This window comes from Hevea brasiliensis, chromosome 6 (assembly GCF_030052815.1).
Source record: "Hevea brasiliensis isolate MT/VB/25A 57/8 chromosome 6, ASM3005281v1, whole genome shotgun sequence".
NCBI classification, from domain to species: Eukaryota; Viridiplantae; Streptophyta; class Magnoliopsida; order Malpighiales; family Euphorbiaceae; genus Hevea; species Hevea brasiliensis.
The window spans coordinates 107236098-107308186 of NC_079498.1; the positions used below are offsets into that span (position 1 = coordinate 107236098).

The 72089-nt window shown below is 32.3% G+C and overlaps 5 protein-coding genes, 1 non-coding gene and 1 pseudogene across 6 annotated transcripts in view; 2 read left to right on the forward strand and 5 right to left on the reverse strand.

Annotated features, from left to right (window-relative positions):
* The window catches only part of LOC110664916 (phosphoinositide phosphatase SAC2), a 9021-nt gene extending 4043 nt beyond the window's left edge, over positions 1 to 4978 (reverse strand). The window contains exons 1-10 of the mRNA XM_021824805.2: positions 4437 to 4978; positions 3256 to 3460; positions 2998 to 3163; positions 2051 to 2270; positions 1520 to 1596; positions 1125 to 1312; positions 948 to 1045; positions 680 to 813; positions 466 to 585; positions 1 to 52 (exon numbers count right to left, since the gene is read on the reverse strand). The exon at positions 1 to 52 is cut by the window's left edge and continues 306 nt beyond it. Of these exons, the coding sequence (XP_021680497.2) occupies positions 1 to 52; positions 466 to 585; positions 680 to 813; positions 948 to 1045; positions 1125 to 1312; positions 1520 to 1596; positions 2051 to 2270; positions 2998 to 3163; positions 3256 to 3460; positions 4437 to 4523 (1347 nt within the window). The 5' untranslated portion in view covers positions 4524 to 4978. The remainder of the gene's footprint in view (positions 53 to 465; positions 586 to 679; positions 814 to 947; positions 1046 to 1124; positions 1313 to 1519; positions 1597 to 2050; positions 2271 to 2997; positions 3164 to 3255; positions 3461 to 4436) is intronic.
* Positions 4979 to 27281: 22303 nt separating this feature from the next.
* On the forward strand, positions 27282 to 27389 carry LOC131181258 (small nucleolar RNA R71). Its single transcript, XR_009149884.1, has one exon. It is a non-coding gene; the product is annotated as a small nucleolar RNA R71 (small nucleolar RNA).
* A 14698-nt stretch (positions 27390 to 42087) lies between these two features.
* LOC131180716 (GDSL esterase/lipase 4-like) lies at positions 42088 to 45744 on the reverse strand (annotated as a pseudogene).
* A 1816-nt stretch (positions 45745 to 47560) lies between these two features.
* LOC131180912 (berberine bridge enzyme-like D-2) lies at positions 47561 to 49382 on the forward strand. The gene has a single exon (XM_058149146.1). The coding sequence runs from the start codon at positions 47723 to 47725 to the stop codon at positions 49358 to 49360; it is 1638 nt and encodes a 545-aa protein (XP_058005129.1). The 5' UTR covers positions 47561 to 47722; the 3' UTR covers positions 49361 to 49382.
* Positions 49383 to 49753: 371 nt separating this feature from the next.
* On the reverse strand, positions 49754 to 51918 carry LOC131181012 (GDSL lipase-like). Its single transcript, XM_058149325.1, has 5 exons — positions 51592 to 51918; positions 51394 to 51515; positions 50600 to 50824; positions 50173 to 50428; positions 49754 to 50094 (listed from the first exon to the last, which is right to left on the reverse strand). Exons 1-5 carry the CDS (start codon positions 51839 to 51841, stop codon positions 49814 to 49816), a joined length of 1134 nt encoding a protein of 377 aa, XP_058005308.1. The 5' UTR covers positions 51842 to 51918; the 3' UTR covers positions 49754 to 49813.
* A 654-nt stretch (positions 51919 to 52572) lies between these two features.
* On the reverse strand, positions 52573 to 54085 carry LOC131181013 (GDSL esterase/lipase 2-like). The gene is made up of 5 exons (XM_058149326.1): positions 53818 to 54085; positions 53605 to 53723; positions 53239 to 53469; positions 52901 to 53150; positions 52573 to 52819 (listed from the first exon to the last, which is right to left on the reverse strand). The coding sequence occupies exons 1-5, from the start codon at positions 54068 to 54070 to the stop codon at positions 52587 to 52589; spliced, it is 1086 nt and encodes a 361-aa protein (XP_058005309.1). The 5' UTR covers positions 54071 to 54085; the 3' UTR covers positions 52573 to 52586.
* A 3470-nt stretch (positions 54086 to 57555) lies between these two features.
* On the reverse strand, positions 57556 to 59269 carry LOC131181014 (GDSL esterase/lipase-like). Its single transcript, XM_058149327.1, has 4 exons — positions 59020 to 59269; positions 58735 to 58846; positions 58429 to 58642; positions 57556 to 58306 (listed from the first exon to the last, which is right to left on the reverse strand). The coding sequence occupies exons 1-4, from the start codon at positions 59267 to 59269 to the stop codon at positions 57806 to 57808; spliced, it is 1077 nt and encodes a 358-aa protein (XP_058005310.1). The 3' UTR covers positions 57556 to 57805.
* Positions 59270 to 72089: the final 12820 nt, after the last annotated feature.

Sequence of the window (72089 nt, forward strand, 5' to 3'; positions counted from 1 at the left end):
CAAGTCATTTTCATTGGAAGGATTTTTGAGAAAGCACTCATCATCATTTTTCCTGGACAATATTTGCATTGCCAACAACATAAGTAGCTAGCAAGAATTAAGCAGAAATGATAGTGAGATCATAGCAATTTTGTAAACATGAGAAGTTGCTAATGGAGTATTCTCCCTAAGCCACTTCTCAACAGGATTATATTTTCTTAGTTTTTTTTCCCTCCTTTGCAAATATTAACATCTAAGAGCATTCCACAAGCTGCAGAAGCACCAACCTTGAATAATAAATGATATTTAAGAATCCTTGCCATTAGAATTCAACAAAGCATAAATCAAACAACCTTAATTATAAGTAGGCTCAAAAGCAATGCCAAACGATTGTTTAAAAGGACAAAGGATGCTCAGAGAAATCCTTGTCATGAAAGTAAATAAAAAAATGATGTAGAGCAGTTAGCAGCCAAAGTGTTAACTTACTGAGACAAATACAAAAACCCCACGGGTCTTAAACTTGGTGTAACTTGACAATAAAAGAAGCCAGTCAAGTTCAATGCATATGCTGCCACTTTCCCTAGAAGTGACAATACATTGGTAGCTCTGTTCAAAAACAACCAAATAATATTCACATTAATAACACTAAAAGTGATTGGAGAAGGGAAAAAAAAAGGAGGGATTAATGCAAGCTTAGTACTTTCTGGAATGTCTATGCAAATCCCAGTGGAGGAACCTTAGGCGCTTATCCTCAGATAAGCCTTTATTTATATATCTGATAGCATTAGCAAACTCTGAACGTAGTATACTTTCTCGAGGCTTCTTTTCATGTGTCTGGCAACATAAAAATAGTCTCCAAAGATGATAAGAATGTCAAAGACACCATAAATCTAGTTACATGCCAAGGAACTTAAACAAATATGAACATGCATACAATGATTTTTCTCTTAATAGTTGCAGGAGCCTACCTTTATTAAATTCAAAATAATTATTGGATTTCCATATCTCTTTACAAGATTTTCAAAATGAAGCTTTGTTGCCTCATAATTTTGGTCCTTCTTCGATACTGTAAACAGAACAAGAAATCATCATACTTACCAAAGTTACCACAGAGAATATTACAGTTTAGCGTGCCAAAATCATACATATAATGTCAGGTTTAATATTCAATCGTGAAGTTTCCTGGGACCAGAAAAGTGGAATTGAACCCCGATCCTGCACAACAGAACTTATTTGCACTGGATATCCCTCAGGAACATCTTCAAACACTATTTGTTCTGTCTCAACATCATTAGCCACTCTACCCTTCTCATTCACACCACGTTTCAAATATCTACACAAGAAAATATAGGAAGCAAGAATAAATTTCATGTTAAGAGCAGCAGGAATACTTGGGGAAAAAAGAAGATAAATTACATATTTAATATATACAATATTTTGGAAGTTTATACCAAAATATAAAAGCTGATATGGAAAAAAAATAATGCAGTTTAAAATATTCAAATAATACAGTGGGCAAGTCTCAAAAGTTCAAAAGTACCTTGTGCCAGCATAATGCCTTGATCGTCTGGCAATTAGAGTCAACTTAAAGTCCCTACCAGATGCTGAGAGTTTGACCTGGATACCGAATCAGGAAACCGCAGAGAACATATTTAAAGCTTGCACAAAATATGCTTAGAATTTACCAAAAAAGAGGAACAAGCACAAGGCCAGATAAATTATTGTGAAGTTGGAGTTAACTTCCTTACTGGCTTGGCTTACAAAAGGACCATGTACTTAATTTAGTTAATCTCGCTAAAGTAACTTCTTTGGCTCCCAACTCAAACTGGGATGTAAATTGCAACCTTGATAGCTTCAAATAGAGGCGAATGACATAGGTAGTGAAAAGATGGAACATAGAAGATGCAAATTGAAAAATATCATATTGCCACCATATGTAACAGATATTGAACATAAGTACACTTTTCAATTCCCACTAAAATAGAAAAAGATACAAAGGCACTGCTTTTTTTTTATGCATGTAATATTTATGAGCATTTAGATACAGGCAGTGTCAAAAAATAAAATGCACCTGTTTAAAGAAGCCATATACTAATGCCACTGTCCATAGAGTATTCTTGAGGTTATTCCGGATTCCTCGAGTTAAGAATTCATTCCAAACAAACATTGTTTCATGGTGAGCTTGCCCTGCCTCGTTACATAAATTCTTTTGAAGACAATGCATGACATGATATGAGTAGCTGAAAAAGAAGTCCCTTGTAAGATCCACTGTGCATAGGAGCTTCTTGTATCTACATCATCATTAAGAACAAAAAAAATGGCAAGAGAAGTTAGTGCACGTTGAAGGATATTATCAAGGGAGAAGGAATATTATTGAAGTACTGGCAAATAAAATTAAACTAAGAAGCTAAAAGAGGGAAAAAGAAAGAAAAGAAAAATGGAGAAAAAAAAAAGGAAAGGAAGTGATTTCTCCCCCTGAAACCCGATGATACCTTGTCTCATTCAACATGTTATATTAACATCATCACAACAGCAATGAAGATTGCCCCTGTACATATGCAAGAAACCAACTGGCAATAGCCACTACTCAACATTATCAACTAAGAAGGATGCAACAGTAGCATTTAGCATTGCATAACCTGAAATTAGATCCTTTACTAGTTTCATCTAAAGAAAGGGAGGGAAAAAATAAAAAAAAGAATAAAGCTATACCACCAGAATAACTCAAATAAGTTTGAATAAGAGAAGTTCACATCATTACTGTACACTGAAGGGTGCATTGACAAAAAAAGTACAGAGATTACCTCCAAAGTGTTGAACTTGTCTACTTCTAATAGACGATGCCCAACGCAGAATATTTGTCTCAAAAATTAATGAAACAAAAAAAAAAAAAAACAACCACGACAAAATCCTCATCTAATTACAAATGAACAGTGCACAATTTTGATAACCAATCTCATAGGTCTCTTTAGAAGTACCAAGTACACATTACATTCACATGCAGAATGGACAAAAGACCTGTTCTCGTTTTTAGAATTAGTCATATTGGACCGCATAGAAGAATTTGGAATAGGAATCATCTCGCTCTTGGTGATGGCATATATCGTATGGCCACAAATTGCACCAATTTTCCTTCTTTTTGTTATCAGCAACATGTAATAAGGTCCCAAAAATTTAATGAAACCTAGTTTCACCAGAAAAAATTATAAAAAAAAGTCATGAGCTTTATAATGAAATGGATACAAGAGATTAGATAGAACAAGATAGCACACATACCAACTATTCCATAGCAAGTAGTTACAAATTTAAGTCCACCAGTTGATTTATTCCCTTCATGTATTCGCCTTAGGAGGTCACAGCATTCACTTTCTGAGTAGGTTGTAGAATCTTCAAGAATATACAGTTCAGATGGTTCTAAACGGTCAATCTTTAAAACCCTCCAAAAGGTTCTGTTCTTGTCTCTTCCTATAATATAAAAATTCTGTTGCATAGGAAATGAAATGAATAGTGGATCAAAATTGTGTCATAATATATGACTCTATAATTCCATAATCAACGGAAATTAGTCATTTTATACAAATAAAAACAAAAAATATAATCTATTTGGTGAATCAAATGCAAAGACAGAGGAGCAAACATAAACAGTAAACAAATGGAAGGTGTCATACAGAAAAATTGCAGTACTTGGGAAGAAATCTCGACAGATGATCAAAATACCAATTTCATTGTAGGCAAAAGAGTAAGTAAAATAAAAATTAATACAATAATAATAAACACAAACAATGTAGGTCAAATTTGTTAACCATTTTCAACTAAAATTCAATTCAGGAGAAAGGAGAAATATTTTCAAGGAGCTAATTCATAAAAAATCATTGAAAAACCTAAAAGTAAATGAATAGTAGCAACAGATGAAGAATCCTAGCCTTATTCATTACCTCACAAAAAAAAAAAAAAAAGAAGGAAAAGCAAAACAATAGTGGAAATTCCAGAAACACCATCTGAAAAATTCATCCCATAGCATAATTTTCACAATATAGATTTAGTAAATGAATTACGAAAGAAAAAATAAATAAATAAAACAAGAACCCAACATCTAAGGAGTCCAATATTTGTCAATCAGACGCACAGAAACAGCAAGAACTTGAATCAAAACATTCCTTCTGGCCCTGTTACCTCTAATCAAATAAAAAAATTCGACGTCTACAATCATCTAAACTACGTCCAATGCAGCCAATCCAAATTATCACTTTATCAAAGCTAAAACCACAAGTTTCTCACCTTATGCAAGCAAACTCGTACACAATTCAAAAGAAAATTTGCACAAGCAAATAAAAAAAATATATTGTTCAACACGACTTATCGCAGCAATCAAAACTTACAAATGAAAAGTCCGAGACCAAAATCACTAAAACATAAGATATTGAGTGAAAAGTATTCGCAAGCAAATAGGATTGTACCGAGCGAGTCTCGTAGAGTCGGAATTTCTGCAAGTAGCTTGAATTCGGGTCGGGTTTCCCGATGGTCCAATTAGTTTCCATGTCCATACGGATCTAACCTTCTTCCCCGAGCACTCGTCGGCCCGGGTCAACTCTCAACGGAAACAAAACCTCTGCTTCTCAAATCTATACACACACTACAACACACGTATATCTCTGTACATATCTCTAGCTCTGTTCATATTCAAGTACATAAACAAAAATAAACACAGTGACAGTACACAGAAAAAGCTTAAAAATAAAGAGAAAAACTACATAAACTGAGAGATAAATGTGATCTTGGAGAACTAGGAGGTTCGTGGAGAGCGAAGCAAACCAGAGAACGAGTAGAAACGGAGCGTTTTGGGAGGAGAGAGCAGATCGATGACGATGACAGAAGCAGAGGAGAGAGAAAGAGATGGAGAGGGAGAAAGGAGAGGCTGTAGACAGTTAACAGACACGGCAACCGCAAGCACAGGAGGAAAATTGAAAAGAGAAATTTGCTGTAAATAACGACTTTAGTTTGTTTTGTCTATAATTTGCAAGTTCCGAAATTATTCTAAATTTATTATAACGAATTTAAATTTATTTTTCTAATATTCTCTAATATAATCAAATTGTAATTTTAGTGTAATTCTAATTTTAATAATTTCAAATCAATATCAATTTTAAATCAATTCAATTTCTATTCTATTTGAAAAATTAACAATTTATAAAAATTTAATTTAATTAATTTTTATTATTAATTCTCATATTTAAAAAAAATAAATTAAAGAATTTAATTTTTTAAATTTAAAAAATATATTTTAAAAATAAAATTAAAAATTATATGATTGTATATGAAAGCTCAACTATGAGTGCCCATGTCATGGTGAATAAGAATATGCTAATATGCCTTTCTCTTTCTTAACCTGCGTATGAGCATGTAATCATAATATATATTATATTATTATATACCATTTTTTTTTCTCAACTTTGTTTTCTTTTTTTAAATTATTATTGCAATCATTTTAATTATTAAAAAAATATATTGTGAATAGACATATAATTAATTAATTAATTAATTAATTATATATAATATAATTTTATAATAAATTAAAATAAAATTATTGTGATGGTGTAGTTAGATTTAAGAGGGTTGGTTGACAACTTGTTAATAATTTCACCTAAAAGATATAAAAGCACCACTTTCACTTTCAATTATATCTAACCTCTTGTTGAGGTATTATTAAAAAAATTCCAATATAATATTTGTTGTGGTAGCTATTTCTTGCAAATATTAGAAAAGTTGACGTTCACACATCTCATGATAATCATGTTTGTTCTATATAATAGTATTTGTGGCTGACCAACAATCAAGAGGCAAATTCAATCGATTTCGCCACAATGTGCACATCACTAAAACTATACTTGTATGTATTCAGGCTAACATATAGCATTATAACACGTGTAAATTTAATCTGATCATTTGATTTGGTATGCCATTAATTGTATGAACAAAGACTAGGACATGAAAATGTCCCTTTTGTTTTTTCATAATAATATTAAGAAATAACAATGTGAATGACCTAGCTAAAGCTCTTTTAACCATAGCACATGAATTAGATTTTGATTTTTAATATGATATCAAAGTATGATTTTAAATTTTAATAACAATAAAAATAATTATAATATTATTAAATTAAAATTATGTATATTATAAAGATACTATTTTTCTCTTATAATTTTAGAAATTACTAACGTGAAAATTTTCTTCAATTGGATTTTAAAAAATAATAAATTAAATAGGATGTTTCAAATTGCAATAATACAAGTTGACGCCCACAATATACGAAGTGATCATGGAGGTGTGGCCACGCTTGCTAAAATTATCTTATGATTATGCAACCTAAAATTTAATTGGTTGATAGGGACACTTTTTATTACGTGGGAACGACTTTCTACAAAAACCAAATATTTATTTTTTTGGGTTTGAAAAATACCATCACCAAATAGTATTTGCAAAGGAAGTTGTAGCCCGCAAGCTAGCTAGGTGCCTAAACTTAAGTTATTTTGAAGAAAAATATTACTTATTTTAAATTTTCAATATTTCAATTAAAAAGTAATAAAATAATATATATATTTTTAAATAATTTTTATATTTAATTTAATTTATAAAAATTAATTTAATATTTATAAGTTAATTTGAACTTATAAATATTTAAAATTTTAGGTAGTTATATGTTTGTTAAAGTACTTGTAAATGACTGATAAACGATTAATGTATTTAATAAAAAAATAACATCTAAATATATTTATTATTAAAATAATTAAAAAATATTAAATAAGATTTATAATAAAAATTTAAAAATTAAATAAGGGTTATACAATAAAATACTTAGTTAAATTAACTTATAAGCATCAAAATGAAAAGCTGAGTTTGTAACTTTTTTTTTTAGCCTATAAATTTAATTTATAAACTCAAAACTTATTATAAATAAATAAATCAACTTATTTTTGAAGTTTGATTAACTTATAAATTAAGATAAATACTCTTTAGGAAGATCTTATCATAAAAATTTTATATTTATTATTTCAACAACAATATTTTGATAAAGTATTTATTTTATAATATAAAATAATATAATTCAAACATTTTAAAAATTATTAATTAACAAGATTGACTGTATAGTCCTATATAAATTATAATATAAGAAAATGATGTAAATATATAATACCACTATTAATTAATTATTCATTTTATACAATAAATGTCAAAGTTGAAACATTTAACAATAAGTTGTACATTTATAATAGCATATAATAATAAATGAAACAAAAGAAAATGTACAAAAGACCATTGAATTTTCTAATTTTCATTGCCTACAATGGCTAACTTTTTCTCCTCTAATGATAAGTGAGGTGTCCACTCAAGAAATATAATATCATATTTTATAAATTATGTGGCCAATTAATGCCACATGTCATGGGAATGAAAATGATTTTCAAAGACAAAAATTGATTTGCATTAAATAGGACATGCAAACAACACATGGTCATTATTTAAAATGATACATCAAAATGAAAAATGAAGAAAATTAAATAAAAGAGTAAAGACTAAGCAACAATAATTTGCTTGCTTAAATTTCATGTGACTTAGGTGTGAATATTAGATATACAAAAAGATTGGATCGACACACACCTACCTACCAAACACATTATCATAAATGATTTTTAAGGGAGTCGTTTTTAAAAAAATTAATTAATATAAAATAATATAAAAATATTTACTCATTTTATGAAAAATATTTTTTATATTTTTCAGTGTTTAGATCACCTATAAATTAATAAAAATAATTTTACTTATCAAGAAAACGAAAACATTTGTAAGAAAAATGAATTGAAGTAATTTTTTGAATAAACATAAACTGTTAGTTTAATATTGTAATTAAATAATAAAAAATATCTTTATAATAAAAAACCTTTTTTACATATAAGTTATTTTTTACGAAATAAATGGGCTACTTACTTTATGAGATATATCAAATAATTTTTTTATTCATTAATTTACTTTCGGTTAAAATTTAAAATTTTCTTTATTTTTAATTTTTAGAGAAGATTATAAGTTTTTATATATAATTTATTTAAATAAATTAAAAATCTAAATATTCAATTTGTGTATTAAAATATTATTCTGAAAATCAAGCTTAAAATTTAACTACTATTCATATTAGTCTTTCTTATTATCCATCAAATTAGTACCTGTGCGTTATTTTTTTTATCATTTTAAAATAAATAAATAAAGTAAGAATTAAGCGCTTCGAGTGTTGAATAATATAATATATGATGATTTCAACATCGCTAGATATTACGGGTTAGCTAGAGCAAAGCTAGCACAACGACGTGGCAACGTAAACTGTAACATCCATTTACCTGATCTACAGTGTAGCTGAGCAAAGGAATGTCACATCTTGTACTAAAGCATATAATCTTATCTTATTCAATTGAATATCAATTTAATTTCATCATAATTTAAAATAATGAAATTTTAAATGAAAACTACAAGAGTTTCATGTATTATTAACATTTTACCTATTAGAGAATTGACCTGTTAAAATTATCTACATTGGAAACTTTCAAATCTATAAGAATTTTAAAATCACAACTCATAATTCCTTATCTATTCACATCCATTTTCTATACATGAATGTCATTATTAACATTCATTTACAAAATGTGTACATTTATTATACATCTCAAAATTTAATTATAAACTTTGTATTTAATTACAATATACATGATCTCGCATTATTATGGGTCAATGATCTCTACTAGAAATATGCGAAGGTGACAATGACCACTACTGTAAATCAGTTCAAAATCTCTGTCCCAAGTCTACTGGGTGAGGGGAAACCATCGCACTAAGCATTTTTGCTTAGTGGTGCACTACATAATAAAAATACAATATACAAACAAAAATAATTTTCATGCTTGTATGAAATAAGGAAAATACACATTTAAATATTCATAAATCATTTAAAAAGAATGTAGAATTTATAACATCAAAATTTTATAGTCATTTCATTTGTTTCCTCATATTTCCATATTTTTATAATCTTTGAAAATATTTATTTTCATCGGATCTTTTTTTTTTATTTCGATATTCAACTTTCTTAATTATTTTGGTGCCCAAAGTAACTTTTAACAGAACTATTTGGATTGGATACGCGGGTTTTACTGGCGCTAGACACTCGGTGCCTCGGACCATCATACCGTTAAACACATCAATGCCTGCCGGGTATGCAATATGATTGGGCATAAAAACCATAGGAATAATCATATTGGACACTCGGTGCCTGTCAATTATTATTCAAAGTAATCATAAATAAGGGATAACCATATCGGACACTCGGTGTCTGCCAATGGTATCTGAGCATAGAAGCCATGGGCAGTACTGCTAATCTCATCCCTTCTTAGCATGCCAATCTATCTAATTTTTGCACTATTGTCTAGGCATACTCGGACTAATTTATTATCATTAGCAATTCAATATTCTCATTATTTCATCATTTCGTTATCATACTTTCATCACGGGAACATAGGTTCCAAATACAATTTCACATGCCATTCATGCTTAACATACCATTGGCATTCATCACAATTCACATTTTAAATAATTATGCTTACATTTCAAAATTTTCAGGTTTGGTACCTCAATTTCCTTAGTAAATTTTGGTTAAGGTATAGTAGGAATAAGGCCATACATTCTTTATGAGAATTATAGATCTATGTCTTATATCTATTTTGGTTTTGGAATCATTCAATTTGCATTTGTGTAGCTTAAGTTATGACCATTTTGCCAAAACTATTCCGATGACCAATTTATAGTTTTCAAGTCACTTCCAAAATCTAGACAGATTTTTAGACTCACTTTATCAAGCAAATTTGGATAGGCTACAGTCATAATTTAACATTATGGTCTTCATATGAATTATTCCCCTATGTCTCAAGATTACACAGTTTCAAGAATTACTCAATTTGGAGTTTTGTAGAGTAAGTTAAACTCAATTTAGTGTGCATTGTTTATTTGGTCATTTTTTCAGATTCCAGATTTACATTTCCTGATTCTAGCCCTAATTCAGGTATCTTTTAGTTAGTTTCAGGTCAAGTGTTCTTCATAAAAGTGGTTCCTATATGTCTTATCTTTTCAACAAGGTAAAATTTACCTCATTTGAAATTATATACGGTGAGCCATGTCTAAGTAAATAGGACAGGTTCAGCTACACTACTTTACTAATTGCAGAACAAGTTCTGGGCAGTTTTTGAAGCCCATATTTGAATAAGTTGCAGTTAGAATTTGTCATTTTGATCTCTATGAAAGTTATTTTTTTATCTCTTAGCTTTTCAACAAATTAAGAATCACCTTATTTGGAATTTCTTAGAGTGAGTTATACTTATTTTAATCCGAACTATTTAGGACACCCTGCTCCTAGATTTCAGGTATTGTGACTCAACTTCTAGCAATTATTTAAGGTATTAACACACAGAATTAGAGCAACTTGTTCCCATAAAAGTTTTAGTGTATTGTCTTATCTTTAATTTTTCATTGATTTCACATCAATTTGAATTATAAAGCTCAAGTTATGAGCATTTAATCCCACTTGACTCAGGCTATCCAGATTCACACTTAAGGCACTAAAACCAAATCATTTAATTTGTTCACCATATCATTAATGTTCCTTAATAAATACACATCAAATAGTCATAATACAAGCATAATAGCATTAAATATGCTTCATAAAACCCTAATTGTATAAAACCCTAACTTAATTAACAATAACTTCAAAATTCATAAGATTTCTTAGCACTAACCTTGATTATAAGTCCTAGTTGATGTGTCCCAACCGCAAGTGCACGGGTCGTTCAAGTAGTATAGAAAAAAATATCGTTCCCACAATGAGTTGTGTTAATGATTGAATTTTTGATATAAAATAAAATATGTTAAAATTGTATTTTAATCAAATTAATAAAAGAAATTTAGGAATTTGAAGCATAAGGTATGAAAATGCAAAACTAAATTTAAACAATGACTAATTTAATAATTCGCAAAATAAAGAAATTGATAATAATGAAAATTAATAAAATGAGATTAAACTAAACACTCAAAAGTAAAATTCCAAGCAATAATTGATGAAAGACGATTCTGGAGTTAAGGGTTCATATTTAAGTCATTTTGGGAATTTTCCTAGCTAGCCTAATCCATGAAATTTATGGGTTTAAAGGAGATTAATTCTAAAATCCTTTGAAAACTCTTTCGAGTGAGACAAAGAGTGCCTTAATTAACTTAATCCTACTTTCGTAGAGTTAAAATTAACCAAGACCCATTAGGTTCTTTAATCAATCTATTAAAACCCTCTTAACCCTTAGTCTATTTCTAGATCTAAGTTAATTAAGTCCAATTTCTTGATTAACTATCACTTGGTTTTCTCCTTTCGGTGCTTCAACCAAGGATTAAGAACATAACTTAATGGGGCCCTTCATTAAGCATGTGAATAAGCACACAAGAAATGGATTAAACCTCATAAATTCATTAAATTGAGACTAACCCAGTTCAAATCCACAAAAATAACTAAATATTACATCCCTTACTCCAGAATCAAAGTAAAACTACTCACTATCCATAATGTTTAAAAGATATTCTGATTTAATATGGAAATAAAACTTTAATCTAAGCTAAGAAACAAAAAGCTCAACACTAGAAATGTAGGAAAAATGTAAGAAAAGAAAGGAATCCTCAAATCTGGTTGAAAATGGTGTGGGAGGTGATTGTGTCTCTTCAGTTGCTGCTGCTCCTTCTTCTCCTCTTCCTTCTCTTTCTTCCCCCCTTTCTAAAATGGGAAATGGGGCTATTTATAGCATTTTCTGACATGGAGCCCTAAAATGATGTGTTTTAGGAGGGATTTTCTGAGGGAATCTTCTGCCAGCTCATTAATGAAATCTTTGTGGGACTGCATAAGTGGACTGCATAAGTCATGCAGTCCATTATGCGCTACTGGTTTCTGGCTCACTTATGCGAAACTGCATGACCAGGTGTATAGGTTATGCACAATTCCGTGAGATTGCATAAGGGGGCGTGAATCCGCATAAGCCATGCACTCTCCTTATGCACAATTCGGCAGGTATTGGAACAGTGATTTTTCTCCTTATGCAGATCTGCATGGCTTATGCGGCAAGTTATGCGCAATTTGGCCAATGCATATTTCAACTTTGAAACTTGTTTTTGACATCTTTGGCTGTAAAGATCACTCCTCAATGGCAAAATTTCTTTTTAGTCCTTCCAAAATACCATTTTTCCTACAAAATAAAGTAAAAATTACAAATTAATCTAAAATTGACAATTATGAAAAACTAACTAATTAACTAATGAAATTAGCTAAAAATGACTAATAATCAAATAAAATGGCTATGAAATTAAACCTAAATGATTATGCAAAATGTATGCATCAAATACCCCCAAACTCAAACTTTTGCTTGTCCTCAAGCAAACTTTAAAATGTGACGCAAAATTTTTAGGGGTGCCTTATCCAAAGAGCTATGAAAATTACCTATTAGAGTAACTTAACATACCTTTAGCCATACCAGCAATCCATATACCCATCCTTCAAAATGCAAAGAATTTAATGCTTATTCAAGCTTTCACCGCTTAGCCATCAAGTCAATTATCATTCAAAATCCTCAAACCAACCAATCAAAAGAGAAAGTCATGCTCAAAAGGAATTCTAGGACAATCAATAACCAAAGTGTCTCTATATAGAATGATGGAATTAAATGAATGAATGGATAATTTTCCAATCTCATAGGCAAATTCCCTACTCCTATCTCCACTAATGTAGCAAGTACTATCAAGAGATCAAAGATCTTTTTAGAGATGTAATGGGGCCATGGGGTTCAAAATGAGGCTAAGAAGAAAGATGGGTAAAAAGGATTCAAAGCATAAGAATATTTTCAATCTTGACAACATAAGGTACATTTCTTATTTTATTATATTTTTTTCTTTTTTTTTATTTATATGGGAGAGAGAAATATACAATGAGGATTGTCAAGTGCTAGCATAATTTACAAAACACATAAAAATATAGGGACATTTTGATACTTTAAACTTGTATCTTGCATTTTCTTTTGATGATTGTCCCTAAAAATGCCACCCCCAAACTCATTCCTTTTAATACTTTGGGTGGATTTCTTTCAATTTGAATGACAATAATGAAAAACACATATTCTAGCACTTTTACAAGATGACAAGCATTTCTTCTCCCTTTTATTGTATATATTTTTTTCTCTTTTCTTTTCTTTTTCTCTCTTTTTTTTTATGTACCTAATATTCAATTATCCTCATGAAAAGGGTTGGAGTGTTTGGTTCATTGGCTAGGTAGCAATAAGGATTTCAAGAAAAATTAGGAATAAAAAGGCTCAAAGGGGTTTGCAAGGGTAAATTTTAATTAGGAAAAGGGCCAAAGGTTTAAAATGAGAAGGTTTAAATCAAAGAATGCCTAATCATCTCTCTTTTCAAGTACAAGCTGGTATTTCGCCTCGAAAGGTTTAGAAAATTTGTTCTAGGATTGGTGAGACATCATTTGACTACCTTATATCCAATAACTCCCTCTAAACACTTCCATCTCCAAATGACTAGTTGGGTGGCTTTTTGGCTAAGAAGATATAGGCAAGGGATAGACACTTCAAAACCTTGCACCTCTTAGGAAACTTTTAATCCACAAACCCAACTAAAGGTAAGTCAAATCACTCTCATAGGCACATTTTCAATACTCAAGGGATTTGGCAAAAGATTTTAATGCATGATGCATGATTCCTAAAAATGAGCAATGTATTAACTAAATGGAGGAAATCTATTTGTGTGCAATGTGTACAATTTCTAAGTGATGTATAATGTGTGTGTAAATGTGTTATGTATATGTATGTATGGATATATATGTAAAATATTTACAATATATGTAAATGGAATGGGATGAGATGTTCCTATACTCAAAATGTGAAAAATATAACAAAAATGTAGCAAAAATCAAAATGTGCACCTCCAAACTCAAAATTAGACATTGTCCTCAATGTCTCAAGCATTGTATTATAAAAACTTAAAGTAAACAGGAATTACCGGGAATTGTGAGATTTAAGAGCAAAAAGAAGGAGTTACCTAGTATAGAGCAGATGAGAATTCAAGAAATAATGGAGATGCATAAGAAGCTGTACAGGTTATGCAGAGTAAAGTGCTGTCCAGAATAGGTGCATAAGGAAGGTGCATAAGCTGTACGGTTCTGCATGAGTGGCAATAAGGACTGCACAGGCTATGCAAAATATTTGCATAAGGGGATTTATAGCCTGTGCAGTACATTCAAAAGCTACTGCATGATGATGAGCAAGGAAAAATGCAAACACCAGTAAAAGCATGCAAATATATACAGAGTATGGATATAAGTATGCACAAAAGGGCAGTAAAGGCAATGAAAATCAATGAAAAACTAATGTAATAGCTATCCAATAAAACTTCAAGAAAAACAGAATTCAAAACAAACTAAAATTGTTTCAACATATCTACAAAGAAAAACTCCTACAAGTTTGAATAAAAGTAAAGCAGAAACTAATCTAATTCTATTGTTTTGCCCTTGTCCAAAGATGCTGCTAAGGGGCTGGTTGCTGCTGGTTGCTGTCGAAGTGATGGTGCTGGAGGAGGTGATGGAGGTGGAGGAGGAGTTTCTTGTGGAGGGGAATCGGGGTTGGGAGGCCGCATTACCAAGGGCGAAACTTGGAGAGGGGAGGTTTGAGGGGAATGAGGAGGCGACTCCATTGGTTGCCGATGGTGAGGATGGAGGAGATGAGGGAGAAAATGAAAAAGGCAGAGAGAAATTAAGGCAAATGCTGCGAAAATAGGAGTGGAGAAGAAGAGGAGAGGTAATGCCGGGAGAAATGGAAGTGGAGGGACAGTCGTGAACAGAAAAGACGGGAAGAGGAGGTGGGAAAAATGGTTGCCGAAAAGAAATTTTGATTTGAACAGGATTTGTGTAAAACTGCATAAGTGAAAAGCGAGTGTGTATAACTTATGCACTCTCTTATGCATGTTTCGGTGGGTGATAAAAAAGTGTGAAAAACTGATTATGCAAGAGTGCTTAGCTTATGCGCTAACTTATGCAAGTTTTGGCCTGTTTTGGATTTCAGAGAAATAGGTCATGCGGAAGTGCATAAGTTATGCACTCTCCTTATGCAGGTCTCGGCAGGTTTTGGCTTTTGGGGAGTGTGGTTATGCAGAAGTGCATAAGTCATGCACCCTGCTTATGCACCTCTCGGTAGGTTTTGATTTTTGGAGAGTGTGGTCATGCGGAAGTGCATAAGCTATGCACTCTCCTTATGCAGATTTCGGCAGAGAGAGAAAATACAGGATTTGAAGTCATGCAGAAGTGCATAAGTCATGCACTCTTCTTATGCAAGTCTTGACAGATATGAAATTTGACAAAATGTGGCTATGCAGAGTTGCATAAGTTATGCACCTCCTTATGTAGTTTGCAACAGAGATGAAAATTGCAATAATTGTGGTTATGCAGGATTGCATAGGCTATGCAGTTACTTATGCACAATTCAACAAAATTGAGAGAACAAATGAAATGTAACACCCCTGATTTTTTTATATATTATTATTGGGCTTCGTGTAGGTATCCTCAATTCGCGGAAATTCGACAGTTATCCGAATCTGTGAATTTCCGCATGCATCACTACCGGAAAAGTCTCCGAATTGGATCGAGGTTTTGGCTACCCCACCATTGTCATACATCCCGAGCGCGTTCCCGAAGTCGGAATCGGCAAAGGTAAACCCGAACCTTGCTTTTTCGTAATTTTCTAGTGCTTAAATAGGATTAAAAATCCATAAAATATTCGTGGTAGCTTAGAAAATTACGATTCTTTTTGCAATAGCTTAGTAATATTTCTAAGGACCATGGGCGTAGTTTTATAATTTTTAGGGCTTATTTGAGCAGTTTTTGCAAAAATGATCAATTATAAGGACTAAATTGAAATTTTACATATTGTGATGGATGATTGATTTGATGGGCCCAGGAGGGGCTGTGTGACGTGATTGAGTTGTGGATATGTGGATTGTGGATATAGAAGTGTGTTTTAAGCCCTTTTGCAGGTTGGGTAGGTCCTAGGTATAGGGGAGACTCTGCCGGATTTTCGGCACGACTTAGGACGTATTTGGTCTTTTTTCTTGTTTGTATGGAGTCAAATTTATTAAATGATTGTAATAAAATTGTCAGGTGAGCCGGGATAGCTTTCTTCCTCCGCCCAGTCGCCACAGTGATTGTCGTCAAGTCTGTGAGTAAAATATTAATTTTAATTATAATTTCGATATTATTATATGTTCAAGCATGCCCATGCATCACTTATATGCAAATATTTATGTAGTTAAACTCTAGGCACGATTTATGTTGCATTCATAACTGTTAGCATGCCATGGATGTTGTTGTAGTAATTTGGAGCAGTGTGCGTGCGTTGGCGTGCGTGTGATGTGGTGTGGACTATGGATAGGACGGGTAGACACGGCTTGAGATCTTCGCTGGGACCCGGTCCTTCGGGGTAGACATGGCTTGAGTTCTTCGCTGGGACCCCGATTTGGTTATTAAGTGGAAGTCCGAGCTGAGTTCTTCGCTGGCACAGTTGGAATTAAGAGAGTCAGATAGGGATCACCCCATATATTATGATTGATGTTACAGGGTGCGTGAGTGCTTCAAATTACCTTTTTGTTGTTATGATGTGAAAATATGGTTGCTGTTGCATTTCACTCCACAGGTTGCATTAGTTCTAGATAGTTATAGAGATTATGGTTAAAATTGATATTTTACTCTCTGAGTCGAACGCTCACTCCTGTTCAATATTTTTTCTCAGGCTACAGGAGGATTTTATTGTGGTTAACCTGCTTTTCTCCTTCGCAGGTTGTTTATCAATAGTTTTGTAATTTTATTTACTCCTAGAATTTCCGCATGTGTTAGAAATATTTAAATGATTCGGGTCTGTAATATAAATTGTCATGTGGACCTGTAAAATTATATGCATGTTTGATGGATTGGATGAGGGAGCTGAGCTCCCATTTATTTTTATGCCGATATGAGTATGTGGAGGGTGAGCTGAGCTCCCCAATTGATGATATATTTTGTTTACAGGTCGGGTGAGTCAAAAACTCCCCGTTGAAAGGTCCACTTTATGGCTGGACTCTGTCCGGTTGGTTTCTTGAAATTGGGCCCAAATGGGCCTTAGAGTTGGGTTAATGAACAGTTAGGCTTACTACGGGCCTCGGGGGCTTTAGGTCGCCTGTGTCCTAGTCTTTGGTCCGCCCATAGGTTGGGTCGTGACAAATGTGGTATCAGAGCTTAGGCTCCAGATTCATAGGGAAAAATTATCTAAGTGTTGGGAAGAGTCTACTAGGAGTCACATGCGGAGTATAGGATTACATTTGCGTCTTTCCTGTAATTCTTTGTTTCTAGATTCTACGTTATACCTCGGGAAATATAAGATTACCTCAGTTAGTGTCTTGATTTTTGTGGAGTACATAGAAACATGAAATAGATTTAGCAAACTTATTGAGGTCTACTTTGGAAACACGTACTCCAATAAATACTATATTTTCATCAGTATGGGTTTAAATGGTGTGCCCATTTCGTGCAAGGCACGAGTACATAAAAGTGAGTCTTGAAAGTACAGTTGCCCTAGATAAGGATGAGGATACCACTACTGGCAGTCATCAGTAGATGACCCTGTCAGAATAAATTTGTGATAATAGAAGATTTAGGAGAGATAAGAAATTAGGAGACCTAGTCTGTCAGGACGTATCGTAGTAACTATACAATGTTCTCAATGTCTGCTCTGTAAGCTGCAGATTACAGTACCGACATGAGATTATTGTGTAGAGCTGCGTACTTCCCTGTAGTGCTTATGATGAGGATGTTGCAGCGGTCTGCTTTTGTACAAGAATGCGCAAGCAGTTCTATATCTGCAAAGGAGTTGGGAACTCCTGGTTAGGGATCTAGAGCTAGAATATTGAAAGGTTACAGTTGGGTGATAACTAGAGTCAGTGACTCAGTTACCCCAGCATGAGCTAGAGTTACATCAAGAGTTGCCATCAGACCAGAGGTTTCGGACTAGTTGCAAAGTAAAGGTGACACTTATAGAGTGAGAATAGTATACCTTGTGTGTATCAGTATGGAATAAAGTACAACTCTACTACCTAGAGAAGGTCGAAACTATGAATTGATGATTTATAGAGCTATGATATGAAAAAAGAGTCATTAACTTGACATGGTTCTGGCAAGGTGGTAGATGTAGTACCTTTGTTGCAGCAAGTTAGGATATAGTCCTATCTTTTCAGAATGGATCAAAGGTTATTATTGATAATGATGACTTATGGAATAGTGTCCCAGATGGGACTGTAGAGTGTGGTAGAGAGTAGTTGGCTCGGGTATCCTGGAGAGGATACAAGTTCCATTATAGGAATCATATATAATCAGATCATGATGGATGTAAATCCTTTGAATTGGATGACAGGTTTGGGTGCCCGGAATCTTAAGTTTTGGCTAGTTGAGTAAACATGGAAAATAATAATAATAATAATAATAATAATAATAATAATAATAATAATAATAATAATAATAATAATAATAATAATAATAATATTAATAAAATTACTGCAAAATTAGTTCTCGAGGTAGTAAGGGTATTATGTAAGCTAAAGGATAAGAATAGAGATCATACAATAAAAGTATGACTGTAATTTGCTGAGTTCCTTTCTAATTTCAAATTATTCAAAACAATAGTATAATCTAATTATAATAGTGTTAAGAGTAATAAATTAGTGAAGATAAATCACAGAAGGCCAATGGATAAAGAAAGTGCAGAATGAAAGTTTGGACAATTGATTGCAGATGCAATATAATCTAAATGCTAGTGGAAGTACTAGCTAGAGTGGTCAAAGGACCAAATCTGAGTAGCACAGACATATGATAACGCGATAGAAACTCTGAAAGATATAGTTAGCAAGTACAGCTATTATGTTAGGAAGAAGAATGGAACTAGGGATAGAATAGTCAAGTTCTATTTTGGGTAAGACAAAGGAAATAAATGAAAGGACAACCTAAAGAGCGCATAATAAAAGGAACAAAGTTAAGATATAGGATAGGCTAAGTGTTATTCTTGGCAAGGAGAATGACAAGGATGGAAAACCCAAAATGGGACCACATTAGTGAGAAAAGTGATGGAGGTATAGAATACAATAATAATGAGTAAATGTTAGAAGGTGTGCGATGGTATTGCGGACTACCTAAATAGGTAGAGAAAGAGAAGTTAGTAAGCAGTAAGTTGAATAAAAGTCAAAGGGATCAAATAGGTATGATGAGAGGAAAAGAATGATAGATAATGACACATAGGTTTTAGGTTAGACTTTTGAGATAGTGAGAAGGTAGTTAGAGGTTCGTTATGAATGTCAGGCAAACATTTTTAGTGTAATCAACAGAATCACTTTGTAGTGACGCAATAACGACAGAGCAACAGTAGGGGTAGAATAAAAAGTGACAAGTATGGATGGTAATAAATCACTAGAAAGTTTAAGGATCAAATTAATGACCATAGATAAGGGTGGAATTAGTGTTTGAAGAATCTATTAGCGAGAGAAATCTTTCAGGATTCAACAAGGGTTAAGGGCACAATATAAACGATGATAGATATGAATCATAGGTCGAGTATAAGTAAAGTTAATAAATTATAAAATATTATGTCAGGAAGGACGATGGTATAGTAAAGGGTTCATGCAGATGATACCTTATAGGTAGAGCACAATTGTGCTAGGAGATGATGTAATCTGAAGAGAAAAACTAAGAAACATAGGTTAAACATTATTATATGGACAATCGGGCGTAGTTGAATATAGAGGATATTTTTCTTTCTTTTCAAGTTTAGCTCGTGTTTTTGATTCCAGAGCGTTATATAAGGAAGCGGACCGAGGCAAGGAGACCTAGTTATTTGAGATTTTGATAGGAACCAATTCGTATACAATTTCTGATATGAGAATGACAGTAAGTGCATACCTAGTGTTAAGTATGAAAGGACGATCAGTAATGACAGAGTTAAATTGAGTTAGCTACTAAGGCTTGCATTGCTTTAAACTATGAGCTAGATGAAGTACTATTTATGGATGAGTTTCAATAGATGAAATTGTTGCTGATGGGTAATTTGAGGTTGAAATTTAGAAAGCTATATGATATATATGATTATATTAAGGAGAATGAACACGTGACGTATCTTGTTTGGAATTAAGGCATGACACATATTTCCTACAGTGTTAGTTCGGATGGAACTTATAGTTTATGGGGCTCATATTCATCCAGATAAGCAATTTCGTACTAAGGCTGGTAGGGAATGATAATGTTACGATAGTTAAGTTGGAAAAAGGGGGTACAAAAAAATTCTCTATGGGTAATTATAAGTGTTACATAAGGTGAAGAATGTCTTTGGTAGGAGTAAATCATAGGGTTAGAATTCTCAAGTAATGAAACTAGTAATCAAGATAAGACTAAGAAATAAAAAGAAAGTTAAAGTTGATGATGGGATAGACATCTTTGAAGGAAAAGGTGTAAGGATGAGATAGGACTAAAATTAAGGAATAAGTACAAAGAGTTGAAAAGAAACCAAAAATACAAAAAATAGGAAAAGTGAAGTGGATAAGATGCAAAGGACCGGAAGAGAGCTCGATAGAGTCAGTTATAATGATTAGGATACGGATTGTCTAACCATCGCCTGTGTTAACACTACCTATGAGCGGTGAAGGATACACCGTGTCTTGTGACGCCTTGAGTTGGCCTAGGGTGTGTTTTGATGCGGAATGGAAAAGTAGTGGCTTATGCTTCAAGGCACCAAGAGGCATGAGCGTAACTATTCCACCCATGATTTGGAAATGGCGGCTGTAGTCTTTGCACTAAAAATCTGGAGACACTACCTGTATGGTGAAGTGTGCGAGATATACACCGACTATAAGAGTTTGAAGTACATCTTCCAACAGAGGGATTTAAACTTGAGACATAGGAGATGGATGGAGTTTACGAAGACTATGATTGCACCATCCGGTACCACCACAGGAAGGCCAATGTAGTAGCAGATGCTTTAAGCGAGAAAATCTTCCGCGCTTGGTGCACATTTCAGCAGAGAAGAGACCGTTGATTCAGGAAGTACATGAGTTGATGGATCAAGGTTTAATCCTAGATCTTTCAGATGAGGGGGTCTTGTTGGCTCATTTTTCAGTGAGGCCAGACTTGCGAGATAGAGTTAGAGTTTCCCAACGCAGAGACCAACAATTAATGAAGATCATAGAAAGAGTACAGCAAGGTGAAGGTGGTGAGTTTGGATTTTCCAATGATGGTGCCCTAGTGCAAGGTTCTAGGATATGTGTGCCCAATGTGGACAACCTCAGGAATGAAATCATGCGAGAGGCACACTATACACTGTACAATGTCCACCCAGGTTCCACCAAAATGTACCATGATGTGAAAGATAGTTACTGGTGGAATGGCATGAAGAAAGACATAGCAGACTTTGTGTCCAAGTGCTTGACTTGTCAGAAGGTGAAGTTTGAACACCAGAGACCGTCAGGGAAGCTGCAAGAGCTCTCTATCCCAGAATGGAAGTGGGAAATGATTACTATGGATTTTGTAACTGGGTTGCCTCGTACCACGCGAGGATATGATTCGATATGGGTAATTGTAGACCGCCTAACCAAATCAGCTCACTTCTTGCCTGTGAAGACTACATATTCTGTAGCACAGTACGCCTGGCTCTACATTCGAGAAATAGTCAGATTGCATGGAGTTCCGACTTCCATAATATCTGACAGAGGGCCCCAGTTCACTTCTCGATTTTGGAGAAAGTTGCAGGAGGCACTTGGCACACGCTGAACTTGATGCGGCTTTCCACCCTCGATGCACGGACAGTCCGAAAGGACAATCCAAACACTAGAAGACATGCTTCGCATGAGTGTTTTGGATTTTGGAGGTCAATGGGATGAGCAGCTAGCTTTGGTGGAGTTTGCCTACAACAACAGTTATCACTCCAGCATAGGGATGCCACCCTATGAGGCACTATATGGAAGAAAGTGTAGGTCTCCTCTGTGTTGGATGAAAATGGGGGAAGCGAAGGTGCATGATGTAGACCTAGTGCAGTACACTTCAGAGATAGTTCCTTTAATCGAGGAACGATCGAAATTTTTGAGGCGAGAAAAGTTATGCAGACCCAGACGGAGGGATGTGGAGTTTGCGATGGCGACTATGTATTCCTGAAGGTTTCTCCAATGAAGGGAGTCATGAGATTTGGAAAGAAGGGCAAGTTGGCACCTCGGTATATTGGACCTTTTGAGGTTACTGATAGAGTTGGAGCAGTTGCCTACCGGTTGGAGCTACCACCCAACCTTTCTCACGTTCATCCCGTGTTTCACATCTCCATGCTCAGGAAATACATTCTCGATCCTTCTCATGTACTACAGTCGGATGTAATAGAACTAAAGGAGAACTTGACATTTGAGGAGCAACCTGTAGCCATAGTGGACTACCAAGTGAGACAGCTAAGATCAAAACAGATCCCTATAGTTAAGGTTTTGTGGAGGAGCCAGTCAGTGGAAGAGTGCACCTGGGAGTCAGAACGGGACATGCGTAGCAAGTACCCTTATCTGTTCAATGTGTAATCATGTACTTTGTTCTGCCTTATGTAAAATTCGAGGATGAATTTTCTGTAAGGGGGGAAGAATGTAACACCCCTGATTTTTTTATATATTATTATTGGGCTTCGTGTAGGTATCCTCAATTCGCGGAAATTCGACAGTTGTCCGGATCTGTGAATTTCCGGCCAGACAGACCAGCTACCGGAAAAGTCTCCGAATTGGATCGAGGTTTTGGCTACCCCACCATTGTCATGCATCCCGAGCGCGTTCCCGAAGTCGGAATCGGCAAAGGTAAACCCGAACCTTGCTTTTTCGTAATTTTCTAGTGCTTAAATAGGATTAAAAATCCATAAAATATTCGTGGTAGCTTAGAAAATTACGATTCTTTTTGCAATAGCTTAGTAATATTTCTAAGGACCGCGGGGCAGAGTTTTATAATTTTTAGGGCTTATTTGAGCAATTTTTGCAAAAATGATCAATTATAAGGACTAAATTGAAATTTTACATATTGTGATGGATGATTGATTTGATGGGCCCAGGAGGGGCTGTGTGACGTGATTGAGTTGTGGATATGTGGATTGTGGATATAGAAGTATGTTTTAAGCCCTTTTGCAGGTTGGGTAGGTCCTAGGTATAGGGGAGATTCTGCCGGATTTTCGGCACGACTTAGGACGTATTCGGTCTTTTTCCTTGTTTGTATGGAGTCAAATTTATTAAATGATTGTAATAAAATTGTCAGGTAAGCCGGGACAGCCTTCTTCCTCCGCCCAGCCGCCACAGTGATTGTCGTCAAGTCTGTGAGTAAAATATTAATTTTAATTGTAATTTCGATATTATTATATGTTCAAGCATGCCCATGCATCACTTATATGCAAATATTTATGTAGTTAAACTCTAGGCACGATTTATGTTGCATTCATAACTGTTAGCGTGCCATGGATATTGTTGTGGTAATTTGGAGCAGTGTGCGTGCGTTGGCGTGCGTGTGATGTGGTGTGGACTATGGATAGGACGGGTAGACACGGCTTGAGATCTTCGCTGGGACCCGGTCCTTCGGGGTAGACACGGCTTGAGTTCTTCGCTGGGACCTCGATTTGGTTATTAAGTGGAAGTCCGAGCTGAGTTCTTCGCTGGCACCAGGTTGGATTTAAGAGAGCTGTATAGGGGATCAGCTCCCATATATTATGATTGATGTTACAGGGTGCGTGAGTGCTTTAAATTACCTTTTTGTTGTTATGATGTGAAAATATGGTTGCTGTTGCATTTCACTCCACAGGTTGCATTAGTTCTAGATAGTTATAGAGATTATGGTTAAAATTGATATTTTACTCTCTGAGTCGAACGCTCACTCCTGTTCAATATTTTTTCTCAGGCTACAGGAGGATTTTATTGTGGTTAACCTGCTTTTCTCATTCGCAGGTTGTTTATCAATAGTTTTGTAATTTTATTTACTCCTAGAATTTTCGCATGTGTTAGAAATATTTAAATGATTCGGGTCTGTAATATAAATTATCATGTGGACCTGTAAAATTATATGCATGTTTGATGGATTGGATGAGGGAGCTGAGCTCCCATTTATTTTTATGCCGATATGAGTATGTGGAGGGTGAGCTGAGCTCCCCAATTGATGATATATTTTGTTTACAGGTCGGGTGAGTCAAAAACTCCCCGTTGAAAGGTCCATTTTATGGCTGGACTCTGTCCGGTTGGTTTCTTGAAATTGGGCCCAAATGGGCCTTAGAGTTGGGTTAATGAACAGTTAGGCTTACTACGGGCCTCGGGGGCTTTAGGCTGGCCCAGGTCCTAGTGCTGGTCCGGCCCATAGGTTGGGTCGTGACATGAAAATGATTTGCAAGTGTGAAAAATACCCTAAAATGAAGAAATATAATTCTATGAAGCATAAACCATGAGAAATTGTCACCAAAAACACATCAATATATACAAAGTCCATCAAAATTGCATCACACAAGCTTGTAAAAGTGAATCCTGCATAAAAGGCATTTATGAATCATGCCATTTCAACTCAAATTCTGCAAATCAACATTTAGCACATTAAAACTCAATAAAATCTGCATAAAGTTGCATCTATCCATAAATGAGAATGGACTCTCCAAGTTTTGCCAAGAAAATGCAATATGTCCACCTTAAATCCCACAACCCAAATAGGCTCAAAACTGCAAAAATGACCAACTTACCACCATATTAACATTATACGCACAAATACTTAAAAGTTATACACCCAACCTCACCAAGAACATAAGTCATCTGCTGCAGACCCCCTCCTTTGCTGCAAATTTCATTTTTCTGCATAAACCAAGAGCAAACCTGCACAGGTTATGCAGCAAAAATTAATCAGTTTTGGGAGAGTTGAGGGATAAAATATCAGTTAAGGGTCACTCCCCAGCAGTTCACCAGCCTTCCTCCATTGAAATACATCTACAAGGGACAAGATTCAACAATGTCAAAAATTGAATTTGGAGATTTAAGATAAAAACAAAAGCAATGTAAATAAAAGTAAATCAACAAAAAGGAAAATAAAAGAACTTGGGATGCCTCCCAAGAGGGCTAATTTATAGTCCTTAGCTGGACTCTTTTCATGTTTCATGGCGGCTGAAATTGGAATTTATTGCCTCTGTTTCCAATAGGTGTTTCAATGAATCTATACTTCATTTTCTTTCCATCATATGAGAAGATCCTTGTTGCTTTGTCTAAAAATCCAACCATTTCTTTCTTGACGACCTTTGGTGCATCTTTTTCTTTGAGAGATGGTTGCTTGACTTCACTTTTCTCCACTTGCTCAACTTGAAAGATTGGTGCCATAGGACAAGGTGGATTACTATTCAAATGTTGTGCAAATGCAGCCTCTTTTGGATTTTCATCATTGATACTCCCTTCATGGATAAGACAACTTTTAAGAGAAGCCTTTGGATAGCTCTTTCTAAAGTGCTCTTTTGCTAACTCATCAACTATATCAATTCTCAAACAAGAGTCTACATCTTCATGTTGCTTCTTCTTATTATTGCCAATGTTGAAGACTAAATGATCCTCTCCGACTCTAAGAGTAAGCTTTTCACCTTTCACATCAATCAAAACACCAGCTGTAGCCAGGAAAGGCCTCCCCAAAATGATTGGCATATGAGAATCCTCTTCCATGTCCAAAATGACAAAGTCAACTGGGATGTAAAATTTTCCAACCTTCAGTGGTATATTTTCCAAGATCCCTTCTGGATATTTAATTGATCTGTCTGCCAACTGAAGAGAAATGTGGGTTGGCTTAAGATCTCCCATGTTAAGCTTCTCATAGATGGAGAGGGGCATAAGGCTTACACTAGCCCCTAAATCACATAAAGCTTTTACAGAACATGATTCCCCAATGTGGCATGGAATTGAAAAACTCCCTGGATCCTTGAGCTTTGGAGGAAGTTTCCTTTGGAGGATAGCACTGCATTCCTCAGTTAAGGCTACAGTCTCATAATCTTCAAGTCTTCTTTTGTTTGAGAGAATTTCTTTCAAAAACTTAGCATAAGAAGGCATTTGGGAAAGAGCATCGATAAAAGGCACATTTATATATAGCTTCTTCAAAACCTCTAAGAACTTCCCAAATTGCTTATCAAGCTTGGCTTTTTGAAATCTCTATGGAAAGGGAAGCTGTGGCTTGTAAGGCTCAGGAGGTATATATTTCTCTTCTTTCTCTCCAACCTCCTCTTTACCTTTTCTTGCACTCCCTTTTTCACTCTTTTGTTTTTCATCTCCCTCAAAATCTTCCTCATTTTCTCTCTTTTCAACTTTTTCACTCTTCTCATTATGCACTATTTTACCACTCCTCAGTGTGATGGCATGACATTGCTCCCTTGGATTTTCTGTTTGACTAGGAAGTTTCCCCATAGAATTGGTACTTGATGAGCATGCTTGTTGTGCAATCTGATTTTCCAGCATCCTATTGTGTGTTTGCATTTATTCCAGCCTTGCTTTCATCTCTCTCAACTCTTCATCACGCTTAGTTTGATTAGCAAGAATTTGTTGTAATAAAGCCTCTGTGGTGGAACTTTGTTCTTGCTGTCTTGGTAAAGGTGCAGGATTTGCATTCTTTTGCTGAAAACTAGGTGGTTGTTGCCTAGGTTGTTGGTATTGATGCCCTTGTTGTTGTGGTGAAAAGTTCTGAGTTGAAGCTTGATTTTGCTGATTCTCCCATGAAAAATTGGGATGATTCCTCCAAGCATATGAAGGATAATCTACTCCACAGCTCATTGTTCCTTCTGCATAAGTAACTTGTTGAGAACTTCGAACATGATGATGAACTGACTAGCATACTTAAATCCTCCATTTTCTTAGCAAGGACATTAGTGAGTGCATCAAATTTGGCATTGATCATGTTGAATGGATCAAGCTCATACATTCCAGCAACTTGCCTTTTTTGAGTTGGAGTTGACCCTCTTGGACTACTCCATAGATGACTGTTCTTTGCTATTTTCTCTAATAACTCATAAGCTTCATCTTCATGCTTAATGATGAATTCTCCTCCAGTTTGAGCATCAATGATTCCTCTGATAGCAGGAGTGACATTTGTGTAAAAATTCTGGTTTATCATCCATTTAGGAATGGCATGATGTGGACATTGTCTCTCCAATTCCTTCCATCTCATCCATAACTCATAAAGAGTCTCATCTTCTCTTGGTCTAAAAGCAATCATTTGATTCCTCAACTCTTGAGTTTTTCCAGGTGGAAAGTATTGGGCAAGAAATGCATCAGTGAGCTGCTCCCAATTTGTAATTGAGTTGTGAGGTAAAGAATCAAGCCAATCCAATGCTCTATCTTTCAAAGAGAATGGAAACAATTTTAGCCTTGCTGCATCATCAGATACTCCTGGTTGCTTTTGCATGTCACAGATCATAACAAACTTCTTAAGATGAGTATGAGGATTTTCTGAAAGATGACCTCCGAATTGAGAATTCTGAATCATTTGTAGTACTCCAAAATCCATCTTATAACTGTTTGCATCAATTATTGGTCTTGCTATACTCTCTCTTAAATCATCAAAATGAGGAAATGCGTGATCCATCATACTTCCTTTAGGCACATTAGCATTTACAACTTCTTCACCATGAGCTGCATTTTCATTGTTTCGATCATTTTCAACATTATCACCACCGATTCCAACTCTTTCTTCAGCCATTTCTTGTTCAATTTTAGTTGCTCTCAAAGCTTCTTTTCTTTTTCTGATTTCTTTCTTGTTGGCTTTACAAAACTTCTCAATTTCAGGGTTGAACAATAAGGATGTGTCACTTGTGCTTCTAGCTCTTCTCATAAAAGATTAAAAGTACCTGAAAAAGAACAAACAAACACAAAATGAAAAGATAACAAAGATAAAACTATAAACAACTAAAATAAGCAAGAATTCAATCTTAAACAAACAACTCCCCGGCAACGGCGCCAAAAACTTGATGTGTCCCAACCGCAAGTGCACGGGTCGTTCAAATAGTATAGAAAAAGATATCATTCCCACGAGGAGTTGTGTTAATGATTGAATTTTTGATATAAAATAAAATATGTTAAAATTGTATTTTAATCAAATTAATAAAAGAAATTTAGGAATTTGAAGCATAAGGTATGAAAATGCAAAACTAAATTTAAACAATGACTAATTTAATAATTCGCAAAATAAAGAAATTGATAATAATGAAAATTAATAAAATGAGATTAAACTAAACACTCAAAAGTAAAATTCCAAGCAATAATTGATGAAAGACGATTCTGGAGTTAAGGGTTCATATTTAAGTCATTTTGGGATTTTTCCTAGCTAGCCCAATCCATGAAATTTATGGGTTTAAAGGAGATTAATTCTAAAATCCTTTGAAAACTCTTTCGAGTGAGACAAAGAGTGCCTTAATTAACTTAATCCTACTTTCGTAGAGTTAAAATTAACCAAGACCCATTAGGTTCTTTAATCAATCTATTAAAACCCTCTTAACCCTTAGTCTATTTCTAGATCTAAGTTAATTAAGTCCAATTTCTTGATTAACTATCACTTGGTTTTCTCCTTTCGGTGCTTCAACCAAGGATTAAGAACATAACTTAATGGGGCCCTTCATTAAGCATGTGAATAAGCACACAAGAAATGGATTAAACCTCATAAATTTATTAAATTGAGACTAACCCAGTTCAAATCCACAAAAATAACTAAATATTACATCCCTTACTCCAGAATCAAAGTAAAACTACTCACTATCCATAATGTTTAAAAGATATTCTGATTTAATATGGAAATAAAACTTTAATCTAAGCTAAGAAACAAAAAGCTCAACACTAGAAATGTAGGAAAAATGTAAGAAAAGAAAGGAATCCTCAAATCTGGTTGAAAATGGTGTGGGAGGTGATTGTGTCTCTTCAGTTGCTGCTGCTCCTTCTTCTCCTCTTCCTTCTCTTTCTTCCCCCCTTTCTAAAATGGGAAATGGGGCTATTTATAGCATTTTCTGACATGGAGCCCTAAAATGGTGTGTTTTAGGAGGGATTTTCTGAGGGAATCTTCTGCCAGCTCATTAACGAAATCTTTGTGGGACTGCATAAGTGGACTACATAAGTCATGCAGTCCATTATGCAGTTTTCGGCTGGTTTCTGGCTCACTTATGCGAAACTGCATGACCAGGTGCATAGGTTATGCACAATTCCGTGAGATTGCATAAGGGGGCGTGAATCCGCATAAGCCATGCACTCTCCTTATGCACAATTCGGCAGGTATTGGAACAGTGATTTTTCTCCTTATGCAGATCTGCATGGCTTATGCGACAAGTTATGCGCAATTTGGCCAATGCATATTTCAACTTTGAAACTTGTTTTTGACATCTTTGGCTGTAGAGATCACTCCTCAATGGCAAAATTTCTTTTTAGTCCTTCCAAAATACCATTTTTCCTACAAAATAAAGTAAAAATTACAAATTAATCCAAAATTGACAATTATGAAAAACTAACTAATTAACTAATGAAATTAGCTAAAAATGACTAATAATCAAATAAAATGGCTATGAAATTAAACCTAAATGATTATGCAAAATGTATGCATCACTAGTCAATCTCAATCAACCTTTAATTCACCAAAACTTGACTCTCCTTCTTGTTCTTCTCCAACCGAAATTCCTTCCTTTAATCCATAATTCCAATCAATATTCATAATAATCTCCACAATCAACTTGAATTTCATTAATTCACAACTAACGAAGCTTAAATCAATACTTACCTCAATTAGTCAACAATTCTTCTTCTCCAATCTTCTAAATTTCCTTAGAATCCTTACTTGCTTTCTTCAAATCAAAGCTCAATACAAGGTTTTCTCTTATTTTCCTATAAAATTTATAGAAGAATTTATGAGTTTAAAGCTTGAAAATAAAGCTTCAATGGAGGGATAGAGTGAGAGAGTGGGACGGCAAGGATGGAAAGAAGAAGAAGATGAAGATGAAGTGATGGTGATGAGGTGTATTAGTGAGGTGTCATTATAATTAATATCCTTGTCTTATGTTACATAATTATCTAAATAAATTTAATTATAAATTTAATTATAATTATTACAATACAATAATTCCATTTATATCCTCGTTAAATTTCTATACTCCTTTTAGTTAATTAAATCCCATTCCAATACATCAATCTTACTAAATTTAATTGACATTTCAATCAAAAGTCAATTCTTCAAGTGAATTGACTAAAATATCCTTCATCGAATTATAATTCATTTTTTTCAATAATACCAATTAAATTCATAACTCGATGATTACTTCAATTTTTATTCTACTTATCTTAATTAATTTCTATCTTATTTTTAATTCTCAAATTAACTTTAAATAATACTATTTATATATCAATAATAATATTATTCAGAGCTCGAAATTCTCAATACCTTACATAAACATTTCATCTTCACAATCACAATCATGTGAAACGTGAAAAGGATCAATTCCTTGAATCGACACAGATGCCACGTGTCTTGCCTCTAATAGGTCGAGAAATAAAAGATTGCATTAGAGGGCATGTGGGACCATAGTTACTGTACGCTCATTTGTCTGAGGTGGTGCATTTATTCGCTACTTGCTATCGTTGGCTGCCACTCTGGCTCTGGCTTTCCTCATTCTATAAATCTTACAAAATGATGCATCATTTTCTTGTCTCAGGAGAGAGAGAGAGAGAGAGAGAGAGAATTGAGAATGTGGCAAAGAAATCGTCAAAGATGATATAGTTAATCAAGGAATAGAGCATGCTCAGTGTTAGTTTTTTAAGGTTTCATATTAAATGTGAAATATATATATATTTAATATTATATAAAAATAAAAATTTTATTAAAATTATTAATTTATATTTATCATTAACTTATGTGTATATATATTCTATTTATTAAAATAAATTCAAGAAATAATACCGAATAAACTTATAATTCATATCCATCATTTAGTTTAATATAATAACATGATTTTTAAAATTATCTAAATAATTATTATTTAATAAGAAAAGGCTTTTTTTTCCAGTAAAAACGAGGGGCTCATACTACCTTCTTCGCTTGTTCATGGATTCTCCGCAACTCCTTTTTTCATCTATTTGATGAGATTCTCTCTCTTTTTTCTTTTTTTTTTTTTGACTTTATTAAAGTAAGAATATATTTAATGATATTTATTCTAAAAAAAAAGAGTTACATGTCCTCTTTTTTTCCAATTTGTGTTTCCTTCTTTATTTTGTAGAAACCTTATCTTTTACACCCTTTCCATATAATATAAGGTCCATGTGTACACATAGGGTTGAGTAGAATTCAGTTCAAATAAAAAAATTAAATTAAATTGAGTTAATTTGGTTTAATCGGTTCGGTTTTAAAATTTAATCGGTTCGGTTTATTTTTATATTATAAAAATTTTTGTTATTTCGGTTCGATTTTAAAGAGAAAAAAATCGATTAAACCAAACCAAACAGAATAGTAATTTATATATTTAAATTGAACTAAATCAAACTGAATTAATTTTTGAATTGATTTATTTTTATGGAAAATTTACGAATTATATTTAATTATATATATATATATATTAATTTTTTAATTTCATTGATTAATAGTTATTAGGTTCAAACTAAAGTCAAAATTAGATCAAATAACTTGAAAATCAAGTCTAAATTAAAAATCAATCAAAAATCAAAATCGATTAGTTTAAACTAAACCGAACTGAAAGAGATCGATTCGGTTTGATTTGATTTTTTACCTATTTCGGTTCAATTCGATTTCTAAAATTTAAAATTTAATTTTTATAATTTAATTCAATTTGATTCGATTTAAACCGAATGCTCACCCCTATGTACACATGTCAACGAACTTTGGTCTTTCAATTGTGGAATTTTGCATCCATTCAAAAAGCACTTATCGATGAGATCAATAATTGCTGCAAATTATTTGTGCCATTTTGTCAAATACCTTTCCTTCATTGTTTATCTACTTTCAACTTTTTTTGTGGTTTACATTATGCTTTCAATACTTGCCTACCAAAATTCAATATATTTTTTCCTCTACTCTACTTTCAATTATCTAGTTGTTGTTTTCACTCCACCTTTTTTTTAAATAATAATCAAAATTTATAAAATAAAAAAATATAATTATAATGAATAAATTTTAATTCAACAATATTAAAATATTTTTTAAAATTTTAAAGTTTCGAGTTTAAATTTTAATAATAATTAAATTAACGATTTTAATAATGAGTACAACATTATATTTATTAAAATTCATTAAATATGCTTATTTATGATTAATTTCACATTAAAAATTATCAATAATACATTGAAAAGGGTGGAATATTATGTTACCAATTTAAAATATATAACAAATAAATATATTTAGTGAACTTTAACTTTACACTTGTTAGAAAAAATGTTAAATTAATAAAAAAGTATAATTATGATTAAAATACATTAAAGTAACTAATAAACTTTAATTCAGAATTATTGGAATCATCCCTAGAATTACCAGGTTTGGAGATTTGAATCTCAATTGGAGTGAGCTATATACTTAATTATAAACAAAATAACCCTATAAATAATAACAAATAGATAATACAAAAAATTTAATGTTAATGAGAATAAAATCTAAAATCTCTAGACTTCTAGCTTCCCCAACTAAACTAAAATTTCATTGGATTCATTGACTTTCTTCTTCAATCAAGGTTTTCCTCTCATTTTCATCTTAACATTAGTAAAACCACTTGTGTGGTTAAAATGCCTATATAAATGCCCTAACCTAATCACATAGGTTAGGCTTTACCCCAATTGCTAATAATTTTGGCTCCTAGCTAGGATATGGTCTCCTGAAAAATGTTTATATATTTGAGGATGAGATGTCAAAAGGCTAAACTTACCTTACTAGCAAGTACTAAATGATATGATAGTTATTGGAAACTATTTCATGATAAATTATCAGATATTCTTGGTGTATGTGTACTCTCACTCACAGAATTGTGAGTCTCATACTCTTAAATTTAAAAAATAATTAGTTTTTTGTGAATGATAAGTACATTATTTTTTAATGTATTAAATGTACCCAATAATTTACCTTCGCTATATATGCTTGTGCTCTCCCCCCTCCCCTCCCTCCTTATTGGGCTTCATTTTGTCATGATATGTTAGAGGAGAGTTCTCAACCACCTTATGGTCTTTATCATCAAATAGATATTGGATGTTCATAAAATTAAGGGGTAATTTTGTTCTTTTTTCTGTTTTAGTGGGAGAGGAGGTTAAGAAATTGATAACACCAAGAATAACAAAACCAATCATTTAATATTCTAAGAAAAATTCATATAAATTTGATTCATTATAAATTTAGGTGATTATAAATTCAGGTTAAATGTGAATTTCACTGTATGTATCGCATCTTGAGTCCGAATCCACAATTAATCGAATATGGATAAAAATTTCCTATATTAATGAAGTTTATCTCATTAAGTTAGAGTTATTTTTAAAATGATGAGATTTCAGGTTTAAATCTAGATTAAAGTTAAATAAAAATAATCATTCAATTAAAAATTCAATTATTTAGTTAAAATATAATTAAATTAAAAAAAATCATTTTAAATACTTTGAAAAAAATTACTTAATTATATTAGTCTTAAAAAAATGGGGATGAATCATGTATCTAATGGGCTGTGTCTTACTATGGTTTATGGCCTCAGTATGGATTAGGAGCTTGGGCTGAACCCATTTGCCCAATAGATCATCTCTGATGGCTTGATTTGGGTTGGGATTTAATTCATTACATATTCCCATGCATTGACATTATCAGCATTAAAAAGCTTCAATAACTGTTCCAATTTTCGTTCCAGGCAGAAGTGATCTTCTCCATTGCAAGAAAGAGAGAGACTCAATTCTGAACAAGCCACAGATTTCTTTAAAAAAAAAAAAGATTAACAAATGTCTGGAGCTATTAATGTTCAAATAGCTGTTTCATATTGAAAGGCCCTGTGAAATAGGGTTTTCCCCTCTGTTAGCATAATTACAGCAATTAGTATGATTATAGAAGATTTTTATAACATAATTACAGCAATTATTATTATTATTGTCTAAATTAGCTCATATTCTCATGTATAAATAGATGTAATATCTCTGTAAATAAGACACAGATAAATACACAATCATTTCCTTCATTACTTATATTATTTCTTCTAACATGGTATCAGAGCCGTAAAGCTTTTATTTCTAGTTTCTGGGGTCTGTCTTCTCTCTCTACAACCTGTTATGGTTTATTCTTTCATTCCTGTTATTATACCTTTTTTTTTTCTTCTCATCTTGTTATCAATAGAGAAATCTAATATTTCAAAACCTATTGCAACAGTTCTGACTGGTTCCAACTATAATCTTTGGGTTCAAGGAATGAAAAGTTTTTTGATAGGTCGCAAGCTTTGGTGTATTATTACCGGAGATATCACTACGCCGACAAGAGAGAACGATGAAACTGATGCAAAATTTACTAACCGTCTTGAGGATTGGGATAGTAAAAATCATCAGATCATCACCTGGTTTCGCAATACCTCTGTTCCGTCCATCCACATCCTATTTGCTAATTATGACTCTGCAAAAGAAATCTGAGATTTTTTGGCTAATCGATATCAGACCACTAGACTTGCCCACTATTATCAGTTGTGGACTACTCTTCATAATCTAAAACAAGAAGCAGGTCATTATGTGAATGATTTTCTTATCCAGGTCTAACCCATTTGGAATCAAATATCTCAGGCCAAAATCAGTGAAGATCATCTTCATCTCATTCAAGTTCTAATGGCTCTTCGATCAGAATATGAGGCTGTTTGAGCGTCCCTGCTACATCGAAATCCACTCCCATCATTGGATACTGCTATTCAAGAAATTATTTTTGAAGAGACTCGTCTCAGTTTGGATAAAACTCCTTAATTTGAAACTGCTCTTGAAACTACTCGATCCTCACATCAGAAATCTGGTAATCAACTCTGTAAGAATTGTAATTAAATTGGTCATGCTTTTGCATATATTGTCATGGTTACGGTCATATTCTTGAACATTGTCCCACACACCCTCCAAGACCAAAAGGAGGGCATTCTAAATTCAAGAATGTCTCAAAGCCTGGATCTTCCTCTGTCACTGCTATTGCTGCTACTGAGGGTTCTACTGCCATCACCATGAGTGATCTTGAGGCACTATTCAAACAGGTTATCTCTTCTAATTCTCCAGCTGCCATGTCTGCCACTCTGGGTAATTCTTATTGGCTTTTTGACTCTGCATATTGTAATCATATGACCACTAATATTAAATTCTTGTCTTCTGCAAAACCTGTATCTTCCTTACCACCAATCCATACTGCAAATGGTACTAAAATGAACATCACACATACTGGTCATGTGTCTACCTCAAATCTTCATCTCCCTAACACCTATTATATCCCTAATTTGGCACTCAATCTTATTTCTGTTGGTCAGTTGTGTGAAAAAGGACTAAATGTTATTTTTTCTCTCTATGGTGTCTAGGTACAGGATCCACAAACTGGACAGATTCTTGGGGAGGGTCATAGAGTGGGTCGATTATTTGAGCTTGCATCTTTACATCTTCCTCAGAGATTTGTGTCTGCAGCTACAATCCCTAATTCCTCCATTCACCAATGGCATCTTCGTCTTGGTCATGCTTCTGCCAGTAAAATTCAACCTTTAATTTCTCGTGGATTATTAGGATCTACTAAGTTTGAGCCATTTAATTGTTTAAATTGTCAGCTTGCAAAACAACCTGCATCATCTTTTTCTTATAATAATACTACTTCAGACACTCCTTTTGGTTTAATTCATTCTAACATTTGGGGTCCTTCTCCTATTTCTTTAATAAATAGTTTTCGTTATTTTGTGATATTTATTGATGATTATTCTCGGTTTACTTGGATATATTTTTTGAAACATCGATCTGAGTTATCACAAATTTACATCACATTTGCAAAAATGATTAAAACTCAGTTCTCTTGTGACATTAAAATTCTCCGAACAGACAATGCCATGGAATATCGGGATTCTTCTTTACTTCAGTTTCTTAGTCAACAAGGCACCATTGTTCAATGTTCTTGTCCTCACACCTCTCAACAGAATGGGCGAGCCGAACGCAAGCATCGCCATATTCTTGATTCTGTACGTACTCTTCTTCTTTCTGCCTCATGTCCAGAAAAATTTTGGGGAGAAGCAGCTCTTCATGCTGTTTATATTATTAACCGTCTTCCTACCTTGGTTCTTCATAATTTATCTCCTTTTGAAAAGTTGTTTGGACAACCTCCTGACTATTCCATCCTTAAACCTTTTGGATGTGTTTCTTTTGTTCTTTTACAACCTCATGAACATACCAAATTAGAACCCCGTGCTCGTCTATGTTGTTTTCTTGGTTATGGCATTGAACACAAAGGGTATCGTTGTTGGGATCCTATTTCTAATAAGTTACGCATCTCTCGTTGTCGCAAGGTGTTTTGCGGTCGCCTGGACGAACACTCACCGAAGTGGGAAAGAGTGAGGAGTCACATTCTTTAATTTTGAGGGAAATTAAAGGAAACCATTTATGAAAACAAACTAACATAAAACCACTTCGAAAACAGAGATTCTAGGTTCGGGGTCCGTATACGGGCGGGAAAGGTGTTAGGCACCCCGCCTCATCCCTCTATGAGGGCAAGCAGATTTAACATTATGCTCTTTATAAATTAAAATCGATAGCTAGGAGGGTTGGGCTAGAATGAAGATGTTAATCCCTTTGACAAAATAGAATATTTAATTTTTCACTAGTTTTCGGTTTACCCAGATACATAAGTAAATGAGACGACCTTAGTGAATTGATGTTATGTTGCGGTTTTCGTTTATGGGATTACTTTGCGTGTTTATTAAAATTTGATTTTTGAGAATCGAATAAGAACTCTCCTCTAATTTCTGTATATTTAGTAAAATTTGATTTGAAAATCGGATAAGAACTCTCCTCCGACCTCTGTATATTTATTTAGTTTGAGAATCAGATAAGAACTCTCCTCCGATCTCCTTTTAATATTTAAAATTTGGATTGAGAATCGGATAAGAACTCTCCTCCGATCTCTTTTTAATATTTAAAATTTGGATTGAGAATCGGATAAGAGCTCTCCTCCGATCTCTTTTAATATTTAAAATTTGGATTGAGAATTGGATAAGAGCTCTCCTCCGATCTCTTTTAATATTTAAAATTTGGATTGATAATCGGATAAGAACTCTCCTCCGATCTCTTTTTAATAATTAGAATTTGGATTGAGAATCGGATAAGAACTCTCCTCCGATCTCTTTTAATATTTAGAATTTGGATTGAGAATCGGATAAGAACTTTCCTTCGATCTCTTTTAATATTTAAAATTTGGATTGAAGACCGGATAAGAACTCTCATCCGATCTCCTATTGATATTTGGATGAGAATCAGGTAAGAACTCTCCCTCGACCTCTTGAAATTTAATTACGATCGTATCGTGCAAGGACCTTAGGCTAAGGGTTCTGGCATCCGAAGACACTGAGAACCCGGATTAGGCTTCTTTTAACTCATTGATACCTTGTGACTAGATAGGAGATACCGGACTGAATTTTTACCGATCTCTTATGTGATCGGCTTACCAGTACCTTTCGACAAGCAACATTTGCTCTATTTCATTTACTAGTCTGAAATTCAATTTTACTCCGACTCTCCACCTTACCCAGTCATCTTCTTGAGCTAGTCTAGTGGTTCGACTTCATAATTCTCTGATTTATTATCCGAACGTTTATTAAAAAAAAAACTCTTATGTTAAGATACTGCTACCAACATTTTATCAAACTACCTATACGTTACCCGTAACCAGAACACCTACATTAGGAGATAATAAAAGACCAAGAACAAATAAATAATATGAACTAATATATCAAAGATAAACTCAAGAGAATAACCACCCAAGTGGGACCTTCTAACATAAGACAAACTTTAATGAAAATTACGAGCGTAAAAAGAAAATAAAGACGAACACTGGATAGGGCAACGGCTCAGACACTCACCTGTAGGAAGTTGAACCTATCGAACTAACTATGGAGTCGCGAATGTTGTAGAGTTGCGTGCTAATAGTCTGGGGACTAATGCTTCCCTTGCCTAGTTAGCATGTAATCGAGCCGGAATGACAATGAATGAGATTTAGCTCAAAAAATAAAAGTGGATGTAAAGGTGATGAAAACAGAACTGAAACTAAGAAAGGGTATCGCATAGCAATGAACAAACTGAAAATCAAGAGTTCCAGTGTCCAACACTTCTTCAAAGAAAATACTTTAGAAAACTGGTTTCTAAAGTTTTTCTTAAAAATAGCAGAGTAGCAAAACTGAATCGATTTTCAGAGCCTTTCCACTATAATCACCACCCTTTTTCGTCTCCCTTTTCAACAGTTTTCATGCAGGTATTTATAGGGAACGGGTGTTCCTAATGAAGGGTCAGGATTTCTTTGAGGGAAATGGAAGGTTTGGATTTTAAAGGACATGATCTGATGCTTGGGAATTAAAGAGAATCAAAACGAACGACTGAGATCCTTTTCTGAATATTTGTCCTTTCTCTTTTCTAATCTGACGGTTCAAAATTTTCTTGTCAAGGGCGATTCGAGGGCTGGGAATAAAAAGCGCCGGTCTTGTCGTCTTCTTCTTTGATCCAAGGGCTCCGGACTTGTCCTTACAAGTAAGATCAACGGTGGAGATTGGGATGTACAGGACTGTCATGACATACTCTGGCACCTGTCAGTAATGTGGGCGATTTTGCAAATGAGGCATGTGGTGGAGATGTCGTCTGCAAACGCTTTAACTACCTCGGCTCTGATTATGACTACAGTTATTGGAAGTTGTCTTATTCTCTCTTTGCTTTCCGATCTCCCATCCCTTTCGACCTTTCTAATGCGATCCTTTTCCGATCTCTCATACCGGGCCCCCCTCTTCCAATCTCTCCCACTCCAGTCTTCTCCTTTATCTGGTCCGGTTCAGTCAAAGCATTTATTCCTTCGATTTCCGAGGCGTCCGCTTCGTTTTCTGCTAGCAATAAATGCTCAGACCTTCTCTATATATATACCTTCAACAGGAAACCTTTCTGCATTTGATTTTCTCCTCTTTCCTTCTCACTTTTCCTGTTCTAGACGCTCCGGCAACAACCCCGGCCATGATAGCTGCTTTTGATCTTTTTCCGACCATTCACCTTGTTTATCAACTGAAAATTTATGACCCGGTGATCAGAAAATCACTATGGCCACTGCTAATGACAGTGAGAGAACTGGACTAATTTACCGACCCAGATCGAGAATATCGATTGTGTTGGCCTCAAATCGATCGACCGATGTAATCGGCGAACTGATTTCGGGCGAGAAGGCTGCTAATTTCCCTCCGATCTTTGGTGACTGCCCTTCGAAGTTCATTTGGCTTCTCACCACATTGGGTGTCCCGACAGCGGCTTGGTTCTGAGCGATAACATTGATGACGATCTCTCTCATTCTCATGAGAGTCATAGTCCCCCCATCTGAGCTGTACATCTATCCAATGTCGAAGGCCGGTCTCCTGATCAAACACATCTTTTGATTCAGCCATGAGACTAGGCTTTGACATAGGACTTTACTAGATAGGATGTACTGCCGATCTCTAGAGATCGCCTAAATGATGTAATCTGACCTTTAATGTAATTCGATCTCTAGAGATCGCCCAAATGATGTAATTTGACCTTTTGGAAATATAATTCGATCTCTAGAGATCGCCCAAATGATGTAATTTGACCTTTTGAAAATGAAATTTTATTTTGACAATTATCATTTTATTATTATCGCTTTGGTTATTTTCTGATCTCTGATGTGTTTATCCGATCTAGTTCCTAACTGAACAACTCTTAACCGATCCACAATTCCAAACATTCGCCTTAATTTGCCGATCTCTCCTTATTCAATTATGGAATTTTCGGAATGTTCGTGAGACGTGTCAGAAAAAGCTGGCGAATCCTGCTAACCGATGTGCCGCTTGGGACACCATGAGCATTAAATGCTCAGACGGGTATAAATAGGGGATGGGTCAACCGGTTGCTCCCTTATGTCATTTTCAGCCTCTCGCGAGTGATTCCAAAATCCTCTCGTTTTTCAAGTTCTTCCGACACCAATCACACTCCTGTAAGGACTTTGATCTTTCTTTTAGTTTAAATTTTCCCTTTTCTTTGAAAATGAGCGGCGCCGAGGGTCAGAGAGCGGCGAGCCCCCCTTCCGTTCACGTCTCGTGGTCATCAGATGAAGTTGAAGTGGTCGGACCGAGTGGGCGATCTGAACCTCCTACATCCTCCGTTCCAGCCAGTGGTCAAGCAGGACCCTCAAGACGAACGCATTCTTCAGGGAGAGAAAACCTTCCCGTGGATGAGCTACCGTCAATCCTTCAAGAAACTGATCTGCAGTCATTCACCCAAGAATATAACCTTCGGGCCGATTCGTATGAGCTTATAAGGTGTCAAGGAGATCTCCGAGCCGATCATTTCTTTGAAAAAAACGATATGATTATGGTATACGAAGAGCAATTAAAAGCCGGGCTGCGGTTCCTTCTTGATGACTTCTTCAAGGAAGTTCTGAAATTTCACCAAGTCTGCATAGCCCAAGTACACCCGAACTCATGGCGGATCCTAGTAGCCTTTAGAGGCCTCTGCCGAGCTAAGAGACCCCGTCCAACAGCGAAGGTGTTCGCCGAGCTGCATAGGTTAACTTGCCGAAAGGACGACGAGTATTGGTTCTTTCAGGCGAAGCCGCATTGCGGGCTCTTTACCGACCTGCCTTCCTCCCTGAAGAATTGGAAAAATCGCTTCTTTATCCTGAGGAGCAAGATTCCGAACGGCTTTGAAGGATTCTCGCGTAGCTGGCTGCATCAGGGCCCATTACTTCCGAAGCGCATCACCCTGAATAGGGAAGAGGGCATAATGGTGATGGAGCTGAAAGATCAGGCGGCCACTCAGAAGTTCTCCTGTTTAGATGCGGTGACGGCCGAACTGCATCATTGGACAATGAAGCTGATTACCGGCGAAGAACGCGGGCTTCAGCTCTCTGACCTCAGCTTCGGTACTTTCTATATCTCTGATCTCTGAGCCCTTAGCGAACTCACTAACTTTTTCTTTGTGCAGGCATGGCGAGCGGCGAGGCTTCCAAGGAGAGCCGAAAGCGTAAGAGAGAGGTCTCCAGAAAGGTACGGGAGATGAAGCGGGCCGAGGCCTCTCAAACGCCAAGGCACGATCCAGGGGAGACACAGGGAGGCTCGTCCCGACCCTCGGGACTGCCGATCCCTGAAGTAGAAGTGGTTTGGTCTCCTCCGCGACATAAAGAGCTGCCACCTCCAACTGTCGCCTCAAGTGCGGAAGCGGGTCCTTCCCAACCTCCCGTGAGGACCCTTTCCCGAGGCGCTCAAGTTCTAATCCACTCGCTGGAGAAGAACCGCACGGTTCGAGAGAATCCGGGCTTGGCTAAGGTCTTGGGGGCTTCCATCTGCCTTCAGGAGGATCGGGATAGGCTGTCCCCGAACAGTCTCGATGATATCCTGACCCGGACTATGAGCCTGAGCGTGGAGAGTTTGGTGAACCAACACATTGTCCAGGAGAAGGCTCACCGTTTGAGGCAGGAGGTCGAGAAGGTGGGTCATGAAGCAGCTTCCCTCCGATCCCAACTTTCATCCGGCCAAAACTATATAGCTGAAATTGAGGGGCGGATGAAATTCTACGAGGATAAACTGGCCGAGCAAGCTCATGTTCTTGAAGAGGTTCGGGCGCTCCGAACCGCTGATGTCGCTCACCTCACTGACGAACTCAAAGCAAAAGAAGAAGAGGCAGTGACAAGGGAGGCCGGTGCTTATGTGAACGCCCATGGGGACCTTCTGGCCGAACTCAAGAAGCGTTATCCCAAAGAGGACTTTTCCTGGATGGTAGACCTGGCTCCGCAAGACGAAAAGGATAGCGAGGAGGAGGCTGAAGGTGAGAGAGGAGGTGAACAAAATGTAGAACAGGCTGGGGGTGATCCTCCAGCCGAATGACTTGTATAAATTTTTAATTTGATATGAAATGAAGTTCTTTTTTAGTTCAATGACTGGATGAGATCGGAAAGTATCTAAGTTGCATGAGCGCCTGATTGTCTGAACATATTAGAACAACTTGAAAGCAATTATTAACCTATGTATGAGAGATCGGTAAAACTTTGTAAACATGAGATCGGCCTAAACCGAGAACAAACACTGAACGGGACTTAAGATTATTAAAACTGGAAACCTGATCTGAACACTTAAGATCGGAAGCATCATTAAGCCGGAATAAAACCTTAACTTTATTGAACAACTATCTATAATATTTATGAAGACCTAATGTTGGTTCAATTTCGTTTGACAAGAGAGATCGGAAATGTGATTGACTGGCCAAAAACTTGGTAATTGATTTGAGAGATCGGATAGGATTTAAATGATATGGAGACTTAGTACTGGTTCGATTCCTTTTAAAGAGAGATCGGAAGTGTGATTAGCTGGCAAAGAGAGACTTGGTGCTGGGGATCGGTTTCAAAGTTTATTGATTCCAGGGATCGGCCAAAATATGGTATCGACACTCGTCATGTTACCTTTTAGGACAATACTATGTTCTCTTCTCTTTCCAAATTTCATCACTCTATCAATACTGACTCTCTATTTTTCACTGACTCCTCCAAAGAGCTGTTTCCAAGTCCTGATCCAGGTGATTGTGATGTGCTCAATATTAGCCCAACTACACCTGCCCCTGTTGAATCTGCACCAGTTGTTGATCCAGTATCTGCACTTGCATCTCCTCCTAGCACTACTCTTCGTCGTTCTACCTGTGTAAGAGAAACTCCTCATTATCTTTCTGATTTTCACTGTTACTCTACTATTGCAACCCTTCATGAGCCTCGTTCTTATCGTGAGGCAAGTATTGACCCTCTTTGGCAGCAAGCTATGACTGACGAACTTCAAACTTTGGAGAAAACTCATACTTGGGATTTAGTTGATCTTCCACCAAACAAGACCCCTATTGGTTGCAAATGGATTTACAAAATCAAGACCCGTTCTGATGGAACTATTGAACTCTACAAAGCTCGCTTAGTAGCCAAAGGGTACACTCAAGAGTATGGTATCGACTATGAAGAAACTTTTGCTCCAGTGGCCCGATTAACATCTATTCGTAGTCTCTTAGCTATTGCTGCAGTTCGTAAATGGAAACTTTTCCAGATGGATGTCAAAAATGCTTTTCTTAATGGTGATTTAACAGAAGAGGTTTATATGCATCCTCCTCCTAGTTATCATTCTCCTCATAATGTTTGCAAACTTCGGCAAGCCTTATATGGATTAAAACAAGCTCCGAGGGCCTGGTTTGCCAAATTTAGTTCCACTCTTGCTCAACTTGGTTTTCTCTCTAGTCCACATGATTCTGCATTATTCACTCGCCGAACTGATAGTGGTATTGTTCTTCTGTTGCTTTATGTTGATGATATGATAATAACAGGAGATGATTCATCTGGTATTTCAGAGTTACAACATTATCTCAATCAGCATTTTGAAATGAAAGACCTGGGTTCTCTCTGCTATTTTTTGGGTCTTGAAGTTTCTCAAAATTCTGATGGCTATTATCTATCTCAAGCCAAGTATGCATCCGACTTACTTTCTTGAGCAAGCATCACTGATAGCAAAACAGTATCAACCCCATTGGAGCTCAATTGCAAACTTACACCTCTTGATGGCACTCCTCTTGATGATCCTACTTTATATCAACAGCTTGTCGGGAGTCTTGTTTATCTCACAGTTACTCGACCTGATATTTCATATGCTGTTTATCTGGTCAGCCAGTTTATGTCTGCTCCTCGCTCAACTCATTTCTCTGCAATACTTCGAATCCTTCGTTATATCAAAGGCACTCTTTTTCATGGTTTGCACTTTTCCACTACCTCCTCCCTAGTATTATCCGCTACTCACGATCTTGATTGGGGTGGTGATCGGCGGATCGTCGCTCTACAATCCAGTTATTGTTTCTTCTTGGGTAATTCTCTTATCTCTTGGCGTAGCAAAAAGCAAACTGTTGTTGCACGTTTTAGCACAGAATCTGAATATCGTGCTCTTGCTGATGCTACATCTGAATTACTTTGGTTACGGTGGTTATTAACTGATTTTTGTGTCACTCATTCTTCTGCCACAATGCTTTATTGCGATAATAAAAGTGCCATACAGATTTCTCATAATGATGTATTTCATGAGCGTACCAAACACATCGAAATTGATTGTCATTTTGCACGTCATCATGTTGCTCATGGCACCATATGTTTGATTCCTGTCTCCTCTATCAGCCAAACTGCTGATATATTCACTAAAACGCATTATCCCGCTCGCTTTCAGGATCTCTTAAGCAAACTCAAGTTGGCACCTGTGCTACCACCTTGAGTTTGAGGGGGGGGGGGGGGGAGTGTTAGCATAATTACAGCAATTAGCATGATTATAGGAGATTTTTGTAGCATAATTACAGCAATTAACATGATTATAGGAGATTTGTGTAGCATAATTACAACAATTATTATTCTTGTCTAAATTAGCTCATATTCTCATGTATAAATAGATGTAATATCTCTGTAAATAAGATATAGACAAATACACAATCCTTTCCTTCATTACTTGTATTCTTTCTTCTAACACCCTCCATAGTAGCTCAGCTAATTGGCAGTTGGCCAGTTTAGTAGTATGAGCACCATCAAAACAAATATACTCACTTGGTTTTCTGCATAATTCATATGCTTCTTTCCCATTTCTTCCTTTGCATCCGCTTTCTCTGTATGTTCCACTGCCACAACAGGCAACCTCCCCTCCCTGAATCCTACATGAAGATTTCGCAAGAAATTAACACAGTACAGACTCTGCATATAAAACCTTTGGTTAAATAATAACAATAATAGTAGTGAATATTTGTCCTCAACCAACCACATTTTGAGGGATTATTCACTCTATCCCCAAGTGAATTGTAGTAATCAAAGATTGCATATTTGAATCCTTGTAATTGGCTTTCTAATTTCTTGAGAGTGATCTTGCTAATGTTAAGGGTCCTTCAATGCAGCCGCTGCCTAATTCAGGATTCATTGCTTCCATTACTGGAACCCAACCCAAAGGCCTACATTTTTTTTTTTTTGGTAGATAAAAGGCCTACATTTTGAAGTGCAATCTTTCTTGGTCATAAGCTATAAAATTCCTGCAAAAGGAGAACAAAAAATAAGATAAAGAAAACATGGAACAATCGCAAATTGTTCATCTCTGTAGAAAGTTTTGACATAGCTGTGAACAAGATGTTCTTACTTTGAGCACCAATGTCAAGTTGCCAATCACCATTTCTACATATGCTCGTTGATGGGATTAACTGGCCTTAGGGTTTGATGTATAAAAGCTGAGGTAATCATTGCCTCCAACGCTAAAAAAGGTAAAGAGCCCCCCTTAGGACCCTCTCTGCTTCTGCATCATCTAGTTGCTGCTTCGATGTCTTTTTCAATGTCTTAAAATACTCTAGCTGCATTCTTGTTGTTTCTGGAAAGGAAAGGGCAATCAAAGAATAAGAAAATAACATTGGATTACAATGGTTCATTTTCTTTCCCCTTTTGAAGATTCTGTTTCTTTACATTCCATTACTCCTAAAATGCGGCATAAGCTCTCCTTCAGTAGGTTAATTTCATTTTGAACAAGCAAGGCTGCTATGTGAAATCAACAATCATGGGTCTTCTTTGAGGAAAAGTTATGCATTGATTAATTGCTTAGTTATATGAACTAAAAATATTTCACATATAGATACTATTAACTAAAATGCAGCCTGAATTTACCAGAAGTATTTATATTTAAATTATGTTTTAAAAATAAATAAATTTAACGCACACATATAATTGTATAATTACATAATATAAAAAGGAGAAAAAAAAAATACAGAATAGACCGTAAGATTTATATCTTCAGACAAGAGAGAAAAAATTTAACTATGATAAAAAAAAAAAAAAAATTCTAACCCAACAATTACTTAAAACTCTTAAATTTTAACTGTTTTCGAATATCTCACAAATCTGTCATAAAAAACATAATATTATAAAATATTATAATATTTATATTGATCCATATCGAGAGAGAAACAATTCATTACCCAACTTCATTTTTTATTTCAATAAATCGTAATACGAAACTTTTAGATCTAATCACAATTTAAATATATAAATATATATCTAAAATTTAAATCACGAAAAAATAATAATTATCTTTATATTTAAATTATTTAGAGGACAGACCGATCTTTTACAGTCAAGGTTTTAAAACCATATATGTATTTTTTAAAAAAATAAACAAATTCTATAATTTCTCTATCTGTACTTTCTAAATTCTAACACCTGAGCAGCATTATTGCATCAGAGGGTTCTTTTAACACACATTCATCTCATCACCAATCGTAATCGTACTTCAGAATTCAAAATTTTTAAACTTTATTAATTTCTATTAGTACAATTATTCTAAACTTGACTTTATACAGAAATGAATATATAATAACTTTTATATTCAATACTTATGTAAAGATTTGTATATTCAAACCGATTTAGTTATGTACGCACTTAATTGATTTTTACAAATATTAAATTTAAGAATTACTAAATTTGTCATTATATAAGATTGAATTTACATTAAGGGATTAATTTTCATTTTTCCACCTCCCATTTCATATATTAATTGATTTTCTGCCATAAAAAACAACAAAATATAGGTCATGCATGCGCATGGTAGCTAGCATTTGGTCTTACCTTCCGGCTTATAACCCGGCTAGCGAATTTCATATTCAATAATATATACTCACTTGTATCGCTGCATATATAATTCGTATGGATGAACAAATAATAAAAAGTCCTCTATTGCCATGAATAAGAACAGATAATAATTGATCATAGGCATGCAGATTGCAGGCCTTGGATTTTAGTGTTTGGCAGGTTCTATACATCTCTACTGCCTTCCTTATGTAGCTCTTTATATGCTGATCACATATATGTAAGCTGTTCTACGACTCTTGTCACCTTTAAATTGCCATTAAATAATATTAATTAGTAGTTGTTGGGTAGCATTAAAATGCTTAAATGGCATTATGGATAGGAGTTGGTGAATAATTGATATTAAATCATGTGTACTAATAAAGCTAATTTTTTGCAAATTGAATATAGAAATTACGCAACAATGTTATGTTTCGAATGGTGTTCTCACATGGCGTTTTCATAATACTAAGGTCTTTCAATCGTTCTGTAGTTTAGTTTTTGGACTTAACCTCTTTTTTCAGAAACAGGAAGGAAAATTATAAAGGAGTTCCACTTCGCTAAACTAGCAAATATTAAAAGAATGGCCGGCTATGTTCTCTGCAATCTTCATTTCTCCATCTTTTTGTCTTCTATGATTCACACGATTCTCCTTCGTTCAATATAACCTGTTTCTTCTCCTTTCCAATCTTCTCAAACTCTCCAATAAAATTAAGAACCATGGTTGGCTTCCTTACTACAGACCCATCTTCTCTATTCATCTTTTTTTATTTTCTTCTTGCCCCTTCTCTATGTGCTTTTGCAGACCAGTTAACTTCTTGCTTAGCTCATAATCACATAGCCAACTTCACTGTATTTCCTAGCACGGAAAATGATTCCACTGCTTACTTTAATCTCCTTGAATTTTCCATTCAAAATCTTCGCTTTGCAGAACCCATGATTCCTAAGCCTTTAGCCATCGTTCTGCCAGAAAGTGTAGACCAGCTAGTGAAAACTGTAACGTGTTGTAGGGAAGGATTGTTGGAAATTAGGGTAAGATGTGGTGGGCACAGCTACGAAGGGACTTCATCTGTAGCCAGCGATGGAGGTCCTTTTATAATTATAGACATGATGAATCTGAACAAGGTTTCAGTGGATTTGGAAGCTGAAGTAGCATTTGTAGAAGGGGGTGCAACTCTTGGTGAGACATATTGGGCGATTGCTGAGGCAAGCAGCGTTCATGGGTTCTCAGCTGGGTCATGCCCAACTGTTGGTGTTGGTGGCCACATTGGGGGAGGTGGGTTTGGGTTATTATCAAGAAAATATGGACTTGCAGCTGATAACGTGGTTGATGCACTTCTTGTTGATGCCAAAGGACGCTTATTAGACAGAAAAGCCATGGGAGAGGATGTGTTTTGGGCAATCAGAGGTGGTGGAGGAGGTGTTTGGGGTATTGTTTACGCCTGGAAAATAAAGTTGCTAAAGGTGCCGGAAGCAGTGACTTGTTTTATAGTCTCCAGACCTGGCACAAAAAGTCACGTCGCTAAGCTAGTAAACAAATGGCAATATGTTGCACCGAGATTGGATGGTGAATTTTACGTGTCATGTTTTTTGGGTGCTGGTTTGCCTGAAACAAAAACTATTGGAATATCAGCTACATTTAAAGGGTTCTTTTTAGGTCCACGAAGTGAAGCTGTGTCTATCCTGAACAAAGTCTTCCCTGAATTGGGTATTGCAGAAGAAGATTGCAAAGAAATGAGCTGGATTGAGTCCATTCTATTCTTCTCAGGCCTAAGTGAAGGAAGCTCTGTCCCCGACTTGAAAAACCGATATTTGCAAGGAAGGCACTACTTCAAGGCCAAATCAGACTATGTGAGGAGGGAAATTTCTTTAGCTGGTATAAATGGTGCCCTGGGTATACTTGAAAAGGAGCCTAGAGGGTATGTCATATTAGACCCATATGGTGGGATGATGCACAATATAAGCAGTGAAGCTATAGCCTTTCCTCACAGAAATGGTAACCTCTTCACAATTCAGTACCTGGTGGAATGGAAAGAAAAGGATAACAACAAAAGCAAAGAGTATATAGATTGGATAAGAGAATTTTATAATTCAATGACACCATTTGTGTCATGGGGTCCAAGGGCTGCTTACATCAACTACATGGACTTTGACCTTGGAGTAATGGAGGTGCTCAAAATGAGGGTCCCATCTGGGGATGCAGTTGAGGTAGCTAAGGTTTGGGGTGAAAAGTACTTCTTGAAAAATTTTGATAGGTTGGTAAGAGCCAAGACGATTATTGATCCAGATAACGTGTTCAGAAATCAACAAAGTATTCCTCCAATGTCGTCCTCAGCATGCTCCAAAGCCATGGTTTAAGAGGAAGACAGATTATACACACTTGTGCACAAATTTTAATACATGTCTGGAATCCAAATCTCTTAGCCATATTAGATTCAGATACAGTCAAAAATTTTAAAATATTTTCATCATATGATGTGAGTGTAAAAATGTGTGTATTTGCTATATATATATATATATATATATATATATATAATCAAATACTAGTTGAATTCGATATATTATAGATTTAAAATAAAATATATATTGAATCCTACCTATAAAATAAATGAAATATATATTTATATTGAAATACACATTTATATTTTGAATCATGATCAATATTACGTGCAATAATTAATAATTAGTGAATATAGTAGTTTTTTTTAATCTAAAACTTGTGATTTTTTAACGTATGTAAGATAATATAAAGATTCAAATTCGAGATCTCTTTATTCTCTACACCCTTAAAGTGTAGGAAAATTAATTAAGCTACCTCCTGATTTGGCCTCCATTCATTATGGAATGCAAAGTTTCCGAAGGATAATCAGAATCAAGCTCAAATAATTGTTTCATATTATAAGGTTTTGTAATTTCTGGTTCACCATTCCACAGAAGCTCGGCGAACAAGATGTTGGCACTTTCGCAAGGATGGGCACCATCAAAAAATACATATTCACTTGGATTATTGCACACATAATAGGGTTCTATTCCACAATGACTGGCATTGTTCGACCCATAACCACAACATGCTACATCTGCTACCTGGAAACCTACGTACAAACCATGGATACAAGATGAGAAATTGCACACAAACAGTGTATAGAATTGGAAATATGGCCATGACTTACCATATTTTGAAGGGTTTTTAATAATATCATAAAGCGAAGTGTAATAATCAAAAACTGAATATTTGAATCCCTCTAATTGGTTCTCTAGCACTTGAGCTGCCTTAAGCAAAGCATTGTTAAGTTGTCTTGCCATCTCTGAGAGACTTTCAACACACTCATCGCCACTGATTCCATTCACTTGTTTTGCGAGTGGTAGGCAACCCATTGGTCCTACGTTTTGGAAGGCAAGTTTCCTTCCTCCCATTTCATATATTTCCTGACATAATACAGTAGTAAAGAAGCAATTCAAGAAGGAAAATTGAAGGAAATGGCACAAATTGTGATTAGTATTAGGCGTATTAATTTGAGAGAAACCCACAATTCTCCCAATACAATGGATAATTTCTCCAACTTGTATAGGAATCACGCTTAAAATTAAAGATATTACCTTGATCACTTCTGTTAAATTGTCAATCACTACTTGTAGAAATTGTTCTTGCTCTGATTCTGTAGCATTGGGGTAGTTACCAGCAAAGTAAGTAATGTCATTGCCTCCAATGCTAAATAAATACACTGCTTCCATCAACATCTTCTTTCCCTCTTCTTCACCAAGCTCCTGCCTCAGCTGTGAGGCCACCTTTTTGAAGAAACTTAGTTGCAATCTAAGGTTAATCTGGGAACAAATATTTTATATTGCAGTCAACTTTTAAGCACCTTCTTGTTTTTAGTTCAAAATGAAATAATTCTTTTCTACTAGAATTCTCCGCATCCTTTTCAGTTCAATTTTCTGCGAATTCTCACAGATTAAGATTAGAAAGATAAGCATACCCAAAGAAAAAGAAAAGATCAGAAAGATGAAATTTTAGGTATGAAAATTAAAGACAAAACTCTTAAATTACATTAGATCAATTGCCAATATGAAAATTCCAAGTCTTTAGCCACCAGAATTTAATAACTTGGTACTTGGTGGTAGCATCTAGAAACTATTACTATAGCTACTATACCAGCAAATTCTGTAGCAAATACCTGTGTTTACTGGTGGGATTGCGGGAAGGATATTATAAGTCAACCCCATTTTTTTTTTTTTTTTTTTTTTTATAATTTGGTTTTGATTGAAACCCCAACTAGAGATCACCCTAAAGACCACTAAAGTACCATTGTGCTAAAGCTCATTGGTTCAATCCCAAAAATTTTAATTTCGCCAAATTTCAGTCAATTGACATGAAAGGATGACATGCATACCAATCCTGGATTAGTCTCAGGAAGAACACCAGCACCACTAGCAGCAAAATTGGCTCCATTAGTGAATTGCTGACTACCAGGTTCTAGATAAGGTTTCCACAGTGGTAACTTTGCATCCATGGCTGCAACCACAAAAGATAATTGTTAGTTTCCCTTTTCTAGATCATGGAAAAGAATTAAAATGCCCTCAATCTTTACCAATGAAGTCAGGGATGATGCGACCATCACAAAATCTCCCAGTTGGGAACCCGAAAAACGTCTCCCCATATGGCCAATACACTGCCTTATCTTGAATGCTCATATTCAGATAGTTATTGTTGCCTGGATCGTAGACAGAATCCCCAAATACAAACAGGGCAATATGCTTTCCATCAGAGTTTACTGAGATGAGATTGATAAGGCAGGCAATGAACAACAAGAATCCCAAGAGAAACCTTGGGCTTGACATGTTCTGATTGGAAAGAGCAGGGTAATTTGTCCTTCTTTATCTGAGAATTCCCCCATTTCTGACCATTTTCATGGATATATACTCTCTCATTTGCATAAGAGCCAACCTAACTTTGACTTTGACATTTTTGAAACATGTGATAAGTGGAATGGTTGGTGCAAAGGAATTTCAATTTTCAACTTATTCTTCCCATTTTATTCTGCAGTTCCTCTATGGGTAACAATGCCAACTGGTAGATTTTTAGGTAGATGTATCGTTTTCAAGACTTGATTAAATCATGGGTAATAAATATATGCTAGAAATATAAAGTCATCAAGAGGATTAATCTTTCGGAAAATTAAAAAGTGATTAATTTTGCATATATATAAAACTTTTCGGTAGTATTGGGGTGTCTCCAGGTCTGGAAGTCCTCTCCAAAAAATGACGAATTAGTGGACCCAGTTGGGTGGTTTACTGTGAATAATGTGCATAGACCAGCCCACCCAAAACCTTTCCTATATTCTCCTTGGCCATCAATTTAGTGAAGAATGAATCCACCAAAACTTTTCCTATTAGTTCTTTAATGAAGGGTGATTCAGCACAAGAAAAAGAAGCATTGAAGATCCATTTCACATTGTAATACCAATTAGATATTGAGATTGAGGATTTAAACAATTACACCTATTTTTCCTTTCCATGTTCATCCTCTCCTTTATTATAAACTACTTATGAAAACACTTGGCATTGAGGATCATTTATACTTGGCCTAGGGTTGAAATAGTTGTTTAAGATTGTAAGGCCTTGTCACATTAATACTTCCACTCCACATAAGCTCCGCAAATTGATGATCGGCCTTCTCCGTTGGATGACTATCAAAGAACAGATATTCACTCGGATCATCGCACAATTCAAACTCTTTGATCTTTCCTTTACCTCCACAGCTTGTGATTCCTCTGTATGGCCCTGTTCCGCAACATGCTGATTTCGCTTCCTTGAAACCTTCACAATGCAAATCAGAGCAGAGATCAGAATTCTGGCCTCAGAAAACTAAACTGTCACAAGCATATAAATAGATAATACCATATCGTGAAGGGTGCTTAATTCTTTTACTTAATGACTTGTAGAAATCAAAATTTGAATATTTAAATCCTTGTAGCTGTTTCTCTAGCTTCATAAGCACATTTGAAAATGCCTTATTGTGCAGTTTCACCAGAACATTAACTTGTTCCAAGCAGCCACCTGATGAAGTTTTTGCTCTCATAGGCGGTAGACAACCCAAACGCCCCAAGCTTACAAACCCAAATTTTCTTCCTCCATTCTTATATATTTCCTGAAGCAGCAAGCAATATATAAACTTGGGAAGAGAAGAAAACAAAGGAATTATTATATAACTAGTGTTCATATCTATACATACATACTTCTAGCACAGTCGTCAGGTTGCCGATAACCATCCCTACGTACTCTTCTCTGGAATAGTGTTGAAGTATACTGGAATTCGTGTTGAAAGCTCCCATATAGTCGTTGTTTCCAATGCTAAATAAGTAAATGGCTTTGGACAACAAGGCGTTGGTCTTTGATTCACCGAGTTTGTTCCTTAGTCGTTTCTTCACGTACTTGAAATTAATAAGCTGTGTTTTAAGGTCTGCTGTCTATATTCAAAGGAAATTAATTAAATCAACTTACTGCTCTGTGTGACCACCCCCATAAAAAGAAGTACCAAATAAATATCAACTTGTAGAATCTGATTCATTTAAATTATGATTGAGAAGAGGAAGATCACGTACAAATTCTTGAAAAGTATCCAGAACACCAGCTCCTCCTGATGCAAAGTTCACTCCATATCTCGATTGATGATCTGTGATCTGAATATATGGTGCAATGAATGGCAACTTTGCATATTCAGCTGCAATGGATAATTTTTTTTTTTTTGTGGTCAGAAATCATATATATAACACACACTTGCAAAAGAGAAAGGGAAGAATATAGAAGTTTCATACCGATAAAATCTGGAATTACTCGACCGTCAGAAGCTCTTCCAGTAGGATGCTTGAAGAATGTTTCCCCGTAGGGCCAGTAGCAAGCTGGACTTTCAGGATTGTTATTATTATTTCCAGCATCAAATAGAGAGTCTCCAAATATGAATAAGGGAGCATGATTCTCTGCAGACCATACATGACTTTTGCTGGTATTTTGAAAGAGAAGACTTGCAAAGAAAACCCACAAGTGAAAATGGAACCTTAAATCGGCCATGTCTTAAATCGCTTCACTCTGTTATGATTTCAATATTCTACTTACTTCCTATTATTATAATGTTCCTTTTGCAGATACGACACGAGATTTTGTGGTGATGATGAAGGCAGTGTTTGTTCGTTTGCTAAAAGGAACTTTTGTGGTTTTTGATATTTTAAAACCTTATTATTCTTAATTAATTTCATTTCTTTTATAAATTTTAATAAAATTTGAATTATTAAATATAATTAATTTTATAAAAATAAATTTAATAGTTTTTAGATAAATATTTATATAAAATCAATTAAAATATGAATATAATTAATGTATTATTGAGTTTACAAATTCCAATATAAAGACCTAATTTAAAAATTGTTATACTTATTTTTATATAAATTCAAGTTTTACGTAAGCCACACCTTATATATTATTTTTAGTTTTAATATAATTAATTTATTTTAGATTAAAATTTAAAATTTTATAATTCTAAACTTGAAAAATATAAGAATAAATTATAACAATCATCTTTTAATTTATATAATTATTTGTTTCAGTCACTCGATTTAAATTTATTAAAATAAAATCTCTTAATTTTAGTTTTACTTAAAAATATATATATTAATATGTAATAGCAAATTTTCATATTAAAAATTATAACATTACTTCCTTCTTTTTTTTTTTTCTTTCTTACTTTTATGATTAAATTAATAAATAATTATTATCAATACAATTATTTTATTTTAACTAATTTTATTAATAAAATTATTGAATATATATTATTTACTATTAATTAAATTTACCTAAAAAATAATAATAATAAATTTTGAAATAATATCTTATTATATTTTAATTTTTATATAAAAATAATAAACAAATAATAATTTATAAATTTATTTTAATTAAATATTAATTTATTGTTAATTAAAAAAATAATCTAAAAACTTGTTATTCGTTTTATGAAATAAAAATAAAATTAAAAAATTTTATTTTAATAAATTAAAGTTAATCAACTATCGAAATGAAATAATTATAAGGATGATGATGTAATTTACCCTGAAAATAATGTATTTATATCCAATTTAGTAGTACTGATTACTGTCATTACTAAGATTGACCCTCCTAGCTAGTTATGCCATCGTCAATTTCCCACACACTCATCCTATAGTCCTAGTGCGATTCCCTTTTCATTTATTTGTTTTTTCATAAAACTCTAAATTGAAAGTAAATTGAGGGAAAAGGAAAGGAATAATTTCATATCCTGGAAACCCTAAGAAATTTTTATTAGATCAAAATTAAGCTAAAAACAGGAAATGACAAGGAATTCCAGGCAAGCATTTTCCCTTTTCTAAGAACAAAACACAAACAACTAGCATTGGCATTACTGTTAGCATTATTGATTAAAAGTCTTCTATTGATAGATATTGATTAATGAATTGATGAGTCTTCTACCTGATTTACTAATCAATTAAAAGGATTAAAACATTTTTACAACACACTCTCTTTATATATTTCCTTTTTATTCTTAGCAAGTGGTAAGAATATATAAACAAACACAGCTCAGGATGGCACGCATAAGTGCTAAAAAGAAAAAATAATAATAGTTGAAGACATCTCAGAGAAGCATTTTAAGTTTATGAATTCTATTTAATTATTTAATTTACAAATATATATTTGTAATGAATTCTATTTAAAATTATAGTAAGTCCGAATCCTAAGTGTGTTATATTGAAAAATTTTATAGAAATAGATACAAGCCTACGGTAAAACCCAGAAACAGGCTTAGGCCCATTTAGCTCTCAAAACTCTTTGGAAAAAATCACAGCTTCGAATAACCCAATATCCCTTGAAAATGAAATTGAAAACGCGCAAGTGAAAATGGCAACTCAATCAATTGACCAGGTTTTAAGTGCTTCACTCTGTTATGGTCTCATTCTCTTTAGTTCCAATTGTTATATATACATATGTTCAAGAAACCATACAAGAGTTCAAAGACAAACCAGATCACAATTGTAACTACACTGTTCATGTCATAGCCTATATCCCAAAAGAACTTATTGAAAGCATGCTAATTAAAATTGTCTGTTATATTGCATCATTCTTCTCAAATAATTACAAGTTTACGTCTATATGTCATTAATAAATTAAGTAGGTGTTGATACATATTTAATAGGTGAATCAATGTATTTTGTAAATTTTTAAAAATAGAGTTGATATCTAATAGATAACTGATATGATACTCATTATCGACTATAATTTGTATAAACTCTATTTTTAAAGTTATTTCTTATCATTTCATATAGTTAATTTTATTTTATTTTTTCTTTAGATCATTATTATTTTTTTAAAAAATTTATTAATTATAACATTTTTGTGCTTTTAAAATAATTTTTTGTCAATAAGTTATTTAAAATTATAATAAATAATAAATAAATATAAAATATTATAAATATAATAATTATTATATTGATTTTTATATATACTTAAAAAATAATTATATTTTTAATATGTTATAAAATAAATTAATAATTATATATTTTTATAGTAAAATAAATGACATTACTTGCTATTTTCTTGATTGATCAAATGATTAATTGAATTATTTCACACTTGATTTACATAATTAATTTAACTTTTGAATTGCATGTCAACGTTATATCCTGTTTTATTAATTAACTAGCTAAATATTTCTTTCGTAGTGCAATATATTTATAATATCACTTTTTATAATATAATTTAAAATTTTTTTATTATTTTTAAAATATATAATTCTTAAATTTTTTTAATAAAGTGAAATATTAAAAAAATTATAAAAATTTAAAAAATAAAATAAATATTAATTAAATATATTTAATATTCTCATCAAACCAAATCTATTTTGATATTAAGAAATTTTTATGATTATGAAAATTAACCACATTATAATAGTCTCACCTTATTCAAATAAAATTTATTAAATTATGTATATATATATATATATATATATAATCTTACTAATTATTCATTAATCACATCTTAAATAAAATATTTTTTCTTGATTATAATAATTAAGAAATAATAAAATTTTAATTTCAAATTTATTTAATTTTCTCATTATAAATTAAAATATCAACCCTCTTAAATTAATTCTATAAAATATTATTCAATAGACATAGTACAGATCTATTCATCAATCTTAATGTATAACATTCGATAAAACATGCTAAGAAATTGTAAAAATAAAAAAATGATCTATGAAAAAAATATATAAATACTATGAGATACATCAGTATTAAAGAAAAAACAATATTAATTATATTTTTGATAAATTAAAAATAATATAATAAATTAAATTATTAAGGCCTTGAGTTTTGGTAATCAATTGTTAAATAAAAGAATCATTTGATTAGATTATGACAATTAAGGTAATAATTACTTAAAAGAAAATTAAATATTTAGTATAAAAGATAATAGTTATTAATCATAAAAAAAGTTAATCTCTATGTGATAAGTACTACATGGCATCATCAAGAAAGAGAGAGAGAGATTCAAAACAAAGCATATTTCACAAAGCTTGTTGGATTTGAATGCTATATGCTTATTTGCTGAATATATACATTCACTACTAAAACACACACGTACGTACATAGAAATACAGAAACATAAGCCAATTCATGGGACTCCATAGTGGGGATGGCAAACACTATGGCGAATTACATGCCTTATTAGAAATATAGATGATATACACTATGGGCCGTGATATCTGTAGTATGCCTTCAATTAACCTAATGCAGCAGCTTCGGTAAAAAGGGTCTCAATGGCAGTAGTTGATGGAAAGAAGTCCTTAACGCCATAAGGTGATACTAATCCTGATTTGTTGTTCCACATAAATTTAGCTAGTACTTTATTGCCAGCATCAGTGTGATGGGTACCAACAAAAAACAAATACGCAGTCTTATTACCACACACACAAAATTCATAATCCAAAGATCCACAAGCTTGCCCACGATACGTTGAATTGCCACAGCAAGCAATGTGCACTATGAAGTAATCAGTCAATTTCTCGACGGCAGTATAGTAATCAAAGACTGTATAATTGAATTTCGGATTATTGTCTTTTATGACCTTAAGTTTTCCAGGTAGTATACCATTGTGTGCTTGTGCCCTTGTTGATAGATCCTCCCGACTTCTGTCGTCAAATATTTGACGAGCAAAAGGGATGTCACCTAATTTTGCCACATTCTGAACTACAAATCTCCAAGCGCCAAGATCATACAAATTCTGCACCCAAGCAAGCAAGAGAACAACATTTACATGTATGTATATATATGATTTTTTAAAAAAAAAACTTGTGTCAACTAGTGCTACATCGTAAATATTATCGACAATAGGTACTATCAAACCTTGATGGCGTCAGATATGTCATTAACCACTTTATCCTCTAGAGTAGGATCCAAAATCCTCCTATTAGCGGATTCGTAATTTATATAATCCTGAGCGCCGATGGAAATAAAGTAAACAGCCTTCTGCAACCTCCTACAGACTTCAGTATCATTTTGTATATGCTCTCTCCATATCTCTTTCACCTTCTTGAAAAGCTCAACCTGGCCTGTAAGGCTCACCTGAAAATAAATAAAAATACCTTCATTCAATTTCAGTAAAAAAATATACGCTTTATTCGAAAAAACTTTATTCAATTTCAGGTAGACAAAATGCTTACCTGAGCAGTTGCACCTTCTGAAGCAAAGTTAGCACCATTAGTGAAATATGGATCATCCTTGCTATGGAAAGAAGGAATCAAAGGTAACCCCACCGTTTTAGCTGCGTGCAAGCAAAAAATACAAGATTTTACCACTATATCTCCACTTTACCATTGAAAAAAAAAAAGTCAACTAATTTTTCATTGATCTTGATTCATCATTGTAAATGGACAGCTATTTGTTTATATATACATATATGTATAATAGTATATAGTTTTAATTATATAAATGTACCAATAAAATCAGGAATTATGCGGCCATCAGAATATCTTCCTGTAGCAGAATGGTTGAAGAAGTTGGTGCCATATGGTGCATGATAAGTGGGAAGATATTTATCAGGACGTGTAATGTTCGTAGTATTGCCCACCTCATACAGTCCATCCCCAAAGAAGAATAAATATTCATCCACGTGGGAGCGAACTGGGTTGAGAAGGGTGGCAACAAATAAACTCAGGATGAAGAAGAAATAAGCTAGACTTGTCATTGCACAATATCAATTTAGCTTATGCAGGTTTGATGTTTTTGTGCTTGGGTTAGGCTTAGGCCATCTTCGATTCCAATTTATAATGGATTAATGGTTCTAGGCTTCAAGTAGCTACGTAGGTGGTTAGGCCATGCAAATGCTTCAATTATTTTATTTTATTTTGTTTAATCGCATGCTTTTGTTAAGCAATGCATGTTTCACTCAGACAATGATATTAATGATTTATAACTAAAACAAATTTTTTTATTTTTTTTTTAATTTTCAGACGATAATATTTACCATAAATCTAAAATATAATGAGATTCATGCATTTTTTTTAACAAATTTTGTTTATATAAGCAGAAAATTAATAATAACTTTAAAGAGACAAAAAAATTAACAAGCACCAACCTAAAATAATGAATGTTAAATAAAAAATAAAAAAAAAAAACTAATGCAAAAGAGAATAATATTGTTGGCTTTATGTGGGTCCACATATTTTTTAAAGGATTAGAAAAGAAAAAAAAATGAAAAGGCATGTGCAGGTGTGTCTCGTAAAAGTAAAAAGGAGATTGCTGAGAGACACAAAAATTAACACAGCAAACAGCAATAATTTGGATATTTCTTAAGTTATATTAATGATATATTCTATATGCTTTTGTATACTTTAGTTTATGTAAAAGATAAAGATTGAATTGCCTAACACAACAATAATACCCAAGTATTATTATTCACTAGCATGGATAAACATACCTTGGTTCAAATGACTCTATTTCTAGGATTAAAACATTATATATATACAGAATAGAGAAAAAAAGGACAAAAAAATATAACATTTATGTTATTCAATATAAAATTTACGGACAAGATATGAATGTAAAATTTTACTATAACAGAAAAAATAGTTATAATTTATATGAACTTTTTAAATTCTAATTTAGTAGGTTTTTCTATCTTGAATTTTAATTAATTCTTCCACTTTTTCTTGTCTTCATTTTTTAGGGCTGAAATTTTGCATTAGTGACTAAGATTAATGACATAATTACTTTAAATTACAAGTATATAAATGTCTACTAAATTTAAAGAATAAAAAATTTTAATTTGAGAGAGCTTGATATAAAAAAAAATTTAAAATTATTTGCACAATATGTATTTAACTTCTAATTAATTAATTCTTCTATTGTAATCAAAAATAAAAATTTATAAAAAAAGAATTAATTAAAATTAGAAAATCATTTATTTTAACTTCTAAAAAAATTGATGAATGCGAATTGAAACTCAAAGTGTTTTAATTTTATTTTTTATGTATTTTTTTACTTAATTATTAAAATTTATTGCTTTATTATAATATATAAAAATATTTTTAACTATAATCCAAAAAAAACTTTATAAGAAATTAATTAAAATTGAAAAATATTTTTTGTAAAAATATTGTAATTTCCGTACTTAAAAAAATATCATTTTCATAAAAAGAATTAACCAAAAAAATAGTTCATAACTTTGAAAAAAATTATCAATAACAATTAGAATTCAAAGTGTTTTAATTTTATTTTTATGGCTTTTTTCTTCTAAGGCCAATTTTTTTACTTAATTACTCAAATTTATTACTTTATTATGAAAGAATTAATTAAAATCACAAAATCATTTCTTTTAAAAAATCATAACTTCCATCTTTTAAAAAATTATTGATTTTCATAAAAATAATTAAAAAAAAATGAGTTCATAACTTTTAAAAAAAAATTTCAATACCAATTGAAACTCAAAATATTTTAATTCAGTGGATATTTATATTCAGCAGTGTGTTGAAGATATAAAATTATTTTTAACACCTTCATCTATAAATTTAAACTACATTTTATTTATAAAAAAAAATAATATTAGTAATGAAATAAAAGTAGAGATCGACTATAAATTTAAATTTTTAAAATGAGTATTTTCATAAAAAATGATTTTTAATAATTTTCCTCTAACAAATGTGATTGGAGTTTTTCAAACCCATGAAAAGTAACTAAAGATCTATAATTAATTACATATATTTATTTTATATAGATTTTAAATTTATATAAAAATTTATTCTTTTAACGCTTTTTTCATGAAACATTAAGAACCTTACATTAAGTCTGAGAAAGTTATAAGAAAGGAATGAAAATAAAAAGAAAAATGAGGAGAGAAAATAACATTATTTTATTTTTATTGTTTGAATAATTGAAAAGAAAAAGTGAAAGGAAATTGCTCTCTTTATTTACAAGTAATTATTTACAAGTAAAATAAACATTTACAAGGATAAAATAGCAATATAGCTCATTTTCTTCTCACTTTCTTCAAATTAAAGAGAAAATAAAATGTGGTCCCATTATTTATTTTGCTTCTCATTTTCTTTTATAAAAATTTATAAGAGATTAACTAAAATCATATAATATATATTTTTTTAAAAAAAATCATAATTTTCATATTTTAAAAAAATTATCAATTCTCATAAAAACAATTAACTAAAAAAACATGTGTTCATCCTTTGAAAAAAATTATCAATATCAATTCAAACTCAGAGTGCTTTGATTTTATTTTTTGTGGCCATTCTTTCTTCTGAGACCATTTTCTACTTAAATACTTAAATTTATTGCATTATTATGAAATAATTAATTAAAATCATAAAATCATTTTTTTAAAATCATAACTTCTATATTTAAAAATTTATTGATTTTCATAAAAAGAATTAACTAAAACAATGAGTTCATAATTTTTAAAAAAATTTATCAATACCAATCGATACTTAAAGTGTTTTAATTAAGTGGATATTTGCATTCGATAGTGTGTTGGAGATAAAAAAAAAAATTATTTTTAACACCTTCATCTATAAATTTAAATTACTTTTTATTTATAAAAAAAATAATATTAGTAATAAAATAAGAGTAGAGATCGACTATAAATTTAAATTTTTAAAATGAGTATTTTCATAAAAAATGATTTTTAATAATTTTCCTCTAACAAATTTGATTGGAGTTTTTCAAACCCATGAACAGTAACTAAAGATCTATAATTAATTACATATATTTATTTTATATAGATTTTAAATTTATATAAAATTTTCTTCTTTTAACGCTTTTTTCATGAAACATTGAGAACCTTACATTAAGTTTGATAAAGTTATAAGAAAGAAATGAAAATAAAAAGAAAAATTAGGAGAGAAAATAACATTGTTTTATTTTTATTGTTTGAATAATTGAAAAGAAAAAGTGAAAGGAAATTGCTCTCTTTATTTACAAGTAATTATTTACAAGTAAAATAAACATTTACAAGGATAAAATAGCAATATAGCTCATTTTCTTCTCACTTTCTTCAAATTAAAGAGAAAATAAAAGGTGGTCCCATTATTTATTTTGCTTCTCATTTTCTTTTATAAAAATTTATAAGAGATTAACTAAAATCATATAATATATATTTTTTAAAAAATTCGTAATTTTCATATTTTAAAAAAATTATCAATTCTCATAAAAACAATTAACTAAAAAAACATGTGTTCATCCTTTGAAAAAAATTATCAATATCAATTCAAACTCAAAGTGCTTTGATTTTATTTTTTGTGGCCATTCTTTCTTCTGAGGCCATTTTCTACTTAATTACTTAAATTTATTGCATTATTATGAAATAATTAATTAAAATCATAAAATCATTTTTTTAAAATCATAACTTCTATATTTAAAAATTTATTGATTTTCATAAAAAGAATTAACTAAAACAATGAGTTCATAATTTTTTAAAAAATTTATCAATACCAATCGATACTTAAAGTGTTTTAATTAAGTGGATATTTGCATTCAATAGTGTGTTGGAGATAAAAAAAAATTATTTTTAACATTTTCATCTATAAATTTAAACTACTTTTTATTTATAAAAAAAATAATATTAGTAATGAAATAAGAGTAGAGATCGGCTATAAATTTAAATTTTTAAAATGAGTATTTTCATAAAAAATGATTTTTAATAATTTTCCTCTAACAAATGTGATTGGAGTTTTTCAAACCTATAAAAAGTAACTAAAGATCTATAATTAATTACATATATTTATTTTATATAGATTTTAAATTTATATAAAATTTTCTTCTTTTAACGCTTTTTTCATGAAACATTGAGAACCTTACATTAAGTCTGATAAAGTTATAAAAAAGAAATGAAAATAAAAAGAAAAATTATGAGAGAAAATAACATTGTTTTATTTTTATTGTTTGAATAATTGAAAAGAAAAAGTGAAAGGAAATTGCTCTCTTTATTTACAAGTAATTATTTACAAGTAAAATAAACATTTACAAGGATAAAATAGCAATATAGCTCATTTTCTTCTCACTTTCTTCAAATTAAAGAGAAAATAAAAGGTGGTCCCATTATTTATTTTGCTTCTCATTTTCTTTTATAAAAATTTATAAGAGATTAACTAAAATCATATAATATATATTTTTTTAAAAAATCATAATTTTCATATTTTAAAAAAATTATCAATTCTCATAAAAACAATTAACTAAAAAAACATGTGTTCATCCTTTGAAAAAAATTATCAATATCAATTCAAACTCAAGGTGCTTTGATTTTATTTTTTGTGGCCATTCTTTCTTCTGAGGCCATTTTCTACTTAATTACTTAAATTTATTGCATTATTATGAAATAATTAATTAAAATCATAAAATCATTTTTTTTTAAATCATAACTTCTCTATTTAAAAATTTATTGATTTTCATAAAAAGAATTAACTAAAAAAATGAGTTCATAATTTTTAAAAAAATTTATCAATACTAATCGATACTTAAAGTTTTTTAATTAAATGGATATTTGCGTTCAATAGTGTGTTGGAGATAAAAAAAAATTATTTTTAACATTTTCATCGATAAATTTGAACTACTTTTTCTTTATAAGGAAAAATAATATTAGTAATGAAATGAAAGCAAGGTACATACTACTATAAATTTAAACTTTTAAATTGAATAAGTTTTTTTAAAAAATTAATTTTTAACATTTTTCCTCTGACAAATATGATTATAGTTTTCAAACCCATGAAAAGTAACAAAAAAAAAATAGAGTTAATTGCATATATTTATTTGACATAGATTTTAAATTTATAAGGAAATTTTTTTATTTAATGCCTTTCTCAAGAAAATTTCAGAATCTTACATTATGTTTAGGAAAGTTTTTAGAAGGAATGAAAATAAAGCAGAAAAATGAGAAGAGAAAAATAACTTTATTTTCTTTTTATTGTTTGATTAATTGAAAAGAAAAAGTGAGAGAAAATTACTCAATTTATTTACAAGTAAAATAAATATTTATAAGGATAAAGTAGCAATATGGCTCATTTTCTTCTCACTCTTGTCAAATTGAAGAGAAATAAAAGGTGGATCCTATTATTTATTAATTTTACTTCTTTATTTTCTTTCATAAAATAGTGAAAGGATATTTAAAAAAAAAAAAACAAATCGTAGCTTTCATATTTTAAAATGAATTATTGATTTCTTTATTTTAATAAAAAAAATTAAGAAGTTCAATTTTTTTTTTTATTTTGAGACTATTTTTTTATTTTCTTAATTTAAATCCAAGAATTAAGAAACTCAATTTCTTGGTTTTCTTGATTTTTTGGGCTAAATTAAGCTTAAATTAAAAATTATGAGTTAAATTGAACAAAAAATTAAAAATATGCAATTAAGAAAAAGTAAGGTTCGGGTTTACCTATACTGATTTCAACACTTGGAACACGTCTAGAACGTCTAAAAATGTTAGGATTGACTATAATATTGATCATGTTCTAAGACGGGCCGTCGAGCAATCGAATCTGGCTGAAAATGCGGTCCCGAAGCCGGTGAGCTATCCTCGATCCAATTGTACCTAAATTAAGTCCAAATTGTGTTAATAATTATCATAAAATTATTTTTAAATTTTGGGAATCGAAAAAGTTCAAAAATCTCACCATGCGATATGGACCGTCCGATTATCGCCTTTTTCAAACGGTGTCCGATCGGAGAGGGACCGGTCCTATCTCGAAGATCTCGTCGTCCTGAGTCCATCGGTGGCCTCGGATTTCCGATTCGGCGGTCGAATAGCCGGAAAAGTGGCCGAAAAGTCACTGCTATCACTTTCTCTCTCCTCTTTCTCTCTCTTCGTTTCTTGCCTGAAACTCCACCATTCAGAGCATGGCTGGTCGAAAAATGGAGCTGGGTTCGTGGGGAGCTGGTGGGACTTCGGATCACTTGCTGTGGGTTGCCAGAATCGGCCGGAAAACGGCTCGACTTCTCTCTCTCTCTCTCTCTCTCTCTCTCTCTCTCTCTCTCTCTCTCTCTCTCTTCTTTTTCCTTCGCTTTCTTCTCTCTCTTTCTCTTCCTCCCTACCGTCTGTTGCCGTGGCTGCCGCCGCCTGACGTCGTCCTGAGGTGGGGGAGTGCCATCGGTGCTTCGCCGGCGCTGGTGCTGGCCGAAAGCGAGAGGGAGAAAGTGAGGGGGAGAGGGTGACGCGGGAGAGAGGGGAAAGGGGGTTGCTGCATTTTTTTATTTTCTGTGTTTTTTTTTTAACTTCTAATTACACTATTAGTCCCTCAACTTTTTAGGAGTTTACAATTAGGTCTAAAATTATTTTATTATGTTAGAGTTTAATAAAATTCTAGAAATGATAAAAATAAATACAATGTAATGGCCCGACCCACTAGTGATATTGTCCGCTCTGAGCCGAAGCCCTCACGATTTTAAAACGCGTCAATAGGGGTTACGAACCACCAACTTATAAACCCAGCATCTCTCCCGTGTTTTGTCGATGTGGGATTTGCCTAGGGTGTTACAATCCACCCCCCTTATGGGACTCAGCGTCCTCGCTGAGGTTTGCCCCACCATCGTTCAAGGTTGCACGCGGAGTGGCTCTGATACCACAAATGTAATGGCTCGACCCACTAGTGATATTGTCCGCTCTGAGCCGAAGCCCTCACGGTTTTAAAACGTGTCAATAGGGGTTACAAATCACCAACTTATAAACCCAGCATCTCTCCCGTGTTTTGTCGATGTGGGATTTGCCTAGGGTGTTACAATCCACCCCCCTTATGGGACTCAGCGTCCTCGCTGAGGTTTGCCCCACCATCGTTCAAGGTTGCACGCGGAGCTGCTCTGATACCACAAATGTAATGGCCCGACCCACTAGTGATATTGTCCGCTCTGAGGCGAAGCCCTCACGGTTTTAAAACACGTCAATAGGGGTTACGAACCACCAACTTATAAACCCAGCATCTCTCCCATGTTTTGTCGATGTGGGATTTGCCTAGGGTGTTACATACAGTCTAGGAAAATTTAATTATTTTATTCTCATTTACTAAATTAACTTTAATTAATTTAATTATTATTACTTTATTTATTGTTATTATTATCTTCCTTTATTTTAAAATCAGTTCAAATAAATCTTATGATATTAATAAGATAATATTTCCTTTTTATTTTATTTTTAATTTAAAAATTTTTGGGTTGTTACATTTTACAAAGAATTAAAGATGTTCGCAATCATATATATAATCTAGGGAAAATGTTAAAAAAAGATATAATTTTAAAAATTTTAAGTTGAACATAAAAATCTAAAATACGCTAATTAAATTAAAAAATTCACATAAATTAACGTGGAACTTATTTGAAAATAGTCCAAGAATTAAACATGCTCAAAATAATCTATATAATCTAGGAAAATAAAAAAAAAATTAAATTTTTTTAAACAAACTAGAATCAAACCAAACTGTCGGTTCAAACTGACCATTCCAATTATAGTTTATGGGAGGAGGAGCTGTAACCTGCCTGCCCCTCCCACAGTCCCTATCTAGTTCAAAGAGCAAAATCATTGACTCAGTTTAATTCCAAATTTAACCAAGACTAATCTCGATTCGATTCATAATCTGAATCGAAATATGACCACGCCTACTTATAGTTGTCTAACACTAAGTCAGATGTATGATACCTGAGATATATTTAAACTATAAACGCCAATTAATAATTGCTAGCATGCATGAGTGGATAGTTTCAATTAATTCTATCTTTAGATATTCATGATGGAACAAGTGGGAGCCATGATCCTCTAATCCATACACACACAAATGAGGGGTAAACTTATGAATGAATACAAATATTCTTAATTTTATGTTATTTATATTTATATTTATATTTATTATTTATATTAATTTCAAAATTTAAAAATTTTAACAATTATTTATCCTATTTATATTTTACATCCACTTAATTAATTTTTTATTGTAATTCAAAATAAAAATTTATAAAAAAAAATAATTAAAATTAAAAAAAATATTTAAAAATAATCCTAACATATATATATATATATATATATATATATATATATATATATATATATATATATATATATATATATATATATATTAAAATTGTAACTTCCATATTTTTTTTAAAAAAATATTAATTTTCATAAAAAAATAACTAAAAAAATTAACCTTTTTAAAAATTGATGAATGCCAATGGAAACTCAAAGTGTTTTAATTTTATTTTTTATGGAATTTTTTCTTCTAAGGCCTTTTTTTCACTTAATTATTAAAATTTATTATTTTATTATAACATATGAAAAATATTTTTATTATAATCCACATTAAAACCTTATAATAATTAACCGAAATCAGAAAATATTTCTTAAAAAAAATCACAATTTTCAAGTTTTAAAAAAAATATCGATTTTCATAAAAAAAAAGGTAAAAAAAATTCATAACTTTGAAAAAAATTTTCAATTTCAACTAAAATTCAAAGTGTGTTAATTTTATTTTTTATGGCTTTTTTTATTTTAAGGCCATGTTTTACTTGATTATTAAAATTTATTACGTTATTATGAAAGAATTAAGTGAAATCATAAAATCAATTTTTTTTAAATCAGAACTTTCATTTTTTTTAAAATTATCAATTTTGATAAAAAAGAATTATCTAGAAAAAACATGAGTTCACAACTTAAAAAAAAATGTAATATCAATTGAAACTTAAAGTATTTTAATTCAGTAGGTATTTGTATTTATCAGTGTGTTGGAGATATAAAATTATTTTTAACACCTTCATCTATAAATTTAAACTAGCTTTTTTATAAGAAAAAATAATGTTATTAATGAAATAAAAGCAAGGATCGAGTATAAATTTAAGCTTTTAAATTGTGTAGTTTTTTCATAAAAAAATAATTTTTAACATTTTTCCTTAATTCGACAAATATGATTGAAGTTTTCAAACCCATGAAAGTAACAAAAGATTTAGAGCTGATTGTATATGTTTATTTGACATAGATTTTAATTAATATGAAAATTTCTTATTTAATGCATTTCTCAAGTACGATTTAGCATAACACATTATATTAGAAAAAATTTTTAGAGGGAAATGAAAATAAAGAAGAAAAATGAAAAAGGAAAATAACTTTATTTTCTTTTTATTGCATGAATAATTCACAAGGAAACGTGAAAAGAAATTACTCTCTTTTACTTACATGTAAAATAAATATTTATAAGGATAAAATAGTGATATAGCTCATCCTCTTCTCACTCTCTTCAAACTGAAGAGAAAAATAAAAGATAAGTCTATTATTTATTTTAATTCTTTATTTTCTTTTATAAAATAGTACAAAGAAAATCATATTTGAAAACATAATCGTAACTTCCATATTTAAAAAAGAATTATTGATTTTCATAAAAAGAATTAACTAATAAAAACATATTCATAACTTTTATAAAAATCGATGAATACGTGTTTTAATTCAGTAGATATTTGTATTTGATAGAGCATTGTAGATATAAAATTATTTTTAATAACTTTATCTACAAATTTAAACTACTTTTTTTAGTAAGAAAAAAATATTATTAATGAAATAAAAGTAAGGATCAATTATAAATTTAAACTTTAAAATTGATTAGTTTGTTCACAAAAAAGATTTTTTTAACATTTTTCCTTGGACAAATATGATTAAAATTTTCAAACCCATGAAAAAATAACAAAAGATTTAGAGTTTATTGTATATATTTATTTGACATAGATTTTAAATTTATATGGAAATTTTTTATTTAACTCATTTCTTAGGAAAGATTCAGAACTTTACATTATGTCTGAGAAAGTTTTTAGAGGGGAATGAAAATAAAGAAGGAAAATGAGGAGGGAAAATAACTTTATTTTCTTTTTATTGTTTAAATAATTGAAAAGAAAAGGTGGAAGGAAAGACTCTATATATATAATATAATCTCTATTTTACTTTTCATTTATAAGTAAAATAAATATTTATGAGAATAAAATAGTAATATAGCTCATTTTCTTTTATTTTTCCTTTAAATTGAAGAAAAAATAAAAGGTGATTCTCATTATTTATTTTCTTTCTTTAGTCAAGTAGAAAATTTATTTTTTAAAATTTTCTTTCATTATTTGCTTCCAAACTAAATATAATCTCCTGAACAAGCCTGTATCTTATAATAATGTAACCCATGAACACATCTAATCTTTTGGAGTTATATTTTTAAATTAATTAATCCACAAATCCTAGCAGTACTTGGTGTTTAATAGCTTTAGTATATCGCATCCATATATCCAAATTCGAATTGATTAGTGGAGCAAAAGATAAAGAAGAATATGTTGGTTCACTCGCAATAATAGATGTGTAAATTAATTAAGCCTAGCAAGTAAAGAAATATAAAAAAAAAAAAAAATGTGCAGAGAAAAATAAACAATTAACTATAATAGAAAGAACATAAGATTTACGCTTTAAAAAAAAAAAACCTTTAGGCTATATTTAGTAAAGTACAATTAAAGTTGTAATATAATCGTATTTATATTGTATATTTAATTATATTATTTTGTAATATAAAAAATTTTGACTTAATAAAATGACAATTACGTAAAGTAATTAATTATATTTAAAATAATATAATAGTTATTATATAGAAAAATATAATTATAATTACCTATTTTCATTTTTTTATTGTCAATACTATCACCACTATTACTATTCGATCACTATTGTTACTATCATTGCTATTTCTACTCTATCACCGCCACTACCACCACCACCACCACTATGACCACCACAATTACTATTTTGTTACCACCATCGCTATCACCTTGACCACACTATCACCACCACTACTTTACCTTGCCACCATCACCACCATCTAACTACCGCTGTCACCACTACTGTTGTATATGGTTATTAGGGGTCCCAAACAGAACTGAATAACCCCCACCAAGTCGATGTAAAGTCGCATCAACCGGTTATTTTAATACTTTTGCTTCGATTCTGATTTTTCATTAAGAATCAAATTGGAATTATACGGAACCAATAACTAAATTTATAAATATGCTTTTATGTGATTTTTTATATGTATTATATACTTTTAATATAATTATGAACTAAGTACAACTTAATATTATATTTCATTTCTATATAATTTTTTAATAATTTTAGTTATAAATATATTAAATTACTTTATAAATTTTAATTATAAATATACTATTACAACAACGTATATATATATAATTTATAATTATATTTGTATCTTATAGTTAAATATTACATAATTAACAAATAGTTAAAATGTATATTATATAATATGCTTATACTGTTATATTATATAATATACTTAATATTAAATTTTATATATATATATATATATATATATATTATCGTTAAGGATTATATAATTTAGTTAAGAATTATATAATTTAAAAATAGTTAAAAAATATTTTATATAATACATTATATATTAATAATCAAATTTAAAAATTAAATGTTAAGTAAATATGACTTTTTAAGAAAATAATTATATAGAATTATTTCAAGAACTGAGAACTAAACTTGAATTATATCGAACTGAACCAGAAATAAAGAATCAATAACTGTATTGAATCAAAACTATAATAATGAAGAACCAAATTGAAATCATACCGAAATTTAGGTTCAGTTCAGTTCTAGTTCTAGTTCATAGGCAAATCCCGAATCAAACCGAAATCGCACAATTCTAATCGCCGCTGCCACCACCACTTAGTCATCACTATCACTCGACTATCATTCACTGTAACCATTATCACTTATTATTAATATTATACATAAATTAAATTTTAAAATAAAAATTATTATTATATTTTATTATTTACATTTTTATTTTATAACAAAACAGATGAATATAATGATAATTATATTGCATTATTAATATTAATGAGATAAAAAGTGAACCTATTTCTTTTTAAATATCAAAACAATATTAATAAAAGTAAATAATAATAATAATAATAATTACCTTTATTAACTTCGTATCAAACGCCCGTTAGAGAGGTAAAATGTCAGGGGCTTAAAAACCTATAATATATTTATTTACGTACATACATAACATAAGCTATAATTTAAAAATTGAAAGTACTTATTAAATATATCAAATAGATTTTAAAATTATTTATATTAAATAATATGATAATATAAAATTTTAATATATTAATATAATGAAAAGGAAAATTTTATAATGATACTAAATGGTAAAATATATTTTAAAATTTATTCTACTTTCTAATTTTATATGTAATTTTCTTATTTTATAAGTAATTTTCTTTCACATTAATCTAGCTATGCAAGCTCAATATGCAAATTAATATTATTTTAAATTATTAAAAAAATATAATATAGACAAATCAAACTTATTGTTTTTTTTAAATTAAAATAACAAAATTTGAATAAATTTAATTCAGTGAGCTAACTTGAACTTTTTTATTAATTTATTTTAATTTTTAAACATATTTACCCATTTATATTTTTAAAACTTATTATATTATTTTTTGTTATATTACATTTAAGTTTATAATTATGTTAT

What these genes read in the sequence shown, in the direction of transcription:
- LOC131180912 (XM_058149146.1), top strand. Translation starts at nt 47,723, where the DNA reads ATGGTTGGCTTCCTTACTACAGACCCATCTTCTCTATTCATCTTTTTT.
- LOC131181013 (XM_058149326.1), bottom strand. Translation starts at nt 54,070, where the DNA reads ATGGCCGATTTAAGGTTCCATTTTCACTTGTGGGTTTTCTTTGCAAGT. An exon ending in AGTAATTCCAGATTTTATCG is followed by an intron (nt 53,724 to 53,817) that starts GTATGAAACTTC and finishes TATCCATTGCAG; the next exon opens with CTGAATATGCAAAGTTGCCA. An exon ending in ACCTGACGACTGTGCTAGAA is followed by an intron (nt 53,151 to 53,238) that starts GTATGTATGTAT and finishes TTGCTGCTTCAG; the next exon opens with GAAATATATAAGAATGGAGG.
- LOC131181012 (XM_058149325.1), bottom strand. Translation starts at nt 51,841, where the DNA reads ATGTCAAGCCCAAGGTTTCTCTTGGGATTCTTGTTGTTCATTGCCTGC. An exon ending in CTGAGACTAATCCAGGATTG is followed by an intron (nt 50,825 to 51,393) that starts GTATGCATGTCA and finishes ATTTGTTCCCAG; the next exon opens with ATTAACCTTAGATTGCAACT. An exon ending in TAAAAACCCTTCAAAATATG is followed by an intron (nt 50,095 to 50,172) that starts GTAAGTCATGGC and finishes GTTTGTACGTAG; the next exon opens with GTTTCCAGGTAGCAGATGTA.
- LOC131181014 (XM_058149327.1), bottom strand. Translation starts at nt 59,269, where the DNA reads ATGACAAGTCTAGCTTATTTCTTCTTCATCCTGAGTTTATTTGTTGCC. An exon ending in CATAATTCCTGATTTTATTG is followed by an intron (nt 58,847 to 59,019) that starts GTACATTTATAT and finishes GCTTGCACGCAG; the next exon opens with CTAAAACGGTGGGGTTACCT. An exon ending in ACATATCTGACGCCATCAAG is followed by an intron (nt 58,307 to 58,428) that starts GTTTGATAGTAC and finishes GCTTGGGTGCAG; the next exon opens with AATTTGTATGATCTTGGCGC.